General features: G+C 46.4%; 1 protein-coding gene across 2 annotated transcripts; it reads right to left on the bottom strand.

Annotated features, from left to right (window-relative positions):
• Positions 1–14,946: 14,946 nt before the first annotated feature.
• On the bottom strand, positions 14,947–68,763 carry LOC119952491 (V-set and immunoglobulin domain-containing protein 1-like). Of its 2 annotated transcripts, XM_038776300.1 has the most exons (8): positions 68,586–68,763; positions 59,327–59,490; positions 58,071–58,178; positions 33,802–34,000; positions 21,353–21,508; positions 21,081–21,200; positions 19,369–19,507; positions 14,947–16,674 (listed from the first exon to the last, which is right to left on the bottom strand). In XM_038776300.1, the coding sequence occupies exons 1-8, from the start codon at positions 68,653–68,655 to the stop codon at positions 16,431–16,433; spliced, it is 1,200 nt and encodes a 399-aa protein (XP_038632228.1). In that variant the 5' UTR covers positions 68,656–68,763; the 3' UTR covers positions 14,947–16,430. The 2 variants fall into 2 exon arrangements, with proteins under 2 accessions (XP_038632228.1, XP_038632229.1); XM_038776301.1 differs by lacking the exon at positions 58,071–58,178 and having other exon boundaries at positions 14,955–16,674.
• Between the last annotated feature and the right edge of the window lie 3,326 nt (positions 68,764–72,089).

Here is a 72,089-nt window from a genome sequence, read left to right as displayed (position 1 = left end):
AGAAACAAAGCTGAGATTGTCCGGAGCAATCTAAAAAAGCTTCAGGGCTTACCGCCTTTTATGTGCATTTTAACTCCATGATTCAAGCTCTTATCTTAATTTACAGCCGTCTTATCTGCTTTCCTTACTTTGGCCACTATTGTTTACATTAAGCCTCTCAGCCTAGCAGCCATAAGTCAGTTCTTATCTCATCTTTGTCTAAACTTTCTTCTTGTGAAACAGACAGTTCTGCGGACCAAGGCCGAATGTATACAAAAACAGACTCCTTTATAGCCCTTATTTATGGGCAACCATTTTAGTTAAGCCCTGAGCTGTTCATTGTTCTTCCAAGTGACTGTTTGTATTTTAAATGCTATTTCTCTGGGTCTGCTGCTTTAATCATATTAACTATACTTGATTACATTAGGTCACACAAAGTTATCCTGAGTTCACACTCATCTCAATACTCACCTAAATCTTACTTTATTATTTCACTAAAACCTATGATTCTAAACTTCGTATCTAACTCATACAATATCCAGTACAAATTCCCTTACATGTCCCCCCTTTGAGGCTATTCCCTAGCCTCACACAAATTACCAAGCTCAAATAATCCCCTTACTGGATCCCATTTACAATTTATTTTAAACACTTTTTGCAGGCAATGTGGAGGAGCCGAATACTTTGGTCAGGGAACAACGCCCCTAATTCTTCTTTATCATAATTCATCTATCCAGATTCGAATTCTCGGGTCGCTCCCCCAGATTGCTTGCTCCTGACAGTCATCAGCCAAAAACCTTCCCACCCTTGTCAAGGGAAGGAAAAAAGACTGATTCCTGTGTACAGACTAAGTTCTCCAAGTCTCTTGCGAATTTCAGTCAGGTGCTGTTGTTGGTACAAAGCAATCGTCCATTATTATAGTCCTTTCACAGAGTGACGAGTTTCCATCTCGACCAGGGTCATGGTGAATCCGCTCATCGGAGGCAGCTCAAGGTTTTCCCGTTCCTCTGTTTTTCCTCGCGAGCGTGAGCTGCTTGTAACCATCATCTGCCGTGTTGCAACTCTGGTAAGGAAGGATCTCAGGGCGGGTAGAAAACAACAAAATATGAGTCCTAGAACGGTTATGATTGTGATTGCTACAGCTCCAGCTTTGGCGAACCATGCCCCCCATCTTCCGAACATCCTATCCAACCAATTCCAGGCTTCATGCCCAAACCCAGCATTTTCTTTCACTTCTGCCCTAAGATTCTTCAACTTATTCATGGCCCGTGTAAATGACCCCTCTGGATCAGTGTTGTTAGGGATAAATGTGCAACACTGATCTCCAAACATAACACAGACCCCTCCTTTCTTGGGTATAAGGGTTCTCTGATGCACATACCACACAATCTTTCCCCTCACTGTTTTTCTGACCTGTATACTCAGCCCATTTCCACCATCTGTTCCTTGTTGCTTTCTCCCAAATAGTATCCGTACTCACTGATCGCCTACGTCTTGTTTGTCTTAATACTCTACCTTCCTGATTCCGCACCCCTATATCATCTGCATCCCGCTTTCCCTTGTTACGGGTCAAGGAAGTCCCCCAGGGAAATAGGTTCCAAGTCCCCTGTGGGGAACGAGGCCCTTTCCCCGTCCTCACCTCCCTCGGCACCGTGACTAACAGGCTCAGGCTGGGCATTTGTATCATCAGCCAGCTCATGCACAGAACCACTCTCATCATCATTTATTATTTCTGCTGTACTTTGGCTCTGCTCCTCCTCCTCACGATTCTCCTCGTGTAGTTCTATCTCTTCCTCGCTGCTACTTCTATCCGCCCTACCTCTAACTTCAGTCTCCCTTCTCTCCCCTACCCCAGGTACCGTTCTGGTACAATGGTTCAAATGATACCACAGTGTACTGCCTTCTACTTGCAACGCCGTGGGAGATACTCTGGTGACTTCAAACGGCCCTTCTCGTCTGGGTTCATGCCAACGTCTCCGGAACTTTCTGATGTATACTTGATCTCCCGGTGTGATCTGGTGTTCCGTGGCAGGGCTCTCCTCCTCCTTGGCCTTTTCCTGTTCAAAAATAGTTCTATGTATAAAAGTTAATTGTCGTACATACTCTCTTGCATCCTGATCTAAACACTCCAATGTGGGGCCCCCTGTTCCCCCGATCTTTGGCACCGGCATTACTCTTCCTGTCATCATCTCATGCGGGCTTAAATGTGTGATTCTGTTTTCCTGACTCCTGTACTGCATTAAAGCCAATGGCAGAGCATCTATCCAGTTTTTTCCTGTCTCACTACAAATTTTGCTTATTTTAGCCTTGAGGGTTCCGTTTGCTCTCTCCACCATTCCTTGGGATTGAGGATGATACACACATCCAAACCTCTGCTTTATACGGAGTGCTGAGAGTGTCTCTCTCAGTGCCCTCCCTATAAAAGCAGATCCATTGTCTGAACTTAATTGCATGGGTATGCCAAATCTTGGGATAATTTCTTTTGACAGGAAGTTAATTACCGTTCCAGATCCTTGATCTTTGGATGGCGTTGCTTCTATCCATCTGCTGAATCTATCAATAATCACTAACATGTATCTTTTTCCTCTTACCACCTTTCCCATATCCACATAGTCCATGCATAGATGTTTAAACGGCCCTTCTGGAATGGGTATGTGCCCTATTGGGGCAGTAATGCCTTTCCTGATATTATTCTGAGCACACACCTCACACAGACCCAGTATGTAGTCAATTGAGTTTTGCAGGTATGGTGACCAGAATCCTTCTTTCTTAATCTTCCTAGCCACTTCTCCTCTCGCACAGTGATCCACCCCGTGTGCTTCACTAATTAGTACGGTTAGTAACGATGTGGGTGCTATGATCAACCCTTCCCCATTTCTCCATATTTTGTCATGTTGTCCCTGTAATGCTCCTCTCTCTCTCCACATTGTTTTTTCTGCTACAGGGGCTTCTTCCTGTAATTGTGCCACATCTTCTAATGTGATTTGAGGTTCGATTCCTGGCCCTGGGTGCGGCCTTGCTATTTCTACTGGGGCTATCGTAGCCTCAATGTATCCTGATGCTTCTTTAGCCGCCTTGTCGGCTTTGGTATTTCCCTGTGTGATGCTATCTGTTCCCTTTTTATGCGCTTGACACTTAATTATGGCTAATTCCCTTGGACCCATCATAGCCCTTATTAAAGCCCTGATTTGAACTTCGTGTTGAATTGGTCCTCCTCCGCTTTTCATAAATCCCCTTTGCTTCCATATTGCCCCAAAAAGGTGACAAACCCCGTGGGCATAGGCCGAATCAGTATAAATTTCCACTGCTTCCCCGTTTGCTAATTCACATGCTCTGGTCAGTGCTTCAAGCTCCGCTAACTGGGCTGAGCATGGCTGCTCACATTCGTTTGCCTCCACTACCTCAAATGTTTTCCCTTTCTGTTCAACTACTGCATAGCCAGCATGATTTCCCCTATGATCCCTATGGCACGAGCCGTCAACATACAACGTTCTCTTTTCTTCTGTGTTTAACTTATCAGCCTGCAGATCTTTCCTCAGTTTCATAAACACTCTTGTCTCTCTCACACACTCATGCTCCTCTCCCTCATGTGGCAATGGCCTATAGTCAGCTGGGTTGGCCCTATTGCACTTTACTATCGTAATGTCCGGGAATGTGGTCAGCATTTGAAAATGATGAATTCTAGCCGGCGTCAGAACAAACTTCCCTTTTTCAATCAATTCAGCTATTTTATGGTATACATGTAAGTTTATCGGATATCCCATTGTGACCGTAGCTGCCTTTTCGTACGCCCACCAAGCTGCTGCCAGGCCTTGATAACACGGCGGGTATCCCATTGCTACGTCATCTAGCTTGGTACTATAATATGCTACAGTCTGCCTTCGCCTTCCCTTGCAACTTTCCTGTGTTAACACTGCTGTAGCAAATCCGGCTTCTCTGTTACTCACAAATAAATCAAAGGGCTTGTCATAGGTCGGTAAAGCCAATGCTGGTGCCTGTGCCATTTCACTCTTTATATTCTCAAATGCTTCTAGCGCATCTTTGTCCCATTTTAGTTTGGCTTTTAATTCGTCACACCCTGCTTCCTTCATTATCTTTCGTAGTGCCTGCGTTTTTTCTGCATAGTTTTCCACCCATTCTGAACTGAAGCCTGTCATTCCCAAAAATGTCATCATTTGTCCCACTGTCTGTGGTTTCGGAATTTTCAGTACTGCTTCTATTTGCTGTGAAGCTATCCCCTTCTGCCCTGCGGATATTTCTCTCCCCAAGTATTCTACCTGTCTCTGGCACAGCTGCAGCTTCTTCCAGGATACTTTATGACCCCCCTCTGCTAGTCTTTTCAAAAGTTTTAAACTATCCTTCCTGCATTGTTCTTGTGTCTCTGTGCATAATAATAAATCATCCACATATTGTAGCAGTGTTCCTTCCAACTGTATTCCTTCTAAATCTGCTTTCAACACCTGATTGAATACATGTGGGGAATGTTTAAATCCTTGGGGCATTCTATTGTATGTGTATTGTTTCCCCTCGTACGTAAATGCAAAGAGATACTGACTTTCTGGAGCTAGTGGCACACTAAAAAATGCTGAACATAGGTCGATTACAGTAAACCATCTACTTTCAGGTGGTATATTTGTCAGCAAGGTGTAAGGGTTTGGAACTTCTACGGGCATATCTTCCACTACCTCATTAATTGCCCTTAGGTCATGCACCAATCTCCATTTTTCTCCGTCCGCCTTCTTTACTGGTAGGAGCGGGGTATTACACCTACTCCGGGTTTCCTTTAATACCCCTGCTTCTATCAATCCCTTAATCGTTTCTCTAATTCCTTCAATTGCTTCTGTCTTGATTGGGTATTGTGGTCTATAGGGCCCCTGGCGCCCTGTCTTTAGTCTGACTTCAACTGGATTAGCGTTTTTAACCCTCCCTACATCCGTGTCCTGTCTGGACCACAACTCCTGTGGGAGGGAGTTCAAATCCTGCTCTAAGCTCTCTCTCCATTCCCGCTCCTGTTTCTCACTTTGCACTCCTATTGTTATCTGCTTTGGTGTCCCAAGCATCCTAACATCCAAAATTATTTTCGTCATTTGTCCATCGCTGGACGTCCAAATATCCGCACTGTCTGTCTGTACAAATTCTAAGTCTTGCGCTCTTAACACCATGGGTCCTAGGTCCTTTGATCTATATCCCGGATTAACTTTCAATGTGACATGTGGCTCCGCCCCAGGTACAGAGAACCATTTGTCAATCCATTCATTCCTAACGATTGCGAGGGCCACTCCCTCTAGTCCAATTAAAATACTTCCTGACTTTATTTCCTGTTCTCGTCCTGCCTCCTTTTCCCATTTCTCTTGTATTTCAGGTGCCTGTCCTTCATCAAATATCATTGTACTGTGTAATTCTGTTCTCGGCCACTTGGCTTGTGGAACCCAAGTGTCTATAAGTTTTCCCCAGACTGTCCAGATCTGTCTTTTAATTTGTTCCTCTATATCTCCCAGCCAATATACATTAACCCCTTCCTTTCCTGGTACCTCAAGTGAATACATTCCCATCAAATCAATTCCTTGTTCGGTACATTCTAATTTCAGTCCCAGACCTAGGATTGCGTCCCTTCCCAATAGATTTAAAGGAGTTTTATCATATACTAAAATAGGTACATGGGTAGTTTTATTTCCAATGGTAATAGGCACCGGCATCGTCATTTGAGCTAGTGTTATTTTCCCCGAGAACCCCACAGTTTTTACAAACCGGTTTGACAATGGTAGGTGATCCGCATATTTCGTTTGTATGCACGTACATGTGGCACCGGTGTCTATCATCATGGGGACCTCGATCCCGCCTACTCTAGCATTAACTATAGGTTCCTGCTCTGCGGTTTCTGTTATTTGTACGTACTGTCCTACCATTTCGGGGTTCTCTGGGCCTCTCTATGCGAAACTCTGATGGTTCCCCGGCCCTTGAAACATCGGGACGCTGTTCGGCGACCCTTGGATCAGCTGTTGGCCTGCCTGTTGCTGGTTTTCTCCCTGTCTGGTGGAATTCCGCGGGCAATTCCTTTTTATGTGACCTGTCTCCCCGCACCCCCAGCACACACCTGGAGGGCCAGGCAGTGGTCCCTGTCTCGGAGTTTGATAATTAACCTGTCCCTGTCCTCTCTGATTCTGAAAGGGTGGCCTACCACCTCCCTGTCTTTTCCCATTTTTATTCCAGTCAGTCTGATTTTGTAGGGCGTATCGGTTTTGATAATTTAGGCTGTGGGCTTCTGGGTTTATGGGCAGTGGGAAGGCAGAAATGTTATAGGTTACGATGGGCTGGCCTCCATCTCCGCTTCCCCCTATTGTTAGTGCAGGTATTTCCCCTGGCTTCTGTTCCACCATCATCGGTGCTATTTTTCTGGGTGTGAGATCTTCTTTTGCCTTTAGCTTATCTTTGTTTTTGATCTCCTCCAATTGTGCCTGAAGGAGTTTACGTTGTATCTCCTTCAGCTGTTGGTCTGCATTCTTTTCATCTTTGCGATGTCTTTCTACTGCATGGGCAACATAATCCACAAACTCCCGGTAACTTTTTGAGTCCAAGCCCACTACATCCTCCAGTTTTGTTTTAGCTGAGACTGGCAGGCCCTCTAGAATTGCAGCCCGGAACATGGAGTTGGTCAGCGGGTCTGTTAGAATGTCCCTCTCCGTGTCCCTTTTCCACCTTTTTAATTGATTTTCCACATACACAGCTGCATTCTCCTCCTCTCCCAGTGGCTCTCCCCTTAGGGTTTTTACATCCATTCGATTGGGGTACATATTCCTTAGTGCCTGCCATATGTCTTGTCGGTACGGGTCCATTAGTGTCCCGTCTACGTTTGGGTCATGAGCTGCGGTCTGGATGCCGGCACGTCTCATTACTTCTGCCATTTGGTCCATTCCTAGCACTTTTGTCAGGAGAGCTTTGATGTCACCCAGTGCCATCCTTTTTCCCACCATTCCTGCTTCCAACTGTCCAATCCACCTTCCAGCCCCATCCAAAATATTGGGTAATTCATTAATTAGATTAGGCAAATCCTGACCTGACCAAGGGATATACTGTGCTCTGCCCCCTTTCAGAATCACCGGGAACACCTTTTTCTTTCTTTTTTCCACCTCTGGAAATTTTACAGTTTGGTGTCTTACCCGCGTCGATTTTCTTTGTTCTCCTAACACTGATTGTCCCCCTTCGCTGTCACTACTTTCTCCTGTCTCTCCTTCCGTCTCTTCCTCGACTCTTACTGGGTGCTTCCACGTCCATGCATCCCCCTTTTCTCGTCTTTCTGCCTCTTTGCGCCTTTTCCCACATTTTTCCTCTATGCTTCTTCTTCTTTCTCTTTCCTTTCTTTTCAAACAATGCCAGTATCTCTAGTTCTTTTTCTCGTTTCTCCTTTCTTTTCTTAGATTTATCTTTTATTTTGTAGTTCTTTATCATTCCCTTCTGGTCCTCACATCTCTCTACGCACCAAGTGCCTTCCTCCGGCCACGGTGTATTAGTTTTACTTGTTCTGTTGGCCCATTTTTTAGAAACGTGTTTTATGTCTCCCCTGAGGGCTGGGAATTTTATCCCCTAATGTTTCCACTGGTGTTTTAACTTGGTGTGCCATTACTTGTCTTTTCGGATTACTGTCACAATTTTTATCACTTAATCCGTCAGAGTTGGGTGTTACAGTGATTATTACTTGCTGTGTCGTTTTTCCGTGTTCAGTCCCCTGTTTACCTTTCTCTTGGGTTTCTCTTGACAATATCTGTAATTCTAACCGGGGTCTCGATATCCACTTCCCCGTAGTCCCCTGTCCCGGCTCTATCTTCCTTTCCCGGGCTAGAGGGTAGTAGGTTTTTACGAGCTCGTCTATGTCTATAGAAACCCTATATCGATCAGATTCCTTTATTAATTTCCCTAGAGTTTCCAAGTTTATTTCGTCTATCCAATTCCTATCAGCTATTCTTTCCCACTTTACATACGGCCACTCGTTCTCTACCTCTTTTAAGTTAGTTATATGTGTAATTTTTCCCCAATCCAGTGTTGCTTCCGTTTTTATTATTATCCCGTCTTAATCCCCTAACTAATCTTCCTTCCCAATCGATTATACCACTCTTTCCGCTAGGCGGTTTTGTCAGTGTGACCTTTCCACGTTGTTAGTTATTACCCTACCTGTGTTCCGACTCTCCTTCTTATTTCTGTCCTCCACGCTGCTGTCTCAGACCAGTTTGTTCAAATTGGTCTTTTACTTTCTCTATTCTAGCTGTTAATCCCCCCCTCCGGGGTTAGGTTCCCCTCCTATGCTTTTGACTACCGTATTAGGTCAGAGAGTGATCTCTCACTGATCTCTCTCCCTCTCGGCTGACGTCCGTTACCCGAGGTCCTGGGTAGGTTTGGACTGGCAGATTTTCCCCACACTTACTCTCTTCTGGGCAAGTCGTATCCTGGAAAAACCCGCTCCAAACCGGTTGACTTAACCTAATTGCATTACCTTAGCGTTCGGCCTTTTTCTCGTCTCCCTTTTTACCCACTCACAGACAATACAGTATTCACAGTGCGCTTTGCATGCAAAACTCTACTCTTCAGATCAGTTTCAGTCTCTCAAAACTATTTTACCCAATTTGGTTTTAATCACGCAGGATATCTTTGTGGTTGGGGAGATTCAAGACCAGCAAAGAGCTGAGTGCGCCGGGCCTCGAGATCCCTTTTCTGACAACAAGGATTTACGTGCAATACAAATCTGCTTACCTTGCTGTCAGAATGCCGGCTTTGGGATGTCCAGCCCCGGTCGGACCTTCGCCTCCGCCACTCCTTCCAGATGCTTTTCTGGGCGATCTCTCACCAACCCTGCTTCGCAGCGCCAATTTTGTCGTGGTTCCCCAGGACGACAATTTGTTTGTACCTATTCAAATATTAAAACACAGAGAGTCTGAGGAGCGATCTTCCAAGCAGTGAACTTTATTTCCCTTAGCATGAGAGAAACAAAGCTGAGATTGTCCGGAGCAATCTAAAAAAGCTTCAGGGCTTACCGCCTTTTATGTGCATTTTAACTCCATGATTCAAGCTCTTATCTTAATTTACAGCCGTCTTATCTGCTTTCCTTACTTTGGCCACTATTGTTTACATTAAGCCTCTCAGCCTAGCAGCCATAAGTCAGTTCTTATCTCATCTTTGTCTAAACTTTCTTCTTGTGAAACAGACAGTTCTGCGGACCAAGGCCGAATGTATACAAAAACAGACTCCTTTATAGCCCTTATTTATGGGCAACCATTTTAGTTAAGCCCTGAGCTGTTCATTGTTCTTCCAAGTGACTGTTTGTATTTTAAATGCTATTTCTCTGGGTCTGCTGCTTTAATCATATTAACTATACTTGATTACATTAGGTCACACAAAGTTATCCTGAGTTCACACTCATCTCAATACTCACCTAAATCTTACTTTATTATTTCACTAAAACCTATGATTCTAAACTTCGTATCTAACTCATACAATATCCAGTACAAATTCCCTTACACTCTTTATCCTTTTTATTCAATGGAAATGAGAACTCTTCACAGTGCTCCTAGCCTAACCAATGGGTTACACAGATTCAACATAATTTCTTGGTTATCAATTTTACCCTTCTAGAAATTAGCCACAATTCTTTGTTTTATATACATATATATTTATATTGCCTGGTTTTATATATAGCTATAATCTGGTTCTGGTCCATTATACAAGCCTTTCCTATTTCTATTTCATGCCTTACCCCGCACCAACCCATCGCCAGCACATAAATCCTTTGCTCAATCTTTGTGTCTCTTAAATGTCTTTAATTTTATTTCAAAGCTTCTCTTTATCATCTCACATTAACATCACTTCAGGATGGGCAGCACGGTAGCACAGTGGTTAGCATTGCTGCTTACGGTGCTGAGGACCCAGGTTCATGAGGCAGTGCTGTGCGAATTATGCCAATTCCCCTGGAGCAGATAACACTGTCGGACGCTGCCTTTGAGGCCCCCCAAGTGTTTCCTCATTGGTATCATTGCCGAGCATCGCCGAGGACCTGGGTTCGATCCCAGTCTCGGGTCACTGTCCATGTGGAGTTTGCACATTCTATCCGTGTCTGCGTGGGTCTCACCCCCACAACCCAAAAGATGTGCAGGAAAGGTCGATTGGCCACGCTAAATTGTCCCTTAATTGGAAAAAAAAATTGTATTGGATACTTTAAATTTTTTTAAAAATTAGTATTTAAAAAATCATTGCGGCGCCTTGCACTGGCTACAGAGGTACTGTCTGTCTCCTCAGGGAATCAAACACCATCTGCATACCGCTGCTTAAAGCGGCCTTTATAAACAATTTTTTCCCCATGGAATCAGTGCAGTACTTAAGAAGGTTCATAAAACTTGCAAAGGCACACAACACATTTAATAGGCTACCTATTGTAATTATTTTACAGTATATTTATGGAGATTTTACATTTTATTGAATTACACAACAAAGTTACAAAATAATACATTCCCCATAAGTAGGAAGAAGAAAACAATGGTTTAATTTACATGATCACAGAGTGGAACAGGAGAATACCATCACAATCGACTTGATTTATTCGTTAGACTTGATTAGATATTCATATAGCCCCACCAGAGACCGAGGGATTGACAGGAAAAAGTCATAAAAATGTGACAAAACGGTGCACCCCCTCCCACTCCCCACAGGCCCACAATCACCATGAAAAATCATTTAGGCCCCTCGCGCCATGGTCGGGTTTGCACCAACATACATCCCCCTCAACTCCAACCACGCCAAAGGCACCGCCGGCCCATCGCAGCCTCTTCTCTTTGCACATCAGACACATCTGCATCCATGTAGAAGCCAAGAATTCCATCCTTACAAAAACTAAAGAAAATGCACGAAAACCCCAGTCCTAAGGGGAGGTACATACATGCCATATCATGAAACTAAACCCCATTCAGCCCTACGCTGAACCAAAATCACTCCAGACAAATGTAAAGAGAGGGCCGGGAAGGATGTGTTTGGATTACTATCAAACCAACAGCGTCTCCCAGACAGACAATCTCCTCAACAAGGGGGAGGAGGAAAAGCCAACAAGAGAACGGGATCCAATTGCTCGTCCCGCATTTTGAACCCAGCCATGAAGAGAGAGAAACCGAAGAGAAGAGAAATTAAGATTCAAAATAAACTCAATCTTAAGGGAGAGTCAAAAGGAACACAGTCCCCCCCCCCCCCCCCCCCCCAGGGTAACAAAATCTGCTCAGGCCATCGCAGAATAAAGACATGGGCTGGGATTCTCCGAGTCTCCGTGCCGAAATCGCGCTCGGGGCAGGGACGGAGAATCGGGCATCAGACCAGCGATCGGGTCCGATGCCTTCCCTCGATTCTCCGTGGACCGGAGAATCGGCGCAAGTCGTGCGGGTGTGGTCGACACAACACCGGTCAGGGTCTGTTGAACAAGGCCCCCGTGGCGATTCTCCGCCGGCAGCTGCCCGAGTTCCAGCTGGCATGCTTCTAACATGGTTCCACCCGGTGGCCACTCAGACTGGCGGCTGCCATGACCGCCCTGGGGTGAGGTGGGCAGATCTGTCACTGGGGGGGGGGGGATCCTCCAGGATGGCCAGGATTCTGATCTGGGCCACCGATCGGCAGGCGTGCGCATTCAGGGGGGACCGATTTTCTTGGGGCCAGCTTGCTGTGTGGGTCCGCCACGTAGCGCGGGGCCGCGGCCGGAAGTGCAGGGCCCCATATCGGCAGCCGGAGCTGCGCGGAGTACTCCGGCACCCTGATGGCCCCCCTCAGGTAAGTTAATCACTGGGCCAAGGGGCCCTTTGATGCCGGCGTGAAACGCGGTGTTTATGCCGGCGTCAACACTTAGCCGCCGTTTCAGAGAATCCCAGCCATGGGATTAATTCTTTGTTTGGCAGATAATGTTCTCCCATCGGAGAGGAATTGCACATGATTTTGCTCCCACTGGGAGCGCAAATCAGGAAGTGATTCCCAGTCCTTCGCCATGCCTGTTTATATATGGCGTGGACTGTAAGGGATTCTCTAGGGGTTCCGTGACTGGCCACCACCCCCACAATTCAGGCCCATCCCCCCCACCGCCAGATCGCAATTCACCCCCCCCCCCCCCCCACATTGCAATTCAGCCCCATCTCCCACTTCGCAACCACCTACCTTCACACTTAAGTGATTTTGAAGTGGTCAGATGGAAATTGACAGCACTTAACTCTGAATTGATTGATGTTTATAAACATTCTGGCCAGAGCACATCTGCGTTACTGAACTGTGAAGGAAGATGAATGGAGCAAAGCTGACAGCTGTGTCTTTGTGTATATATTGCAGCTGTCAGTCACAGCCAGTAAAGGAAATTGACAAATGGCTTGTATATCAGAGATCGGGGGAACGGGGGAAGGGGGGGTTTAAACACTGCTTTCCTCTTTCCAGGAATCGACAGGTGGTGCTTCCTGTGTCTGAGCCAGCAGGTGTATTGCCCAGGTAAGTGTTACAACAGTGATTTTTTTTCACTGCTTCTGCCTGGGCTACTCAAGCTTTCAGGCTGGGGGCTCTTTTCTGGGGGGGCTTTTGGAGGGCTCTCTGGAGGTGGGGTCTCTTTATTTAGGGTATCTGTATTTAGGGAGTCTGTGAGGGTTTCTTTATTTAGGGGGTGTCTCCTTATTTCGAGGATCTCATTATTTATGGGGTCTCTTGAGGGGGAAGCTCCTTATTTAAGGGGTCTCCTTATTTAGAGCCTCTCTAGGGTCTCTTTATTTAGGGGTCTTGGGGTTCTGGGGGGGGTGGAATGGGCAGGTCTTGCATTGTGGGGGAGGGGTGGAGCATCAGAAACGGATCGGTGCTTAGTGCTGATCCCATTTTCTCCCCGACGCTGGATTCTCTGCCTCACCAGGAACTCCACTTCCAGTGGCGTGAGGTGGAAAATTTCACCCACGGATTCTTAAATTTGATAACGTAAAAAGAAACAAAATAAATAATTAATGCCAAAAAGAAAAAGAAACCCGATATGGATTACCGCTAACTGGGGGGGGCTATCATTAATCTAAGCGAGGACTGAACTAACCTTACCAACACAACCATCTACCTCGCGTTCCTGCCCCAGCCCCACTCAGCATCCTCAATAACCAAAAGGAGTAAAACTGCACAAATCACATCCTCATAACTGACTCAGTATGATTCTGCTGGATCAGGATAATCAATGATATAGGCCATCACCTTTAGCACCTCCCTGCAGGCGAAAAGACAAAAACAAATAATCAACAACATGATCTGGGCAGCACGGTAACATGGTGGTTAGCACAATTGCTTCCCAGCTCCAGGGTCCCAGGTTCGATTCCCGGCTTGGGTCACTGTCTGTGCGGAGTCCGCACATTCTCCCTGTGTGTGCGTGGGTTTCCTCCGGGTGCTCCGGTTTCCTCCCACAGTCCAAAGATGTGCAGGTTAGCTGGATTGGCCATGCTAAAATTGCCCTTAGTGTCCAAAATTGCCCTTAGTGTTGGGTGGGGTTACTGGGTTATGGGGTGGGCTTGGATAGGGTGCTCTTTCAAAGAGTCGGTGCAGACTCGATGGGCCGAATGGCCTCCTTCTGCACTGTAAATTCTATGAATAAATTCTATCAACAGGGAGAAATGTCCAGGATTACAGAAGAACCACAGGAAATTTGCAGGATAAAGACACCTTCCATGTTGCACGAGAAAATAAAGGATTAGGCAGCATCAACAAGCATTCTTCGGGTTCTCTCAAGGATTCCAAGGGCCGAATCACCATCACTTCCACCATGCCGTCTCTCCGACACCCAGGCGTTTCATAGCCTTGTTCCCGGCCGGGGTGAGTGACGCTACGGGCTCAGCCATCTCCAAGTTCTCACGATGAGCATCGAGAACAGGACCAGTGTTCGGTCAGTCAAACCAACCCTGGACCTCACAGACAGGATACGTTGTGTACCATCGACTCTGATGGGCTCATCAGATCATAGCAGCAAATTTTCAAATTCAACTGGGAACTCACCTCCCACCTCTCGTCCAGGGTCCAAGCTCAGGGACAACACCCCGTCCCGAAGCAGACAGGATAAACGACACAGCATGCAACACGAAGGCAGGCTCTCACCTGGGAAAGTGCTCTTTCAAGTATAAGAACCTCCTTGTGCGCCTCCACCGCTTTCATAAAAGCACCCAACAAAAGCGAGCTTTAACGATCTGCACTGCGAAGCTGAGATTCTCAGCCAAGACAACAATTTTGATGCAACCATCATTCAGATGCACACAGCACCACCAAGGCGGGCGCCCACTCAGCTGCAATTGTTCCACTGCAAGCTGGGCCCCAACCCAGCTGTCAGAAACCGTAACACCAACATCTGGGATTTCACTTTACAGTGCGCAGATGTGGACTCCAGAAGTTGCTGTCAGTGTTAGTGGAATAATGCCAGTGAACACGCAGTTTCACCATCAATGCTACAGCAAAGTTTGAACCATAGATCCCCATAGGCTGCCAGGAAATATTCCAGCACATTTATCCGTCACACAATTCATATTTCTATGTAACCATGGTCTGCTGCTCTCTGCAGAAAATATTCCCCTCTCCAGCAACTGTCATGATACCAAGAGTATTTGATCGCCTCAGTAGAACATCCAGAGAATAAAGGTTCTGTTCCAATTACTTTAGAAAAATTAAATTGGCCACAACATAATAAGATCAATTCTTCTGTCCTTTTCATATTTATGAAAGAATTTAAAAAATACCGGGCACTGAAACAAATCACCGATATTCCCAGTTTTTAAAAAAATTAATTTACAAGATGGGGCGTCACCGTCTGGGCCAGCATTTACTGCCCATCACTAACTGCCCTCCATTTCAGAGGGCAATTGAGAGTCAACCACATCAACTCTGTTAATAAGCACCTTGTGCTTTGAATTTGATTAATTTGGCTTTAAAAGGAGCAGGAATAGCAGAATCCATAGGATTGCCGTGTTTTTAGTTTGCGTATAGCTACTTGGAGAGATCTGTTAATCAAATAGAAAATGTTTCTAAAATGATGGTGAGTATAAAATGGAGCAAGTTATGAAAAAATAAATTGACTAATGAAGGATTTAGTTTTGCAGAAATACGACCATAAAGATTTCAGCAGAAAAAAAGGCAATTCAGCCATCATAGTTGTGGCAGTACGATGTTTACACTGGAGCTGTCCTAATCCTAATTCCTTCATTAATTTATTTTCTTTAAAAGTTTAATTCTCTTGAAAATGACGTGCCTATAATAACATCAATTCCACATTCAGGAACCAACTTCTGCTTTCCAATAAACATACTTTCAATAAAGGGAATTATGGGGGGAAAGTGCCACTTGTATATTCACAATTTACCCAAGGAGCACATATCTTAAAAACCCAAGCCATGGTTTCCCATTCGTTGACAATGATTGGTGGAAAATGGCAGGCTGGCCATGCAGAATTTTCAATGTACTTTTTTGTCCTGCACTAGGAATTAGCTTAATCAGAAACTGGTTCTCTCAACAATCCATTCCTCATTGGTGTTTACTTTATATATACATAATACAATACAGTACAAGCCATTTAAAAGACAACCTATCAATTGGAATATTGATCAATCAGGAACATTCACAAGTACAAGGTGATGTGCATTCATCTTTGGGCCCAAATTTGAGTCTCGACCATATTGACAGGATAATGTTATCTGCCCATGCTGGATGTAAGCGTCCTATGTGAAGTGAGCTTGGACACTTTCAACAAAGGCCTTGGTTGTTAGTTTCCCCTTCAGCTCTCCAAAAGACACTTGTTGGGTATTGTTCTGTAATCAGCGGCTGCCTTGATTTGACTCCAAGGGATTGTAGCCAAGTCTAATTCTCTTCTTACTTCACATCCAAAGTTGGATCTCTGGACAATGATTAGGAGCAAGAATTCGGATGAACTTTTCCTCTTTTTAGTTGTGAAATGCTGTGGCTGATTGATGCACCACCTCCGCTGACATAATGCGTTAGTCAAATGTAAAATCCTAATTACTCTTGGGCATTGGTCTGGAAAAGTCAAGTGACAGACTAAACATAGTAGTCAGCAGATACCTGGTGTGTGCGTTTAAAAAGGATTATTGGGTGGGTATGTTTTGCAAGTGTAAAGAAACTCATTTTACTGATTAGGGAAGGTTTATAATAGTTGAATAAATAAAAGGTGTTTTAAGACTTTACACACAATAAGCTACACCTGGGGTTGCTTTACACAATGTTAATTTTTACTTTAAGGGTGAATTTAGTTATTGAGCCTGGATATACTACTTGTAATTGCAGTAATAATGGAAAATTAGTTCTTTCTCGCAGAATCATTGCCAATAATAGGCTTGTATTGTAATGGAATATGTTGTTGTGTTAAAAGACATCATGGATTATGTGTATGACTTCAGATTCTCATATCGTACACTCTTTTGGTAGAAGGCAAACTAAGTGGCGTGTGAACCTTCTCCCTCAATTTCTTCTTTTGCTGTGTTTTCAGTGCCAGAGGGGGCAGCATTTTTGCTCAAGAGCGGAGTTTCAGCTGCCGGTCTGTGCACCTCAGTTGTCTCCATGCTGCTCGGGCCTACCTCTGCCAACTTAGCATCATTCGGTTCTGTTGAGGCTGCTGCAGCATCATCTGTGGGGACAGTCACGTATGCATTGGATGGTTTCATGGCTTCTTGTTTGACCCTTAGAGAAATAAGAAACAGTTATAATATACTTTATGGCCATAATGTATTTTCCATGTGATTGAGAATTCATATTGGCAATCACCTTTTTCTCTCCCTCTGATTTTCTTAATTGAAATCCCAGTTAATGGTATTGATTGTTTTTGCAGCACAGTCCCATTGGCAATAACGATACCTTGGTTCTTGAGTAGTCCATTACCTTCAGTTATAAGCATACATAGACAGGCATGCCACAGGAGCATGGTGGTGTTGGGCAATGTTACAGAGGTGGATGTAGATTGTCTTACTGATTTTAAAAATCATTTACAGGATGAGGTCATCGCTGAAGACCCGCATTTATAACCCATCTCTCATTGACCTTGAGAAGGCTGTGGTGAGGTGCCTTCTTGTACTGCCGCAGTCCATGTGACATAGATACATCCAAGGTGCAATTAGGGAGGGGGTTCCTTCATTATTTCCAGTCAGGATGGTGAGTGGCTTGGAGAGGAACTTGCAGATGGTGGTTCTCTCTCCTCAGGTACAGTTCCCCTGAATATGCAGTCAACTTGGGAAAAATTATGACATCACATCAATGTAGCAAATAATCTGTTTCAGCCTGGCTGAGGGGATGAGTCGCTGGTTAGGGAATAAATTTTGTTGTGGGGACGGAAGACAATGGCTTCAGTCTTTCCTGTATTTAGTTGGACTAAATTACTGCTTACCAAGTACTGGATGTCGGACACGTTTTCTGACGATTTAGAGACAGTGAGTGAAGGGGTTGAGAATGGTGGTCAGTCAGGAGGTAGAACTGGGTATTGGCTAAGTGCTTGTGAAATCTGATATTGTGGTTTCAGAAAACGTTGCCGAGAGGCAGCACTTAACTAATAACTTAGGAGGGGGCCAAGGTGAACACCAACGGTAATGGCACAAGAGAGGGAAGAGAAACCATTCCAGGTGTTCTCTGGTACAGAGATATCTAGGTAGCTAAGAATGGAACCCGGCGAATGCAAACCTACCCAGCTGATCATTATTCATAGATGTCAAGAAGTACAAGGAGAGATAGCTTGCCTCAGTCAGAGGAATATAGGATGTCATTTGTGACTTTGATAAGAGTCACTTTGGTACTGAAGAGGGGATGAAACCTGATTGAAGGTATTCAATCATAGCGTTATATGAAATATAACATGGATTTGGGAGGTGACAGCATGTTCAAGGACTGGAGAGAAATACAATGTTGGCTATGGTATGGTAGTTTGCAGAGAGAGTGGGTTCAAGGGTTTAGTGTTTGAGGAGAGAGGTGATGATGGTATATTCGAACGGGAGTGGAACAGTACCTGAGGAGAGAGAACCATTGATAGTATCAGCTAAAATGGGGGTCAGAAAGGGAATTCGGATGGTCAATAGGTTCATGGGCATAGCGTTGAGAGAACAGAAGGTGGATCTCATGGAGAAGATGAGCTCAGAAAAAGCATGAGTAGAGAAACAAAAGAAAGATGTAAATTCAAGGTTAGACCAGGGGGAAGCTTAGAGAAAATTTGCCTGGCAGGGCTAGAGGAAGGGTAAGAGTGGCAGAGGCAGCTGAGAGCAGTGACAAAGAAATCCACAAGCTCTTCACGCTGATTGGAACTCAAGAAGGTTGCAACAGTTGTCTGGGTGAGATCAACTAACTAGGTACAGATGGGAACTGTTTGTGGGATTTTCGTAGACAATCAAAAGCTCAGCTGATGGGTGTCCCAGGAAAGAGAGATCCTCGGAGGAGAGAGATTCTAATGCTCTCCTCTGTGTCTGTTGTTAAGATTTGAAAATAGAAAGCAAAAATCCTGGGGATAGATTTTTATATGGAGGCATACTTCCCAACCTGACCCTCCCAGGGGAAAATGCAGGATTGAGTCCACTGACTCAGATTCCAGCTGCTCCACAGCACTAATATGCTGTCGCCACATTCCGGCGTCTGTTCGGGGAGGCTGGTATGGGCATTGAACCGTGATGCTGGCCTGCCTTGGTCTGCTTTCAAAGCCAGCGATTTAGCCCTGTGCTAAACCAGGTGCAGTGGTTAGCCTTGCTGCCTCCTGGTGCCGAGGTCCCAGGTTCGATCCCGGCTCTAGGTCACTGTCCGTATGGGGTTTGCACATTCCCCCCCGTGTTTGAGTGGGTTTCGCCCCCACAACCCAAAGATGTGCGAGGTAGGTGGATTGGCCAGGCTAAATTGCCCCTTAATTGGAAAAAATTAATTGGGTACTCTAAAATTATTATTTTTTTTAAATTGGGTTATCTTGGAAGGAGGTGCCTCATATGGGCACAACGTATTTCCCACAAAGGAGGTCCTCCTTTGCTACCCAACAATGAAATCTGCCAGGCTGCCCGCCCACATTGCATCCACCTTGCCACATGCAAAATATTGGTGGGGCTGAATGAGTTCCTTGAGTGACAATTAGTTGATCACTAAAGGGCCTCGATATGTCCAAGGGCAAGCACTTGACACCTTTCCCGCCCACCATAATGTGGGCGATAAGTCGGGGGGTGGGTGGAAAGGTGGCTAGAAGGCCACCCATTTTATTTTACAAGCACCACCCCCCACCTTTAAATACGGCAATGGGGGGGCGGGGGAGGAGGAGGAGGAGGGGGGGGGGGAGTAGAGAGGTGGGGGGTTGGCATACAATCCAGTTCATGAAGTCTGAAACATTAAGAGTGACACAGAATTGAAGGTAGCACTCACTGCAATTCGGTATCTTTTTCCACATTTTTCTTTGCATTTTTCTTTGCCTTCCTTGCAACTACCCAGACAATAGCTCCAATGACGATTGCTGCAAGAACTGCCCCAATAATGGCTCCTATAATATGATCGGTTTCAGCATCTGGAGCAAAAAGAAGAAAATGGGGTAAAATACAATCAGTAAGTAACTTGATCCATCAAATCACTCAGTTCAAAGAGTGCAGATGCAACCATACTAAACAACTGGTCTTTGTTGAGCTTTAGTGATAATCTCTGGTATACTGCTTTAAAATTTTACAATTAATTTAGGGAGCATGACAAGTAAGAAACTGGGATGTTGTGGAAGATTAAATAAAATCCAATACGACCATATTGTGTAATTTCAAGTCAGATTAATTGTGATTGTAAATCCAAGACTTCTCATTAACACCATTGTCAGTAGAACCTTTTAACCTAAAACATAATAGAAATATATAATAAATAACCAACTGAATAATTTCCATTCATGTCCCCATGCCTAGTTTTGATGAGGTACCATTGGATTTTTGGAGTGAATTTGATATAATTATGGCTTGAAGCTTTAACAATGTGTAATCACATAGTATATAACACCTATGCATAACCTAGAAAATGAGCAAACACTGCTAAACAGAGGGTAGCACAGTGGCACAGTGGTTAGCACTGCTGCCTCATGGTGCCGAGGACCTGGGTTCAATCCCGGCCCCGAGTCACTGTCAGTGTGGAGTTTGCACATTCTCCCCGTGTCTCCGTGGGTCTCAACCCCACAACCCAAAAGATGTGAGGGATAGGTGAATTGGCCACGCTAAATTTCCCCTTAATTGGAAAAAATAGAATTGGGTACTCTAAATTTATTTTTAAAAACACTGCTGAACAGCCTTACAAGCAGCTCAATATAAAGTGATAATTCAAGATTGCAATTTTATGATAGTGAAAAGTAGTAGTGACAGACTTTGTGAATTAAACTGTAAGGATACACAATATTCCTTCAATCGTATTGGAGGAAAGAAAAGTAAATGTGTGAAAGCTTGAAGAGAAAAATCCAGACATTAATGGGATGAATTGGGAGTACAAGGCCATGCACTCCCAGAAGGCATCACATTTATATGTTAAAATGGTACTTGTTTATTATTAAGCACCCTTGTGCTTCTAGCAATTGCTAAAATTTTAAGCAATGCGACAGTTAGATTTTCAACAGACCATCACCTCCCCAATAGCTATCTCAATAGTCGCTCTCCTACCCATAATATCCCCCAGTAGCTGCAGAATAGCTTATATATGCATGAAATAAAGTATGAAAAATCCTGTGTCTGCGTGGGTTTCCTCTGGGTGCACCGGTTTCCTCCCACGATATAAAGGTGTGCAGGTTAGGTAGATTGACCATGCTAAATTGCCCCTTAGTGTCCAAAGATGTGTGGGTTCTCTTCTTCAATGTCGGGATTCTATGAATAGTACTGCAACTTTTGCACCTATGGATTATGACTCTGGTTTGCATGTCATTCTCTCACGTCCTGATCAAAAGGATGGCAGCAAATTACTATCGTAAGTTTGCTTTCAGATGTCTTGCTTTTACTAATCTCCATCTCATGTACCGTTCATTGAAAGCGATTTCCAATCTATTTACAAAGGTCATCATAACTTACTTCCCCATTCCCTCCAAAGGCCTAAGTTTAACAAGATTGCGATAGGAAACTTACAGAGCGTTGACAGATCGAATGTGCATGACTGGTTTCCCAAAGAATTGGATGCCGTGCATTGGTAAACACCATATTCATGTGCCGAGATGTTTGAAATAGTCAACAGCCCAGACGTTCGACCTGAAAGTTAAACAAATCAAATTCTCTCAGAACTGGTGAGGAAAATAGGAAGATTTATTATTGGGACAAATAGAGGGAAAAATTGGAAGAGATAAAATTTAGCTTGGCTACTGGTCTTTGAATAGTTAGAATAACTTGGTTTTCATTCTTACCAGAATGGCCAAAGATATTTTCAGGGACATGGTTTACAATTTCCACCCAGTGATAAGTTGGAACTGGTACACCTTCATCGGAATGACAAGATAAGATTGCCGAATCTGTCTTCACCGGATGTGGTTTAATACCACATGTTGGCTTTGAGGGTGCAACTGTAACAAAAATTAAATTAACTGAAATTCATTTAAAACAAGATTACCGAAACAAAATAATCGAACATTTCACATTATTCAAATTGTGAAATCGTACTACAGAATCTTTTGAATCAACTTGTGAGGGATTAAAAGGGAAAACATTATCTCTCTTTGGTAATTTATATGCATAAATTATAGGTAATTATTAATTAACAATATTCTACAGCATTTTTAAAAATAATTTTTGCTTCCTGATGTTATTTGCCAGAATAAGGAATAGTTGAACTCCTAACCAACAGCTGATCCTAGAAATTAGCTGCCTTTTGTTAGGAGAATGGATTTTGTATAGTCCATTATAGTCCAATTGCTTTAAGTTGTCTTTTGATTTCTGGTATCAAATTGCATCGAGCAGCATAGTGGTTCTGTGACTGGACTATTAATCTAGAGCAACTGCAAATTTAAATCCCACCATAGCAGCTTGAGAATTGAATTTAGTTTTAATGAATCTGGAAATAAATAGTTTTTTAAAAAATAGCTGGTACCAATAAAAGTAAGCATGGATCTGTTTGACTGCTATAAATCCCAACTCATTCACTGGTGTCCTTCAAGATAAGGAAGTCCGTATCCCATCTGAAAATGGGGGCAATGCAGTGGTGAGCTTCCAGATCTCTGCTAATGTTGTCCTGAATTCTGCTGTCGGGAGCTACTCAGAATGAGCCTGGCTTTTGAGCTTTCCCACACTCCACCCCCTTCCACATTACATTTTTTGGAATCTCTGCTGAACTTCAAAGCTGCTGAGTTGAAGTACAGTCTACAGCATGGTGAGATGAGGAGTTGTGCATGATTAAAGCTAAGGCCTTCCTATTGCCATCAGATATTTGAATTCAGTATAGAGAGATCCATTCACAAGGCGTTAACATAGGTTCAGAATGGACTATGGTCACATGAAATGCACGTACTGGCTAGTAACCCATAGAACACTTTTAACAATCAGCCTATGTATACATACAAAACCAACAGGTGTTGGTTGACTGTAAGCTTAATAGTTTATTCAGGTGTTACTGTTCATACTAAGTGGAAAATATTGGACACCAGGAAATGTGTGCAAAACAGCAAAATGCTCAAGCAATTCAAATGGTTTCCCTTTTAGAACATAGAACATAGAACGATACAGCGCAGTACAGGCCCTTCGGCCCTCGATGTTGCACCGACATGGAAAAAAAACTAAAGGCCATCTAACCTACACTATGCCTTTATCATCCATATGCTTATCCAATAATTTTTTTAATGCCCTCAATGTTGGCGAGTTCACTACTGTTGCAGGTAGGGCATTCCACGGCCTCACCACTCTTTGCGTAAAAAACCCACCTCTGACCTCTGTCCTATATCTATTACCCCTCAATTTAAGGCTATGTCCCCTCGTGCTAGCCACCTCCATCCGCGGGAGAAGGCTCTCGCTGTCCACCCTATCTAACCCTCTGATCATTTTGTATGCCTCTATTAAGTCACCTCTTAACCTTCTTCTCTCTAACGAAAACAACCTCAAGTCCATCAGCCTTTCCTCATAAGATTTTCCCTCCATACCAGGCAACATCCTGGTAAATCTCCTCTGCACCCGTTCCAAAGCTTCCACGTCCTTCCTATAATGAGGCGACCAGAACTGTACGCAATACTCCAAATGCGGCCGTACTAGAGTTTTGTACAACTGCAACATGACCTCATGGCTCCGGAACTCAATCCCTCTACCAATAAAGGCCAACACACCATAGGCCTTCTTCACAACCCTATCAACCTGAGTGGCAACTTTCAGGGATCTTTGTACATGGACACCGAGATCCCTCTGCTCATCCACACTACCAAGAATTTTACCATTAGCCAAATATTCCGCATTCCTGTTATTCTTTCCAAAGTGAATCACCTCACACTTCTCCACATTAAACTCCATTTGCCACCTCTCAGCCCAGCTCTGCAGCTTATCTATGTCCCTCTGTAACCTGCAACATCCTTCCGCACTGTCTACAACTCCACCGACTTTAGTGTCGTCTGCAAATTTACTCACCCATCCTTCTGCGCCCTCCTCTAGGTCATTTATAAAAATGACAAACAGCAACGGCCCCAGAACAGATCCTTGTGGTACGCCACTCGTAACTGAACTCCATTCTGAACATTTCCCATCAACTACCACTCTCTGTCTTCTTTCAACTAGCCAATTTCTGATCCACATAAATCACCCTCAATCCCCAGCCTCCGTATTTTCTGCAATAGCCGACCGTGGGGAACCTTATCAAACGCTTTACTGAAATCCATATACACCACATCAACTGCTCTACCCTCGTCTACCTGTTCAGTCACCTTCTCAAAGAACTCAATAAGGTTTGTGAGGCATGACCTACCCTTCACAAAACCATGCTGACTATCCCTAATCATATTATTCCTATCTAGATGATTATAAATCGTATCTTTTATAATCCTCTCCAAGACCTTACCCACCACAGACGTTAGGCTCACCGGCCTATAGTTACCGGGATTATCTCTACTCCCCTTCTTGAACAAAGGGACCACATTTGCTATCCTCCAGTCCTCTGGCACTATTCCTGTAGCCAATGATGACCTAAAAATCAAAGCCAAAGGCTCAGCAATCTCTTCCCTGGCTTCCCAGAGAATCCTAGGATAAATCCCATCTGGCCCCGGGGACTTATCTATTTTCACCTTGTCCAGAATTGCCAACACTTCTTCCCTACGCATCTCAATGCCATCTATTCTAATAGCCTGGGTCTCAGCATTCTCCTCCACAATATTATCTTTTTCTTGAGTGAATACTGACGAAATGTATTCATTTAGTATCTCGCTTATCTCCTCAGCCTCCACACACAACTTCCCACCACTGTCCTTGACTGGCCCTACTCTTACCCTAGTCATTCTTTTATTCCTGACATACCTATTTTGCAAGATCAAAGCTTGTAAGTGTTTTCTGAATCCTGAAATGAGATGATGGGAGATTATTCCAGGTTTCCATTCTTGTAAAATTTAAACCATAAACCTTTTTAAGGTTTTGTTTTGAGTGGGATGGGGTTTGTTCTTTCACACTAGCAATGACTCTTACATGCTAATTTTCAGCCTGGAAGACTATTGATTTTTATGTATTATTGGATCATCAACTATGTGGAAATAATGCGGCCAATATTATACGATTACATCATGTTACAGTTGGCAAAATAATTTTGGGAGTTTATCTTTCTAGCATCCTGACTCCCCTAGCTCAGCAGCCAGCTGCAACGCTGGGAAGGAGGCTGGTAATTGGGAAAATTTAATTTAATAGTCCAGTTATGATCTTTTTGATATCCCATATAAATATACAGAAAACAATAGGCGTGATTTTCCCACCCGGTTGCACCCAGCATCGATCAGGTCCATCACGGCAGGACCTGGCTTGTTGGCCATCTAGACGGGTCCTCAGGGGTGGCGCGGGGGGATCCGGCCCCGGGGGGGGGGGGGGGGGGGGGGGCACGGTGGCCTGGCCCGCGATGGAGCCCACCGATCTGCGGGCGGGCCTGTGCCGTGGGGGCACTCTTTCCCTCCGCGCCGGCCTCTGGAGAAGAACCCCTTGCGCATGTGCAGGAACATGCCGGCGGTTTGCGTATGCGCCAGAACACGCTGGCGGTTCTGCGCATGCGCATGTCTACGGCGGCCCTGCAGCGACACTTCGCCGCTGGTTGGTGTGGCGCCAACCCCTCCGGCGCGGCCTAGCCCCCGGAAGTACGGAGGATTCCGCAACTTCCAGGTGGCCCGAGGCCGGAGTGGTTCACGCCATTCTTGGCACCGGCATCGGGCCATGCTGCCGATTGTGTGAGAATCCCGACCAAGATGTTCCTCTTGTTTAACATACATTGCCAAATGGAAGTTATGCCTTGGACTGAGACCAACTCATAACAGCAAAGAAATATATTTTTTCTACAAACACTACGCAATAATTAAGAGTTCACTAGAGTCATCGGTTCACGTTATTGGTTAGAAACTAACTTTGGCAAGGTACAATGAGTATAGTTTGGGGGTGGGTTGGGCCTTTGGAATTTGCAATGAAGGGATGGTTCATTGCGTTGGTAATGGCTGATTCGAAGGTCGGGGTGGGGTTGAGAAAGACCACCGACAAGGCTAGTCACTTGGAATGTGTGGGGCCTGTTTTGTTATGCTCTTGATGTAGCATAAGCTGCCTCCTTGATGTGCACTCTGACAAAGGAATGTTCAGACTTGGAGATAACTTTAACACATTTATTAAACTGTTAACGATTCTCCTACTTGGATTCGACTCTCCTGTTAATCCTGCTACAGCTACTCAGACTGACGAACCAGTCTGCTACAATCCACATGGTGGGTGTGATGTCTTTCAAATCAACCCTGTCTGTACTCACTAAGTGTCTCCACTGGAAAGAGGAAGATCATGTGTGCTGTGTCCTTATATGTGGGTTGGTGTAATGCCCTCCTGTGGTAATGTCACCTCTGTGTGTGTCTTGAATGCCCATTGGTCGTGTCCTACCTTACTGGCCTATTGGTTGAATGTCTGTGTGTCATGTCTCTGGTGCTCCCTCTAGTGTCTACCTAGGTGTAGTGTGTTCACATAAACCCCTTGTGTATTTACAGTGATGCATATCACCAGAGGGCCTGTGAAAAGGGCAAGAGGTTTATCTCATTTAAAGTTTGGGGGCCGATGTGATGTTTTTTGCAGGAGACTCACTTGTGGATGCAGGATTAGACCAGGCTCCAGAAGGCCTGGGTGAGCCAGGTTTTTCCCACAGACTTTGACAGCAGGGCCCCGGGGGTGGTGATTTTGATCAGTAAGAGTGTCTGCTTCCAGGCGGGGAAGGTCTTGACTGATCAGGGGGGCCGGCCCGCAATGGTTCCAGGCACACTGGAGAGAAAGTCGGTGGACTTAGTAAATGTGTACACCCCGAATTGGGATGATGTAACATTTATGAGGCAGCTGTTGGCAGCAATACCATATCTAGACACTCAACCAATTGATTCTTGGCGGTGGGGGCGGGGGCGTGTGGGGGGGGGGGGGGGTTTAAACTGTGTGTTAGATCCGAAGCTGGATCTCTCTAAGCCAAAGTCGTTGGCCCCTTCTGGTATGGCAAAGGTGCTTTCTGTGTTCATAGAAGGCACGGGGGGAGGTGGGGGCGGGTGGACCCAGTGGGGGTTTATGCACCCTGAGGGCTGCATTCTTCCGGCCCACCCGCCGCATGAAAGTCACGAGCGAGATGCCGACAATGGAGAAATCCATTGACCTCTGGTGGAATTCTTCGGTTGCCGGGCAGTCGCAGCCGAGAATCCCGCCCCTCGTTTCTTTCCCCAGTGCACGAGGTGTCTCGAGGATAGATAACTTTGTCATGGGGAGGACACTTCACTCTGGGGTGAAGAAGGCGGAATATTTGGCAGTGGTTATCTCTGACCGTGCTCTGCATTTGGTAGCCCTAGTGTTGGGGGCGGGCCAGACGCCGAGTACGAGGTGGAGGTTGAATGAAGGGCTCTTGTCGGATATGGGATTCTGCAGGAGAGTTTAGCGAGCCATAAGGAAATACGTGATCAATGAGAATGGGATGGTTTCGCCCTCTACTCTGTGGGAGGTGTTGAAGGCGGTGATTAGACGAGAGATCATATCATATAAGGTACACATCGACGGGGAGGCTAGGAAGGAGTGCCAGAAGTTAGTTGATGAAACCATGGGAGTGGACCATAGGTATGCGAGTGATCCAACTCCAGAATTCTTGGCATGCAGGAAAAAGGTGCAAATGCAGTTTAACCTCCTGTGTACAGATAAGGCAGTGCGCCAGCTGAGGCATTTGAGGGGGGTGTTGCATGCATATGGGTAGAAGGCCAGCCGTCTCTTGGCTCACCAGCTAAGGAGGCAGGTAGCGGCTATGGAGGTCATTCAGGTTAGGGATTCGGGGGGCAGGCTGGTTTCTATCTCGGTCAAGGTGAATGTGGCATTTTGAATCTTTTATAAGAGGCTTTATAGGTCAGAGCCAACAGAGGACGAGTTGGGAATGGCAGAGGTTTTGGAGGGCCTGGAGTTCCCCAAGGTGGAGGAGGAATTGTGGGAAGAGCTGGAAGCACTGCTGGGTTTGGAGGAGGTTCGATTAATGTTGGGACAGATACAGACAGGGAAGGCACCGGGGCAGGATGGGTTCCTGGTGGAATTTTACTAGAGGTTTGCGGATCAGCTGGTTCCACTATTGTTGGGTCTGTTGAATGACTCTCTGGCACAGGCTTCCCTCCTGGAGAAGCTTGGGCAGGCATCTATCTCCCTTCTTCTGAAAAGGGATATGGATCCCACAGAATATGGGTCGTATTGCCCGACTTCATTGTTTAATGTAGACACAGTTATTGGCCAAGGTTCTAGCACTGAGGCTGAAACTCAGTCTCCCGGAGGGAGATGGGGAGGACCAGACAGGATTGATAAAGGGCTGAAAATTGTCATGCGATGTGAGGCGACTGCTGAATGTGGGTTCTCACTCCAGCCGCTGGGGTGGAACCGGAGATAATTGTATTGTTGGATTCAGGAAAAGCATTTGAGTGTGAGTACCTCTTTGCGGTTTTGGAGAAGTTTGGGTTCGTCCCTGGGTTTGTGTTATGGTGCGTTTTTTGTATGAGGCTCCTTCTGCCAGCGTTCGCACCTACACCATGAATTTGGGGTCTTTTCGAAAGCACAGTGGGATGAGGCACGGGTATCCTATGTCTCCCCTTCTGTTCACTTTAGCGATTGAGCCACTGGGCATTACGCCGAGGGCCTCAAGCAGGATAGTTCAGGGAGGTGTGGGACACAGGGGGCGGGAATCTCCCACAACTGGTCGGATAGCCCGACACCGGCGGCAAGAGCGGCGCGAACCACTTCGGCGTCGGGCCGCCCGGACGTTGCGGAATCCTCTGCACTTCTGGGGGCTAGGCTGGCGCCGGCGGGGATGGCGCCATGCCAACCGTCAGCGAAGGGCCGCCGTTGGCCGGCGCACGTTGGCGCATACACAGAACCGTCGGCGTGTTCCGGCACACGCGCACCGCCGCCGTGTTTCCTACGCATGCGCAGGTGGTTTCTTCTACGCGCTGTCTATGGCGGAGCAGAGGGAAATATTGGTGGGGCCCGATCACAGGCCAGGCCACCGTGTGGGGCCCCTTGTGGGGATGGATCAGCCCATGCACCCCCCCCCCCCCCCCCCCCCCCGAGGACTCCGCTAGCTGCCGTCCAAGCCAGGTCGAGGCGTGATGGACCATGTCCATTTCATGCCGGCGGGACTAACCAAAAACGGGTGGCCGCTTGCCCATTGGGGCCCGGAGAATTGCCGGGGGGAAGGGGGGGGGCGCTATCAATGGCGGTTGGACAATCCCGCCCAGGGTGTCCCTCTATGAAGATGATCAGGATGAAAGACCCTGGACAGCTATGGGAGACATCATGGCCGGGATTCTCCGGTATCTGGCAGGACGGGCTGTACCGTCGCCAAAGAGTGGCGTCAACCACTCTGGCATCGCACTGCCCAGAAGGTCTAGAATCCGCCGCACCTTTGGTGGCAAGGCCAGCGCTGGAGGGTTTGGCATCGCGTCAACTGGCGCCGAATGGCCTCTGCTGGCCGGCGCAAGTTGGTGCATGCGCAGGAGCGCCAGCGTGTTCCCAGAACCGCTGGCATGATTCCTGCGCATGCGCAGGGGGTTTCTTCTCCGCACCGGCCATGGCGGAGCTTTACACAGGCCGGCGCGGAGGGAAAGAGTGCCCCCACGGCACAGGCCCGTCCGCAGATCGGTGGCCCCAATTGCGGGACAGGCCACCGTGGGGACCCCCCGGGGCCGGATCCCTCCGCGCTCCCCGCGGTCCAGTCAGTACATACCTGGTCTAATCCACGCCGGCGGGACTGGCCGTAAACGGGCGGCCACTCGGCCAATCGGGGACCGGAGAATCGCTGGGGGGGCCACTGCCAATGGCCACCTGACCAGCGCGGCGCGATCCCCACCCCCGCCAAAAAACCAGCACCGGAGAATTCGGCAGCCGCGTCGGAGCGGTGGGGCGGGATTCAGGCCACAGGCCACCCCCCCCCACCCGATTCTCCAACCCGGCGGAAGCGTCGGAGAATGCCGCCGCGTGACTATACTGAAGAGATTTAGCTCCTTTGCTGGATACAAGTTAAATTTAGAGAAGAGCAAATATTTTTTGGTCAACACTTTGGGGAGGGGAGTCGGTTTTGCGGGGCTACCTTTCCACCTGGCCGGGACTAGTTTTCAGTACCTGGGATCCAGGTGGCTCTAGACAGGGCGCAGCTCGTAAATTGAATTATACCTGCCTAGTGGGTGTCATAATATACACACAAGTATATGATGGTGCACAGACAGACATTGATTGACACACAGGATGGCCAATGAACACACAGAACACAGCAGCAAATCACCAGACAGGACACGGTCACTATAAAGCCAGAGGGCACTAGTTTTCCCGCTCTCTTGGGATGCAGCCTCTGAGACAGCCAGAGCCTGTGAGCATCAACTAGAACATCCATCATGTGTTAGTAAGATAGTCTGGTCAGGTTAGCCTCAGGTCTCCAGTTACCTCAGCATAGTGTCAACCCACAGTTAAAGTATGTATGATAGTTAAGAGTTCAATAAAATAGAGTTGCATTTCTCCAAGTGTTGGAAGTCTGTCTCTCTCACTGCTATAGTAAACGCAGTCCTCGCAGACCCAGCATACCCAACACATCAGGGGGTAGAGTTAAGGCTGACCTGTAAAGGTGGGACAGCTTCCCATTGTCCTTGGCAGACAGGGTTCATCAATCAAGATGAACATCTTGCCAAGATTCCTGCTCCTATTTCAGTATCTCTGATATTTCTATCCAAGTCATTTTTCCGGGGGGGGGGCGGCAGGCTTTCATGGGCAGGAAAGACTCCGAGGATTTGGAGGGGTGTCCTACATGGAGGGATAAACGGTTTGGGGTCTTGCGCTGCCAAACCTGATATTTTATTACTGGGCTGCCAACGCAGCACAGAAGGAATTGGGATGGTGTGGGGACCCGGGGTCTGTCTGGGTGCGGATGGAGTTTGGGTCATGTAGAGTGTCCAGTTTGAGGGCACTTATGACGACGTCACTGCCATTTGCCCCGGCAAAGTACTTGATTGTTGTTTCCACTTTAAAGATATGGAGGCAACTCCGTTAGCATTTCAAGCTGGGATCATTCTCAAAGCTGGCCCCCACTTTGTGTTAACTACTTGTTCGAGCCGGCAAGGTTAGATGCTACATTTGGGGTGTGCAAGGGGTAGGGGCTGGAGAGAGCAAATTATTTATTCCTGGAGAGGCGGTTTGCCAGCCTGGAAGAATTGAAAGAGAAATTCAGTCTCTTGGGCTCAGACTCGTTTAGGTACCTCCAGGTACGAAATTCCGTTAGGCGGATGTTTCCAGCATTCCCAGTTGCGCCGCCATCATCCTTGCTGGAGAGGATTCTTTCCTGTTCAGGGTCAGAAGGGGGCAGCACATCTGGCGTATATGGGCGGATTTTGGGGAGGATCTGGGCTCCATGGAAGGGGTGAAGGTCAAATGGGAGGTGGAGGAGGAGCTGGAACCTATACTGAAGTAGCAGGTGTGGAGTGAGGCCCTCTTCAGGGTGAACACGACGTCATTGTGTGTGAGGCTGAGCTCAAGATAATGTTTTGGGCACACTTACTAAAGCCAGAATGCATTGTTTCTTGTGGGAGTTGAGAACAGGTGTGAGAGATGTTCGAGTGGGCCCGCTAATCACATGATGCCACCCAGGCACATTGGCACTGCCACAAAGGCACCTTAGCACTGCCACCCAGGCACCTTGGTGGTACCAGGGTGGTACTGCCAGGCTTGCATGGGCACTGACAGTGCCGTGGTGCCTGTGTGCCAGGTTGCCCATGCTAGGATTGGGCCATGGGATGCCCTGCCCTTGAGGTGGGGTCCAGGGGGGCTCGAGGACTTATTAATTGGTAAATTGGGCATCTCGAGAAGCCGAGGTGGGGGTTGAGAGATGCGGGTGCCATTTGTATCTCTTCTCAGTCTAAGTGCAGCTTCAGCAGGGCACACCTCACAGTGGCCCAAAAAAAGTAGCAGAGTCCTGTTTAATAGTGGGGTCGTTCTCGGTGTTGCATCCTGCCAAACGGGCCCATAACGGGACTTTTTTCCCATTAAATTGCGCCCTATATATGTCTTGCTGTAATGTTTATGGAGTGCTCAGTTCTCAGCAAATATGGATTGACAAGGAGGTGGAACCCTGTTGTCATGATATGCAGACATGCAGATAATGATATACAGACAGGCGCAGACAGGCAGCTAATGAACACAGAGAACAGGACATGACCAATGAGCAGGCAGGACACTCAGGGGTGGTATCTCACTATAAAGACACAAGGCACTCACTCCGCCTCTTTCCACTGATGAACATCTACAGAGTGAGTCAGGTTGTATGTACAGTATCACACCTCCAGCACGTGGCTAAGAGCTAGTCTGGTTCAGTCAGACAGAGTAACCACACTTAGGTTAGCAGAGGGTCGAACTCAGAGAGAACTGTGCTTACTGTGCTACTGGTTCAATAAATCAGATTGAAGAAACTTCAAGGTCTGGAGTATCTTTTGGTTAAAACTGCATCCAGTTGCAGCCTGTGTTATCCCAGAGTACGTGATGTGGAGATGCCAGCGTTGGACTGGGGTGAGCACAGTAAGAAGTCTTACAACACCAGGTTAAAGTCCAACAGGTTTGTTTCAAATCACTAGCTTTCAGAGCACAGCTCCTTCCTCAGGTAGGAAGGAGCTGCGCTCCGAAAGCTCGTGTTTGAAACAAACCTGTTGGACTTTAACCTGGTGTTGTAAGACTTCTTACTGATCCCAGAGTACGTAACACAATATCTGTCATATCAAGTGTAGATAGGCAAAAGTAGGCGACAGCTATATCTGTTCGTCTTTGAGACCTGGATTTGCATAAACATAATGTGATTTGTGTTTTCCTTCATATGGTGCCATTTGGTGAGCCTCTGAATTTGGCATAATTCACCATTAAATTAACAGATCGGCTTAAAAGACCTCAATGAGTTCAGTTCTTAAAATCATTTGATAACGAAGATAGAAGATGCCAGATTTTGGGCGGGATTCTCTGGTCACCGGCGGCGAAATCGCGTTCGGCCGGAGGATCCCTGGTTGCGCTGAAATTAAGGGCGGCGCTGCTTTTGTAATGCTCTGCCCCCTCGAAAATGGCGTACTGAAAGAATACGGCGCACGACGTCGGGACGGCCTCAGGACATCACCTGAGGCCCTCCCCCAATGCTCCACCTCTGATGTGCCGAGTTCCTGACAGCGTGGAACACTTGTCCTTTTTATTTCCATGAGCCTGGTGTGGCGGCTGCGGATTGAGTCCAACGCCGCACATTCCGGGGGGGGGGGGGGGGGGGGGGAGGTGGAGCCGTTCCGCAGGCACAGGTGGCTTTGGCAGGGGCTAGGGGAAATGGTGAGGGCTGTTCCGGGGGTGACAAGGCGGATTACGGAGGCGCAGATTTTGGCAGGCCAGGTCCGTGTGCGGCCGGCGCCCTGTTGCATGGCACGGCCACTGCAGGCCGCCGCCGTGCGCATGCGCGGCCACGGACCCGGCAATTCTCCGGCTGTATCCGCAGGTAGACCCGGGGGCTTTGCGCTGCATGCCTGCTAGCCCCCCAACAGACGGAGGCACCTTTTGCGCCATTTTTTCGGGCGTAAAACACCATTGTTCCCACATCGGCATCAGCACTTAGTCTTCAAATAGGAGAATCCAGCCCTTGATCTCTGGTCTAAGCTGAATTAGCTCATCTTAGTTGAGGTGACCATAGAGGTAGCACAATTGTCTGCAGCAGCTCTAAGGTGAAAATTGAGGATTAATTGCAACTCTATCCAACAATATTTTCTGATAGCATTTGATCTCCCCCTCCTCAATCCAGAGTATGTGGCACCCTAAGCCTGTACCTGCACTCAGATGCACCTTCCCTGCTCCTGACTGTCCCTTGCATAGCCCAGCCTCAAAATCAGCCTGCAAGTTTAGCTTTCGGAGATACACTAAAATCATAAGAAAATTTGCAACTGGGTGGCGCACCGCATACAACATTAGTTTTTACCGCTGGGACATATGCTCAGAATCCACAGCAGACTGATGTGATGAAAGTCTTCTCTATCTTCAGACTCTACCTGGCACTGGATGCAAGGCACATAATGCGTTCCGGTCTCGAGCATATTGTGGTTTGATGAGCACAAACATGAAAATCAAGGGAAAGGCGATTATTGGAAAAGTGGTGACTGTGGATTACCTAACACTGTGAGCACTACAGATCCGATGTGATTTCCTGTGAAATCTGGTGGATTATCAACTTGACACAGATAATTCCCACTGTCAGATGGACGCAGCTTTTCAATGGTAATGGATGCATTTCCTGGGGTATGTGTTGCCAGTAACCGGCCATTGAACTCTTTGTTTATGTACGTCAGTTTGTCCCCATAATAATACATCTGTAAATGAAAAAAGACAGAGTTACAATACACAGAATGACATTTGGGATTGATACTATTTATAAACCCATGAATGCCTCCTCCCAGCACAAAACCTACGCATGTCAGCACAGGCAACATTAAATTAACACCGTTTTTCTTTAATGGCCTCACCTAAGATCAACACATACACACACACACAGCAACAGTCATGAGATCGCAATTAAGAAAGTGAAATCCTGGTCAAGCTTCAATCTGTGGTACTGAGGCCAATAATAATTTCCAGGAGCTACTCTGGCTGAGGTCATGCTAATTCAGCACAGTGATCGAGCCTGGGATTCAGCTACTAACTAACTTCCCTAACTGATTAGTGCTCCGAAAGCTAGTGATCCGAAACAAACCTGTTGGACTTTAACCTGGTGTTTGTAAGATTTCTTACTGTGCTCACCCCAGTCCAACGCCGGCATCTCCACTTCATGATTATTTTAGTTGATATAATTCACATGGATAGACACACAAACAAACACCATTTGGCATTTGCTGATGCCTGCCTCTCTTCTTTTGCTTTGGGTTGGACTACAAGATATCCAGAGAAATTATCAAGGAAGTGCAGTAAAAATACATGGTATGCTGGGAAGTTATGTAAAACATTTTAGAATCTTGATGCTTTCCCTTTCTAGATTCTGATTACTGCTGTTTGGCTTTGCTTTTCTCTACATTCTGTTCTTTTGCAATATTGTATTAACCTTCCTTCCCATCTATTTACACTAACAACTGCATCCATATAGTACTTTTAATATAGCAAAATGTCCTGATCCACTTGGCAATCAACTTGTGCCCTTGTGAATGGTTCCTTGAATGCAGGAATGGGCATTGAAGATGCTGGTTTGATTATCGCCTGAGGTTTCCCTATTACCTGACATGTGTGACAGGTACTGCAAAATTCAACTACATCCTTATGCAGTCCAGGTCAATAAAACATTTTGTTGTATTTTCGTCTGCCTTACCCCTAATGACCCCCTACTGGAAACTCATGTGCTATCCGCAAAACCTGCTTTCTATAACCCACTGGTAATACCACTTGATGAACTATTGCCCATGTCGCATCTGTTTGAATATGTAATAGTCTCCATTTTCTCATTAATACATTATTTCTAATGTAATAACATTCCTATATACACCCATTCCATTTCTGTAGATGCTTCCTGGTATAACTTCTTTATCTCTTCATCTTTTTGTTGTAATTCAACCAACTTGCTTGAACTAAAGACATCCACTTCATCCAACACCTGCTCTGTGCTGAACTGCCCATCTAATCAAACATGGTTCCTGATAATTCATCCACCACTTGCTCTTGGTCTTGACTAATCACCTGATCCAACATGGTTTCTGACAATTGAACCGCAGCCTTCTCATCGGCACTTCTCAAGTTCTCTTCCTCCTGTTTCAGCCTATGTCTTTGTAATTGGGTTACCACACAATCAGGAAACACTCCCGGATATAATTCTTGCAACATCTCAGTTGTTTGACATTCCACTGGCTTTTAAACCACAGTAGGCTTCACTCCCACCAGTGATCCAGCTTTTTATCATAACCTAGGATAAATTGTATCCCTAAAATATTATTTCTTTCCATTATTCCGACTACCACTTCACCACTTTTCACCGGACTCTCTAACCTTACCTTACACAGTGGGATATGAAGGCTCTCACCATTAATGTCACATATGACTACCTTTTCTGGTAATACTCCTTCCAAATTACATGTCTCCTTATCTCTCACCATTAAAGATGGACTTTTTCCTGTATCATTTAAGATCTTAACCTCCTTACCTGCTCCACCTGGTACACATGAATAAACTTTACCCTCATACATATACTCCTTAAAAAGTTCTGGTATCTGTTGCTTCACAGCGGTAGGGTCTTGGGTTTGATTCCCGCTTGGGTCACTGTCTGTGCAGAGTCTGCACTTTTCCCCGTGTCTGCATGGGTTTCCTCCGGGTGCTCCGGTTTTCTCCCACAATTCCCGAAAGATGTGCTTGTTAGGTGAATTGGACATTCTGTATTCTCCCTCTGTGTACCTGAACAGGCGCCAGAGTGTGGCGACTAGGGGATTTTCACAGTAACGTCATTGGATGAAGTGGATGTTTTTAGTTCACCCAAGTTAATGTAAGTTAATGTGACAATAATAAAGATTATTATTATTATCCACCAACCTCTGAATGGATTGTACGCTCTGTTGCACCTCTTCAACTGGGACAGTAGTTTTTCCTCCCACTTTAATAAACCCCACTGGCTTATCCTATTTCATCCAGTCCACTTTCCCAGCAATTTTCTTAAGCCAGCAGCACTGCAATTTAACATGTCCAACTTTATTACAATGAAAGCACTTGCATTTTCATGTCTATCACTTTCATTGGTTTCCTTTTGCTCTGAGGCACACTCTCCTTAACATCACCAACTACACCTCCTCTGCATGGACCCCCTGTGAGCTTTTCATGTCCCTAGTCTCTATCCTTCATTGATTGAAATTAATGTCAAACACCAGACTTTACTTTCTGAACCAATTCACAATCGTCCGTCATTTCTGCAGTCTGTCTAGCCGTTTTAAATTTTTGCCCTTCCACATAAGTTCCCATTGCGGCGGGAAGTGAATCTTTAAATTCCTCCAACATAATTATAACTAAATTTTTGACTAGGAAGTATTTCTTCTTCTTCTAGTCCTTCCTCAATGCTTGCCTTTATCTTCAACCTTTTAAGTCGTTGCTCTCCTTGCAGTGTCAGTTTCCGAAGTTCAAATTCTCTCTCTTCTCTCACTCTTTTGCTCATTTTTCTCTTTCCGTTTCCCTTGGGAAAACCCTGGGCGAGATTCTCCCAAAACGGGAGAAATCGTAAAGCTGCCGTAAAACCCGGGCGGGTTTTACGGCAGCGCGCCCCTTCCCGACCGGGGACCGATTCTGGTCCCCGGTCGGGGCTAGCAGCCCGACGCCGTAGGCTCCGGCAAGACGGGCTTAACGAAAATCGTTAAGCCCGCTTGCCGGAGTTAGCGCCGGCTGACGCGTCATATGACGTCAGCCGCGCATGCGCAGTTTGGAAGACTCCAACCCGCGCATGCGCGTGTGACGTCATTGCGTTTTTGCGCGAAACAGGCGCATGCGCGGGCCGGGTTGCCCCTCAGCCGCCCCGCGAATGGATACTGCGGGGCGGCGGAAGGACAAGTAGTGCGCGGGCATCTGGCCCGCTGCCCGCGATCGGTGGGCACCGATCGCGGGCCCATGGCACCCTTGGCACGGCCGTGGTACGGCCGTGCCAATCGGTGCCATGGTTATTAATAGCGAGTTTGTGACGCCGTTTTTACGAACGGCAAGACCAGGTGTGTTTGCCGTTCGTAAAAACGGCGGAAAGGGCTGGGACTTCGGCCCATCTAACAGCTGAGAATCGCTGCCGGCCGTAAAAAAACGGCGGCAGCGATTAGGGTCGGGACTTCGGCGGGGGGGTGGGAGAATAGCGGGAGGGCGGCAAAAATGTCGGGAAGGCCCTCCCGCTATTCTCCCACCCGTCGTGGGGGGCGGAGAATTTTGCCCACTATCTTTCTCTTTGGCTTCTGCCAGTGCCACTCTCTCTTCTCTCTTTTTCTTTAGCTTTATTTGCCATCCACATTTCTCTCAGTTTTTGCTGCATTTCCAAATCTTTTATTTTTAATTGGATTCGAGCTAATTCTAATATGTTAAACTGTGTTACTGGTAAGTTTCAATATTGTGCCTTGGCTTGTATTATCTAGAATAAGAACAAAAAACAGTACAGCACAGGAACAGACGTTTCAGCCCTCCAAGCGTGCGCCGATCACGCCTATATCCTTCTATACCCCATCTGTTCATGGGTCTATCTAGATAAGTCTTAAAGATCGCTAAAGTATCTGTCTCAACAACCTCACTTGGCAGTGCATTCCAGGCCACCACCACCCTCTGTGTAAAAAAACTTCCCTGCACATCTCCACGGAACCTATCCTTTCTTACCTTGAACTTGTACCTTGATGAACCATCAATCGAACGCGAGATGAGTTGCTGTACAAAAGTTAGGCTTTAATAAGCAAGAAGTTAGCCCTGCGGTCAACTACAGTAAATCGACGACCGCCGGGTGTTCTGGCTATTTATACCTCGATCTGGAGGCGTGGTTAACTCAGCCTCTCGACCAATCGGAGAGCCGTCACATGACTAGTCTCAACCAATCGGTCGAGAGGCACATGACCGACCAGGGCCAATGGTGAGCCGGCGTTCTGCACCAATGGCAGACAGCTATACAAATCATACCACCACATAACTGTCATTTTACCCTGGGAAATAGCCTCCAACTGTTCACCTCATCTATACCTCTTATAATTTTATTAACTTCTATCAGGTCACCCCTCAGCCTCCGTCTTTCTAGGGAGAACAATCCCAGTTTATTCAATCTCTCCTCATAGCTAATACCCTCCACACCCGGCAATCTGCAATCTTTGCTCCTTTGGCCGGGGCCAACTGCAGTCTCACTGCCAAACTCAAAAACTTTGATTTAGGTTCCCTTTGTAAATCCTTCTGAGTAATTTCTTCCACCTCTCGGACATCTTTTGCAACTGCAAGAGCCATTTCCAGTCACCCCCGTATTTAATATTTCAAACCTGGAAAGAATGCATCGATCTACACATGCACACTCAGTGGGCTGGATTCTGCGCCCCACCGCACCACAGTTTTGCCTCCACCCGCCGGTGGAGAATCCCGCCCACTGTCTTTAAGTTTGATAACCCAAGCCAAACATGAATTATACATAAAGAATCCCAGCCACGAGCCCCCAATTTGTTACAGATGCCTGGTCAGGTCTCAACAGTGGCTAAGATACTGGACCGGAACCATAATGTTTTTAAGTTTTACGGTGGTGCGGAAAGATTGATTTGTTCCGGGAGTGATAACATAAGAAATAGGATTTTGTTATTTTGTATGCAAACTTTATAAAAACAAAAGAAAATCAATGGGCGGGATCATTAGTTCTCGTTGCACCCGAAAAGCAGCGCAGCACAACGCAACCAATAAATGCCGTGAGACCCCACAAACACGCCTCATGAGATCAAACGCGATGTCACGAGACATTGTGATGTGAATCCCACTGATTAAGGACAGGATTACTTTCTGGAAAATCTGCATTTAGAGTGAGTCAGCTAGTCTAATATGCGTTCCCGAGAGCTAACCAAGGCCAGATCTAACCTGGGATCTAACTCACCTGCCTTGGAGACTTCAGGTGAGTGCCATTCAGTGCTGGTCTTCACAAATGGGGACCAAATGGAACAGCACTCATGGAGTCTCCCAGGGTATTGGAAGCCCCCAGGTCCATGCCTCTGCGCAAGGTGTTACCCTGGCACTGCTGGTGCCACCTGGGCACTCTGGAACTGGCACCGTGGCTGTGCCACCTGGGTTCCAGCTTGGCACTGCCAAGGTGGCCCAGTGACACTGCCAGCTGGCAGGGACACTGCCAAGGTGCCAGGCGGGCATTTGTTGCGCAGCAGTGATTGAGCCGGGGTTTGTTCTACATGGGCAAGGGGTGGTGCGGGGCGGCCTAGGGTCCCCCCCTATAGTGAAGTTGAGGCTTGGGGGTATTCGGGTGTCATGTTGGGTACTTGAGAGATTGAGAGACCATTTAAAAATGGCATCCCAATTTTCACTGCGCTGATGAGTTCCGGCAAGCGGAGCCCCTCAGTGCAGAGAGCGTGGCTAAGTGTGGCCTGGTCGTGAGGCCCCCAATCCACCTGGATGGGCATTAGATAGAGGGGTGTTTCTTGGAGTTCCGAGCGCCGGGAAACATCCGGCTAATCTCATGCTCTACAGGACTCTGTTCCAATTCTGGTAGATCGCACCCAATATTTAAACTTCTAAACTTCAACCCTAACAATAACAGATTGCATGTAGTTCCTTAACCCTAATGCACGAGTTTCCATCAAACAGCTCTTCAAAGGAATATACAGCTCTCATTCCGCTTACACCGGAAGGCAAAGGTAATACTTGCATTTTCGAAGCTATTTTTCTGCTGTCAAAGATGGTCCTTCAGAACCCTTTTCACAAGCTTATGCTGGATTCTCCCCTACCCGGCGAGGCAGGGGGTCCGGAGGGATGGAGTGGCGTGAACCATTCCGGCGTCGGGCCGCCCCAAAGGTGCGGATTTCTCTGCACCTTTAGGGGCTAAGCCCGCGCTGGAGTGGTTCCCATCCTGCCGACTGGCGTGAACGGCCTTTGGCGCCACGCCAGCCAGGGCTGCAGGGACTTCGCCGGCCGGCGGAAGTCCGCGCATGCGCCGGAGCGTCAGCGGCTGCTGACGTCATCCCCTTGCATACGCAGGGGAGGGGGTCACTTTAGCATCGGCCAACGTGGAAGGAAAAGAGTGCCCCACAGCACAGGCTCACCCGTGGATCGGTGGGCCCCGATCGCGGGCCATGCCACCGTGGGGGCACCACCCGGGGCCAGATCGCTCCACGCCCCCCCCCCCATGACCCCGGAGACCGCCCGCACCGCCAGTCCCGCCGGTAAGGCAGGTGGATTGATTCACGCTGGCGGGAGAGGCATTACAGCAGAGGGACGTCGGCCGATAGCGGACCGGAGAATCACTGGGGGGGGGGGGGGGGGGGGGGGCGCCGACTGGCGCAGTGGCGATTCCCGCCCCCGGCAAATATCCGGTGCCGGAGAATTCGGCGGCCAGTGGGGCGGGATTCACGCCCCCCCCCCCCCCCCCCCGGCAATTCTCCAACCCGCCGGGGGGGGGCGGAGAATCTAGCCCCTTGTCTCAGGGATAGCTTTCTATGACCTCTGTGGCTTTTCAATTTCTTCTGCCCACCTGTTCAAACAGGATTCTTTCTCTCTCTCTCTCTCCCTGAACTGTGCCCAGCCCCTGGGGTGTCCAGACATGAACTCATTATCGTTATCTTGACTATTTGATTGCCCACTCCCGTTTATACAAAAGAACAGAAACATTCCATTGATATGCAACTAACCTCCCATTTACCTGCAAAAGAGGCCATCAGACTCTGTAATGGGCTAATGGCTGGCCAAACAAGAGTGTCCAAGGACACTGGATCTCAAGTAAATCACTCCGGCTGAACGCGGGCACCTGTGTATTCCCACTAACGAGTTTAAGTCTGAATCAATGTTACTCAGACCAGGTGTGGGCGTATTCCTCTGACTCCGTCCTCGCAGTTTGTCCCTCAGTCTGTTTAACCCCTAAATTGCCTACTACATCTTCAATCCCATTTTTGGATCCAATTTCCAAATATCTCCCTCTCGCAACACAAGACCATGGCCATAAAGCCATAGCTCATCACTCCATAATGTACCTTTGAGAGGAGAGCTCTAAATATAGCTAAAACAACAGTGCTTCCTTTAGACTTAATGTGTGTGAAACAGGAGGCCTATAAGAGCAATCAGGAGAGAGATGGACATGATTTGTCTCAATCGTATTGAGAGAGAATGTACAAGTCAGACATGTACATGTGTTCACGAGACTGGGAGAAACAAAGATGCACTCAGAGGAAAGGAGCAGCTTTTTGTCGGACTCCAGATCAAAATAGCCAATTTGCATACTTTCCTCTTAATTAATGGCATTTGTTTGTTTACAAATGCATGGTGCAATGGACATGCATTGCATTGTATCACAATGTCACATCACTCAATTATAATATAATTTTGAAGAAAATACTAAGCTTCTTTCCCCAAAAAGAAAGTTGTTTTCAAGCATTTTTTTCATGGCTCTTCAACCATTCTTTCAGGAATTCTTTCCTGTTGACTCCTTTATTTCCTATTTCTTTTATTTTGTCATCATCATTTATGGTCCATGGATCTTTAATAAACTTATACAGTCGAGCAGTTTCAAAATAGTACACTGTGCTGTGAAGATTTAGGGCGCAAGTCTCCGCAAAATTTCTAAGTGTGGTAGCAAGTGGGAATTGCCATGAGCTTCCCAGCGCTCAGCACGGCCAAGCCGGCAAAAGCAATTCAACATTAATTGGTCCATTTCACGAGGCCTCACCAGCTTCTCTCCCCAAATGATGGCTTACCAGCTGATTCGCTGGGACAGCACTTGCCAGCCCCCCCGCTAACAAGATCGAGCAGCACTTAAGCTGCACTTGTTCGGCCAACGCGAGCCAGCTCACAGCAATGGCACCGAAGAGACCAGCTCCAAGATTCGGGGACCCTGGCCTGGTGGAGGCTTCTAGATGCAGTCGAGGCCAGGAGGGATGTCCTGTTCCCCCGAGGGTCCAGGAGGGTGAGCCACAGGGCAGCCAGAGCTGCCTGGGATGAGGTGGCAGCAGCCGTAAGCTCGAGGAAGTGTGACCAGGAGGAGTGGTCAGACGTGCAGGAAGAAGGTCAACATCCTACACCGGGCAGCACAACTGCTAGACACCAAATCCGGCCCCCCCACCCCCTCCCCACACACAAGGGAGCAACCACCCCTCCAACCACACCAAGCAGCCCCCAGCCCACCTTCCCCACTCCTCCCACAAACCCTCCAACCCTGTCTTCACACCCCCCCCCCTCTTCCATCACTGTGAACCAACGTGTGGCTAACGATGCCCTCTCTGTGTCCCCACAGGAAAAGCTCTCCCATAATCGGCGGGAAAGGGCCCAGACTGCCGATGGGGTGCCAGAAATAAGAATCCTCATCTCCTTCACGGAGCGGGCCCTGAAGGTGACCGGTGTGGCAAGGATACATCAGTCACCTACGCGGAGGCTGACGATGCCACAGAGGTGAGGAACCAGCGGGATCCACCCAGGGGACCTGTCAAATGTGAGCAGTAATTGCCGTACTGACTGACCCATCCCTCCCACTGACCCCATGTCCATTCCCCCCGCAGGTCCTCTCGCCGATGGAGCTGGCCCATCCCAGATGGCCCCATCTCCTGAATCCGAGAATAGCACCTCGGAGGAGAACTCCGAGAATGTTACCGTGGTTACCGACACAGCTGTCAACCCAATCCCCACCAATGCAGATACACACACCTCAGTGGGACATGATAGTGGACAGGCTTCTGGGTGCACAGTCTGGTGAGCACCACACCGCTGATGATTTGATCAGACGGAGGCGGGAACCCGGCAAGACAGCAGTCGGAGGACTGCTGGATCCCAGGACACAGCTGGGTCCCAGCCTGATGCGGAGTCTGTGGAACTGATGGAGACGATAGGGATCGGCCGGAACATTCATGGGGAGATGTCAGCATCACTCCGGCAGTTCCATAGCCGATTGCCGATTGGAGGAGTCCCAGAGGCTACAGGTGCACGAGGTGGTGCCAGCAAAGAGTGGCACTGAGGCCAACACTGCTGGGGTGGTGACTGCAACGGAGAGCCAGTGCATGACGTCGGCACCATGAGTGAAGGTGTCCAAGGCATCATGCATTTGGCGACAGTCATGACTGAAGATCCCGGCACATGGGCAGGGTGGCACGGCTGTATATGTTCCGCTGACAAGTGAGCTGGAGTCCTCCGGCCCAAGAGCCCCAAGAGGATGCCCGCCAGAGGTATTGAAGGCCATAGGACGAGGTAGGCAGCTGGCAGCTTCCACCTCCGGGGCGGGATTCTCCGAGCTGAAATCACGCTCGCCGAGGGGCGGAGAATGGGCATCAAACCTGGCATCGGGTCTGACGCCGCTCCCAGAATTCTCTGGTCCCTGGAGAATCACCGTCAATCGGGCGCACGCGGTCGACACGGCACCGGTCAGAGGCCATTGAAAGAGGCCCCCGTGGTGATTCTCCAAGTGCAGTTGGCCAAGTTCCCGCCGGCGTGGTTTTCTCATGGTTCCACCCGGCGGGTACGCGACGTGGCGGCCGCGGACTGGTGGGGGACGGGGGATCATTCACCGGGGGCACCCTCCAGTACAGCCAGGCTATCGATCAGGGACACTGATCCTCGGGCGCGTGCGATCTGAGGTGGGCCCAACGTCTTTGTGCCGGACCGCGATGTGGGTCGACCAACACAGGCCGCCGCTATGCGCGGACCCCGAACGGAAGTGCAGGGCCCCATGTCAGCAACCAGAGCTGCGAGGAGCACTCCGGGGCCCTGCTAGCCCCCTCCAGGTAAGTGAATTCCTGAAGAAAGTCCGGAGTCATTTGCGTGCATTTTTCCGTGGGCGTGGGGACATAGCCCCATTATTGGCGAATCCCGCCCCAGATGTCCACTTAGACATAGTGGCAGAGCTAGGAGGGCCAGGCACATTGATGATCACTGAGGGCACCGGGGAAGGGGAGGGTGATGGTGGGGCGGTTCAGCACATTGAACTCCTTTTTGCACACCCATTTCGATGCCTCATTCACTTTCTTCCGCAATGCGGACTGACCTCTGGATCTTTGCCCATCTCTCCAGGCCCCCCCCCCCCAACGTTCCAGTGGCGCACACCCACCCTCCGGCTATGAACATGTCCCTATTCCCTGGGTATTCGGATGTTACATGTGTGGAGTTGCCTCCCACAGTGTTCAAGCACACTGTCCAGGTATCAGTGTCCAGGCATCAGGGTCTGATTTGGATGCTAGCCAATGACTCCCATGTGCTACATGGCCCGCCCACCCACAGGAATCCACTTGGTATGTGTGAGGTTCTCACTTAACCACGATTGCAATTCCCTATCAGCAATAGCCTTCAGTTGCATGGCCAGAGGCCTCAACATTCAGTGGGGGTAATGGGTGATTGTTTGGCAGACAGACAGGGACAAGGGTTGCCTCCGGAATGCTTATACATGATTCAGGGGTTTCATAGTGGTGCCGTGAGCGGTTGCCTCCTGGTTTCCCCCCAGCCCCTCCTCCCCCCACCCCCCAATGGTGGCCCCCCCCGGCAGAGGGGCCCTGCCCCAGCTGAGCTCTCCCCCCCCCCCCCCCCCGAGGCCATTGGATATGGGGTTGCCCTTGTTAATTGTATGGAAATGGGGTTTAAGTGGTGATAATTGGTTTCTCACCATACTACGGTGAGATCCTGATTTTGCCTAAGGAAGTGGGCCAGTTGCACCTCAAGCTGTTTAATGTCTGGCGTGGTCTCACTTTTGGCCTCTCTTGCTATTCAACGGCCTCATTATGCTTGAGCGAGAGCACAACAAGTCCAGAGAATCTCGCCCATTGATTTTGAACAGAATTCAGACCTTCTGGCACCCGAGAGATTGGAGTGATTCAGTTGAATTGGTTGGCTGACGGCCAATAGATTGGCTAAGGACAATATCCTGTCCAGCAACAGACATCGATTGGGTTTTGCCAGGTGCGGGTTTTCGGGGGACCCAGGAGAAAGCACCTGGATGCTGACGGAGAGGTTGGTTGTTGCTCTCTCTCTCTGTTCCTTTCCTCCCAAATGTTATGCCTTCTAGTTCTGAATCTGCAGAGAAGTCTCAAGGCCCTGATGAATCTACAGTGAAGTCCGTTTCAGACTGAAAGCCAAGGCATCCAACTAATGGCCTAGACTGAAGGAATATCTAATTGGAAGACTTTTAGTATTATTTTTACACCCCTCTCTCCCCTTTGTGTCATCTTGTGTGCATGTGGAGAGTGGGGCAAGTTAAGAGGGAGGTTAGAAATTAGATAATAATTGATCAGTTATATTTGCTGCCTATTTAATTATAGTTAGTTATTAATGAAAGTTAGGGCAGCACGGTGGCCTAGTGGTTAGCACAACCGCCTCACGGCGCTGAGGTCCCAGGTTCGATCTCGGCTCTGGGTCACTGTCTGTGTGGAGTTTGCACATTCTCCCCGTGTCTGCGTGGGTTTCGCCCCCACAACCCAAAAATGTGCAGAGTAGGTGGATTGGCCACGCTAAATTGCCCCTTAATTGGAAAAAATAATTGGGTAATCTAAATTTTAAAAAAAAGAAAAAAAATTAATGAAAGTTAATTGTGTATAAATTTACAAACCTGGTGAGGCACTCTCAATTACGACACGAAAGTTAGGTCAGTAATCAAAGGCTTTAATAAGCAGTGAACAATGGCAGCCTCCATGAGAAGTGTGCTCGCAAAATGGAGTCTCATCTTAAGTACTGTTTCCCAGGGGGCGTAGCCAGAGGCGGAGTCCCCCAGGGTTCCAAGCCTCTTAAAGGGGCAATGTATTCCGATCAGCACAAGCCTCTTAAAGGGGCAAGGTATTCCGATCATCACACCTGGTGACTGTAATTATTGGGCAGCCTGGGACCAATTCCTTTGCGTATTTGTTAAATTAAACTTTAATTTCAATTGTGTTGTGACTCCAGGTCATGTGGGGTTGGAACTGACCGTGCAGTAGCCCAGGGTGTCGAAACACATCTCTGGAGCTAATGTCGGTGTTTTAGGTGATCTTAATGCTTTTGGAGTTAATTCACAAATATTGAGTTTATGAGGTTAGAGATAAGTCCATATCATTCCATCCCAACACGTGGTTTTGTTCATCCTTACCTTCAGTAGAAGTCTATAAGTGAAGCAAGTGTCACAGGCTGAGAGAAAGAGAAGTTGGTTAAACTGCACACTGGGAGGAGCAAGATAAAGTTTGAGTCATTGGGGAAATGTATTAATGTTTTATGCATTCATCATTTGTAAATGTGATGTAGAATGTTTGGCAAAAGGGCTGTTCGGTGAAGCTGTGAGATACTGAACTTCTTTGTTCAATTTTGAATGAGTAAAATTACTGTTTGCTTTCTACGGGGTAAAGATATTATTGTTTGCATATTCTGGTTGTGCTAGGCACTTTGCGTGACTCAAAGTGAACATTCACAATAAGTAAGTCCATAAAGGCTTGCTTGTTGCCATGTGTGATCAAAGAGGCGGCACAATAATTTACTCTCTTGGAGGAACCTGAAAAGCTGAGGGTTGAAAGGTCAACCAAGCCCATTATATGCCTATCAGAGTCACAATTTAATCTGTACTCTGGCTTTTCCAATAATACAGAGCATGTTAAATCTTGGCTGGCACTTTGAGAAGCATGGATTGAATTTAGTCAAGATCGGTGAAGTGAAAGTTTCTGCTCTCTAAACCCAAATGGGCCATAAGAACGTTCTCTCATCCAATTTGTGTAGCCACAGATTTATGGACAATAGAAGGTTCTCTAATTCAGTCGTCACAAATATTCAACTTAATTCAAAGAAGTCACAAGGATGCCAGTGTAGGAAATCGAGAAGTGTCACACTCATTGAGGTGAGGGTGCTATATTGAAGTTGGAGTTGAAGCACATTGTTCATCAGAGCCAAACAGCTTTTCACTGTATGTGGCCCATGTTGTGCCTTCCACGTACTTAATGAAAGAATGCACCAGACACATGTGCTAAACCATAAGAAATTGTGGCATGATTTGAGATCGTCTTAATTTCAGGGGCCATTATTAATGTATTGACTCTGGTTCCATTTCCATTCCTACAGTACTGTACATAGCAACATTGTAAAAGAGGTCATTATGTTTACCTTCACAACTCGTACAAAATTAATGTTGAAAAATGAAAGTTGGCAGTGAGATGTTGTTTCTGACCTCAGAATGATCAGGTTAGACTGAGAAAATAAATGTGAGCGTGTCTTGCAGTAGACGTGTATAGACATTGGGTAGTCTACTTGCCTCTTCACTTTACTGCAGTCTCTCTCCATATTCAAAGAGTTGTGCAAGCCATAGAATCATACATCCATCATGGTCAGTGAGATCAGGAAGAGCAGGGAGAAATTTTGGAAGACTGTGTCTTAGCTAGTTATTCTTTAGGGGTGGGTCAGTGGTGCAATGGTTAGCACTGCTGCCTCACAGTGCCAAGGACCTGGGTTCCTTCTGGCCGCGGATTACTGTCTGTGTGGAGTTTGCACATTCTCCCCGAATCTGCATGGGTCTCACTCCCCCCCACAACCCAAAGATGTGCAGGATAGGTGGATTGGCCACGTTAAATTGCCCCTTAATTGGAAAAAAAAATTGGGTACCCTAAATGTTTTTTAAAAAGCTAGTAATTTTTGAGATATGACAGACGTGTCAAAAATTATATGGAATTGCGAACATTTCTCCCTCAAGTCTACAAATGTAGCTCTGATTAAAATATGGTAAAGTAAGGATGTCAAATGTCTCAGTGCATTAAAATATAATGTTGTTTAATGATGTTCAGAGTATGTGCTGGTGACTTCAATCAACAATACTTGAGAGGTTTGAGTCTGTTCATTGACACTTTAATGATAGCAAGTTTGGAAACTATGGTCATTTAGATTTGGCAATTGTGGATAAATTTACATTTTTATGTGTTAATGAAACTCCGTTTGACAGAGCAGTCAATTACAGCAAGGGCAGAGGGTGTGGATGGGGATGACCCTTTTTTGGATTGTGACATCGTTCCCCACAGTACAATCATATGGTCCCACACACAGTCATAAAACCCCCGAATGTAGGTTTTCTCTTTTATTCTTTCATATGTTCCTCCCTCCCTTCTCTGTTTTCCTCTCTTTTTGTCTGTGCTGAATGGCTTCTGTCTGTAACATGTTCGAGTCCATTATAAAAGATGTAATAGCAGAGCATTTGGAAATACGTAATACAATCAAGCACATTCAGCATGACTTCATGAAGGGGGTATCAAGCCTGACAAATTTATCTGAATGTTTTGACGTGGTAACGAGCAATGATACGCTTCACCAGAGAAGTGCTTTGTGACATCCTAAGGCTGCTATAAAATGCAATTCCTTCTTTCTTTAACAGTGCTGCTGGCAGAAATGCCTGGAGCTTCCATTATCCACTATCCACGACCATAGTGGGCCGGATCTCGAATAACGACGAGTCAAAATACAGGTGGAAGATAGAGAACCTAGTGGAGTGGTGCAACGACAATTATCTATTCCTCAATGCCAGCAAAACTAAAGAGCTGGTCATTGACTTCGGGAAGCTTAGTACTGAACACACCCCTGTCAGTATCAACAGGACTGAGGTGGAGATGGTTAGCAGCTTCAAATTCCTAGGGGTGCACATCACCAAAAATCTGCCCTGGTCCACCCATGTCAATGCTACCACCAAGAAAGCACAACAGCGCCTATACTTCCTCATGGAAATTCGGCATATCCACATTAACTCTTACTAACTTTTACAGATGCACCATAGAAAGCATCCTATCTGGCTGCATCAGAGCCTGGTATGGCAACTGCTCGGCACTGGACCACAAGAAACTCCAGAGAGTCGTGAACACAGCCCAGTCCATCACACAAACCTGCCTCCCATCCGTTGACTCCATCTACACCTCCCATTGCCTGGGGGAAGCAGGCAGCATAATCAAAGACCCCTCCCACCCGGCTTACTCACTCTTCCAACTTCTTCCATCGGGCAGGAGATACAAAAGTCTGAGAACACGCACGAACAGACTCAAAAACAGCTTCTTCCCCACTGTTACCAGACACCTAAATGGTCCACTTATGGACTGACCTGATTAATACTACATCCTGTATGCTTCAGCCAAAGCCAGTGTCTATGTATTTACATTATGTATCTTGTGTTGCCCTATTATGCATTTTCTTTTAATTTTTTTTTCATGTACTTAATGATCAGTTTGAGTTGCTGGCAGAAAAATACTTTTCACTGTACCTTGGTACAAGTGACAATAAACAATCCAATCCAATCCAATTTTACTCCCACATCATGAGTATGCTATTCTGATGTGAGGGATATTCTTAGTCAGCGTATCTCTCTGTTATGCAATAGGATTAGGCATGACTGACTGAGACAAATGTGTGTCTAAATTCCACCCAGCTGTATAATGGCTGGTGCCATTTGACCTCTGCAGTCAGCTGTAGAATTACAACTTTTAGACTGGTAAGTTATTTTATTTGCAAATTGTTAGGAAATGACGGAAATATCGCTAGGGGATTGTGGATATTTTTGGTGTCCCTTTGCTGGAGTTAGAAGGTCGTATTCAGTATGGGGAAGAGACTGGAGGCCCAAGGGAGCACAATAAAGGAGCTGGAAAAAGCATCAACAGATCAGAGCAACCAAATCATTGGCCTGGAGGCCGAAATCAAAGAGGTTGGTAGCAACCCAGGGGAGCCTGAAAGGAAAGATGGAGGACCAATAAAATTGGTCGAGGCAGCAGCACAGAAGAATAGTGGGCCTGCCAGAGGAAAACACAGGGATCCAAATGACTACATGGCCCAAATGCTGGGCAACCTAGTGGGGAGAGACAGCTTCCCCAAGCCGCCGGTGAGCGAAAGGGCTCACATGTCGCTCCAGCTGAAATCAAAGCCAGGAGAGCAGCTGAGAGCAGTCATTGCCAAGCTGCACACGTACCAGGACCGAGAAAGGATGCTTCGCTGGGCCAGACAGACAAAGGCTTGCAACTGGGAGCGACACAAAATCAGAGTCTACCAGGACATTGGGGCGGAATTTAATCAGGCAAAATTGGCCCTGTACAAAAACAAAATTTTAGGTTTGGCACTGAGTGCTGAATTTGGGTGCATTTGAGTGCTACAGTGAGAGTTTGGTGACTGAGGGATATTAAGGGTTTATTTTTAATTTTTATCTAAAGTCTAGTCTTTTATTTAGTAAATTAACTTAAAAGTTGCTGTTTGGTTGAGAAGAAGGTGAATTTTCAATCAGCTTTAAATAAAAGTTCTACTTGTAGCTACTTGCAGCTGGAGCTTGTTAATTAGTTAATTGGATTAGGCCAGTTTTCAGAGGCTAGAGATACAATATAAATCTGAGCTAGTTACAGTGCAGACTTTGTTTGCACTGAGCGCTGAACTTGGATGCATTTGAGTGCTATAGGTAGAGCTTGGTGACTGAGGGAGTGCTGAATTTGGGTGCATTTGAGTGCTATAGTGAGAGATTGGTGACTGAGGGAGTGCTGAATTTGGGTGCATTTGAGTGCTATAGTGAGAGTTTGGTGACTGAGGGAGTTAGGTGAGGAGGGAGTTAAGGTGCTCCTTTCATTTCACTTCCCACATTTCTTCAAAGAGCGTGAAAAGAGCTGAAAGTTTACAGAGAGTACAGCTGACTGGGAGCAGAGTCGGAGGACGGAGTACCAGTTGGTCCACAGTGCAGCTATGTTCTGTAAGGTAAGAGGGGATGGAGGCTAGGACAGTTGCGTGCTCCTCCTGTAGGATGTGGGTGATGAAGGATACCACCAGTGTCACCACTGACTTACCTGCAGGAAGTGCATCCAACTCCAGCTCCTCAGAGACCGTGTTAGGGAACTGGAGCTGGAGCTGGATGAACTTCAGATCATCCGGGAGGCAGAGGGGGTAATAGAGAAGAGTTACAAGGAGGTAGCCACACCCAAGGTACAGGACAAGAGTAGCTGGGTTACAGTCAGGGGAAAGAAAATGAATGGGCAGACAGTGCAGGGATCCCTCGTGGCCATTCCCCTTCAAAACAAGTATACCGTTTTGGATGCTGTTGGAGGGGGAATGACCTACCAGGGAAAGGCCCTAGCGGCCAGGTCTCTGGCGGAGTCTGGCTTTGGGGCTCAGAAGGGAAGGGGGAGAATAGAAAAGCAATAGTGACTCAATGGTTAGGGGAATAGATAGGAGATTCTGTGGTCGCGAGCGAGACTCCTGGAAGGTATGTTGGTTCCCGGGTGCCAGGGCCAGGATGACTCAGATTGTTTCTTCAGGACCCTTAAGGGGGAGGGGGAGAAGCCAGAAGTCGTGGTGCACATTGGTACCACCGACGTAGGTAGGAAAAGGGGTGTGGATGTAATAAACAAGTTTAGGGAGTTAGGCTGGAAGTTAAAAGCCAGGCAGACATAGTTGTCATCTCTGGTTTGTTGCCGGTGCCATGTGATAGCGAGGCTAGGAATAGGGAGAGAGTGCAGTTGAACACGTGGCTGCAGGAATGGTGTAGGAGGGAGGGCTTTAGGTATTTGGATAATTGGAGCGCATTCTGGGGAAGGTGGGACCTGTACAAGCAGGACAGGTTGCATCCGAACCAGAGGGGCACCAATATCCTGGGGGGGAGGTTTTCTAGTACTCTTCGGGAGGGTTTAAACTAATTTGGCAGGGGAATGTGAACCGGACTTGTAGTCCAGCAACTAAGGTAGCCGAAATTCAGGACGTCAAAGCGTGAGCCAGTGGGGAAGGTAACACTGACAAAGGAGAGTACTTACAGGCACGGAGATGGATTTAAGTGTGTATACTTCAATGCAAGAAGTATCAGGAATAAGGTGGGTGAACTTAAGGCATGGATCGGTACTTGGGACTACGATGTGGTGGCCATCATGGAAACTTGGATAGAAGAGGGGCAGGAATGGTTGCTGGAGGTTCCTGGTTATAGATGTTTCAATAAGATTATGGAGAGTGGTAAAATAGGTGGGGGGGTTGCATTGTTAATTAGAGATAGTATAACAGCTGCAGAAAGGCAGTTCGAGGAGGATCTGCCTACTGAGGTAGTATGGGTTGAAGTCAGAAATAGGAAAGGAGCAGTCAACTTGTTGGGAGTTTTCTATAGGCCCCCCAATAGCATCAGAGATGTGGAGGAACAGATTGGTGAACAGATTTTGGAAAGGTGCAAAAGTCACAGAGTAGTAGTCATGGTGACTTCAACTTCCCAAATATTGAGTGGAAACTCTTTAGATCAAGTAGTTTGGATGGGGTGGTGTTTGTGCAGTGTGTCCAGGAAGCTTTTCTAACACAGCATGTAGATTGTCCGACCAGAGGGGAGGCCATCGTGGATTTGGTACTTGGTAATGAACCAGGGCAAGTGATAGATTTGTTAGTGGGGGAGCATTTTGGAAGTAGTGACCACAATTCTGTGACTTTCACTTTAGTAATGGAGAGGGATAGGTGCATGCAACAGGGCAAGGTTTACAATTGGGGGAAGGGTAAATACGATGCTGTCAGACAAGAACTGAAGTGCATAAGTTGGGAACATAGGCTGTCAGGGAAGGACACAATTGAAATGTGGAACTTGTTCAAGGAACAGATACTACGTGTCCTTGATATGTATGTCCCTGTCAGGCAGGGAAGAGATGGTCGAGTGAGGGAACCATGGTTGACAAGAGAGGTTGAATGTCTTGTTAAGAGGAAGAAGGATACTTATGTAAGGCTGAGGAAACAAGGTTCAGACAGGGCGCTGGAGGGATACAAGATAGCCAGGAGAGAACTGAAGAAAGGGATTAGCAGAGCTAAGAGAGGGCATGAAAAATCTTTGGTGGGTAGAATCATGGAAAACCCCAAAGCCTTTTACACATATATGAGAAATATGAGAATGACTAGAGCGATGGTAGGTCCGATAAAGGACAGTAGCGGGAGATTGTGTATTGAATCTGAAGAGATAGGAGAGGTCTTGAACGAGTACTTTTCTTCAGTATTTACGAATGAGAGGGGCCATATTGTTGGAGAGGACAGTGTGAAACAGACTGGTAAGCTCGAGGAGATACTTGTTAGGAAGGAAGGTGTGTTGGGAATTTTGAAAAACTTGAGGATAGACAAGTCCCCCGGGCCTGATGGAATATATTCAAGGATTCTATGGGAAGCAAGAGATGAAATTGCAGAGCCGTTGGCAATGATCTTTTCGTCCTCACTGTCAACAGGGGTGGTACCAGGGGATTGGAGAGTGGCGAATGTCGTGTCCCTGTTCAAAAAAGGGACTAGGGATAACCCTGGGAATTACAGGCCAGTTAGTCTTACTTCGGTGGTAGGTAAAGTAATGGAAAGGGGACTGAGGGATAGGATTTCTGAGCATCTGGAAAGACACTGCTTGATTAGGGATAGTCAGCACGGATTTGTGAGGGGTAGGTCTTGCCTCACAAGTCTTATTGAATTCTTTGAGGAGGTGACCAAGCATGTGGATGAAGGTAAAGCAGTGGATGTGGTGTACATGGCTTTTAGTAAGGCATTTGATAAGGTTCCCCATGGTAGGCTTATGCAGAAAGTAAGGAGGCATGGGATAGTGGGAAATTTGGCCAGTTGGATAACAAACTGGCTAACTGATAGAAGTCAGCAAGTGGTGATGGATGGCAAATATTCAGCCTGGAACCCAGTTACCGGTGGCGTACCACAGGGATCAGTTCTGGGTCCTCTGCTGTTTGTGATTTTCATTAATGACTTGGATGAGTGATTTGAAGGTTGGGTCAGTAAATTTTCAGATGATACGAAGATTAGTGGAGTTGTGGGTAGTGAGGAGGGCTGTTGTCGGCTGCAAAGAGACATAGATAGGATGCAGAGCTGGGCTGAGAAGTGGCAGATGGAGTTTAACCCTGAAAAGTGTGAGGTTGTCCATTTTGGAAGGACAAATATGAATGCGGAATACAGGGTTAATGGTAGGGTTCTTGGCAATGTGGAGGAGTAGAGAGATCTTGGGGTCTATGTTCATAGATCTTTGAAAGTTGCCACTCAAGTGCATAGAGCTGTGAAGAAGGCCTATGGTGTGCTCGAGTTCATTAGCAGAGGGATTGAATTTAAGAGCCGTGAGGTGCTGATGCAACTGTACAAAACCTTGGTAAGGCCACATTTGGAGTACTGTGTGCAGTTCTGGTCGCCTCATTTTAGGAAGGATGTGGAAGCTTTGGAAAAGTTGCAAAGGAGATTTACCAGGATGTTGCCTGGAATGGAGAGTAGGTCTTACGAGGAAAGGTTGAGGGTGCTAGGCCTTTTCTCATTAGAACGGAGAAGGCTGAGGGGCGACTTGATAGAGGTTTATAAGATGATCAGGGGAATAGATAGAGTAGACAGTCAGAGACATTTTCCCCAGGTGGAACAAACCATTACAAGGGGACATAAATTTAAGGTGAATGGTGGAAGATATAGGGGGGATGTCAGACGTAGGTTCTTTACCCAGAGGGTAGTGGGGGCATGGAATGCACTGCCTGTGGAAGTAGTTGAGTCGGAAACATTAGGGACCTTCAAGCGGCTATTGGATAGGTACATGGATTACGGTAGAATGATGGGGTGTCGATTAATTTGTTCTTAATCTAGGACAAACGTTCGGCACAACATCGTGGGCCGAAGGGCCTGTTCTGTGCTGTATTTTTCTATGATCTATGTTCTAAAATTAGATGTGGGGTGCTGTACCCAGCCAGGCTCTGGTAACATATCATGGCAAGGAACATTACTTTATTGCCCCTGCAGGAGCAGACAAGTGTATCCAAAAGAATGGTCTAGATAGACAATAAGGGAGACAGTAAAAAGATGCCACAGAAGAGACAGAGAAAAAACAACAGACAATTTTGCGCGGGATTGCATCACCTCATTACGTACAGGGGAGCCGGTTCACAGAAAGAAGGGGACAAATGCAACAGAGCGCAGGAGGGCTTGAGGAGGAGATAGAGGGGACATCAGCAGAGGGGGCGTAGGAGGGGGTTGGACCAACCCCAGGAGGGGGCCATCATACTAGTGGTAAAGCTAGCGCTAGGAGGTATGAAGGAGAGGGCCACTGCGGCACATCTCACTCCAACAGAGTGTCTGGCGGTGGGGGGGAAGGGGGGAAGACACAACACCAAGGGGGGGAAAGCAGAGGGTAAGCAGAAGGACTTTGGAGGGTTTATTAACAAAGGGAAACCCCGGAGTGCAGGGGCTCACCCACGTGGCGTACACATAGTTGGTGGCCATGTTGGATGGCCCCCGCACAATAGGAAACCCCGGAGTACGGGGGCCCGGCCTCTTGCTGAGTATGGTGACCGTGGCTATTTTGCAGTGCCCCCTAATATAGGGAAATCCCGGAGTGCAGGGGCGCAGCCACAAGGAAGAATGGGACAAAAAACCCCTATCGGGATAGTCATCTGGAATGTCAGGAGACTTAATGGCCCAGTGAAAAGATCCAGAGCCTTTGCCTACCTGAAAAGTATGAAAGCTGACATGGTCTTCCTCCATGAGACACACCTTAGGAAGAAGGACCGACTGCGGGTAAGGAAGGGGTGGGTGGGACAGACGTATTATTGATGTTACGGAATGATAACCAGGGGGATAATCAGCAATGTCCTAGACGGGGCACTGGTAGTCCTTGTCAAAGTGTACGCTCCCAACTGGGACGACACAGAGTTTATAAAGCAGACCATCATGGAAATCCCAACATAGATACGCACTGGCCAGATCTTGGGGGAGACTTCAACTGTGTACAAGATCCACTGACAGACAGGTGAAACCCTGGAATCTGGAAAACAGCAGGCATGGCTAGATAACTGGGAACATATATGGAACAGATGGGGACAGTGGACCCATGACAGTTCATGCACCCAGGTGAGAAGGAATTTTCTTTTTTCTCAAAAGTACACAAGTATACCCGCATTGACTTCTTTGTGGTGGGGAAATGGGTGCTTCAAGAGATAATGAGGGTGGAATACGCCGTGATTGTAATCAAATTCACCATCCGAGGGTCAGAGTATGGTTTCCAGAAAGAGACCAGAGAAACAGGAGGGATGGAAAACAAATATCAGAGGGCCTTAAGCAAGGCGACAAGTAACGGATCCCCCAAAGAAACACCGGAAATTAGATGGGAGGGGGTGGGAAAAGAGAAGGGGGTGGGGCCAGATGACAAAGGGAAGGAAGGGAAGGGGAAAACACTGCACATATGTAAATAGAAGATTTATGGCGCATGGTATAATTTTTTAAAAATACATTGAGATTACCCAATTCTTTTTTTCCAATTAAGGGACAATTTAGCATGGCCAATCCACCTACCCTGAACATCTTTAGGATGTGGGGGTGAGATTCCCACAGACAGAAGGGGCTGTTTAGCACACTGGGCTAAATCGCTGGCTTTGAAAGCAGACCAAGGCAGGCCAGCAGCACCGTTCAATTCCTGTACCAGCCTCCCCGAACAGGCGCCGGAATGTGGCGACTAGGGGCTTTTCACAGTGACTTCATTTGAAGCCTACTCGTGACAATAAGCGATTTTCATTTCATTTCATTCAATGTGCAAACTTCACACTGACAGTGACCCAGGGCCGGGATCGAACCCGTGTTCTCTGCACCATGAGGCAGCAGTGCTAACCACTGCGCCACCGTGCCGCCCGCTGACTGAGTAACCTGGGAAAGGATCCTCAAAACAACAAAAGGTGGCGGTGGGGGTCAATGCCTAGGGAAATGTCTTGTATATTGTACCCAATGTACATTCAACCAGGGTATATGTAGTGTATAAAATGTAAACCTTCAATAAAAACATTCTTTTAAAAAGATCTTAGTCAAGGATTTCATACGAGAGCCACCTTTCGTGCGACTGCTCAGCTCATTGCAGCCAGCGAAAGTCCGTCACGGTCTGACAGCATCTGTAGAGAGAGAATGGAGCTAACATTTCGAGTCTGGTTGACTCTGTCAAAGCGCGGAAATGTCTGAAAAGTAAACTGGACCCCAAAAGTGCAGCCTTAAAGTACAAGACCTATTTCTCTGTTCTTCAGTCCCTTATTATCCTATCTGTCAACCAGCCCTTACCCTGGTCTCTGAACAGTTCTTTTTTTGGAATTAAGGGGGTTTGGGATAGAGCGTGGGCCTGGCTGGGGTGCTCTTTCGAAGGGTTGGTGCAGACTCGATGGGCCAAATGGCCTCCTTCTGCACTGTAGGGATTCTATGATAGTAAGACACCTATCCTGAAGTAAGTGACTGTGAAATAAAGTTTTTTTTAAAAGAAAAGTGCACAAGTGGTTTCAGAGAATTATTGTTCAGGCCAGACAATTAAATTGAAGCTTGGGTTTGTATCATCTTTTCAGGGTACCTCAAACATGTTTTCAATGTTGTTGTTCCAAGATATTTTTCTTCCTATCTCCTCAGGTTGTTTGTGGACATGTAAGTCTGCTGACTTAGAAAATATCATAATTGTGCATACTTTACACATAAAGTTGGGGTGGCATGGTGGCACAGTGGTTAGCACTGATGCCTCATGGTGCCGCAGTGGTTAGCACTGATGCCTCATGGTGCTGATGACCCGGGGTCGATCCCGACCCCGAGTCACAGTCTGTGTGGAGTTTGCACATTCTCCCCGTGTCTGCGTGGGTCTCACCCCCACAACCCAAAGATGTGCAGGGTAGGTGGGCTGACCATGCTAAATTGCCCCTTAATTGGAAAAAAACAGTTGGGTACTTTAAATTTATGTTAAAAAAGCATTACACATAAAGTGTACATCTCATAAACTTGACATTGAGAATAAAGACTATGGAGGGCTGCTTATGTACATTGCTCTGTACTATGCTCTGTGCTGCACACAGAGACAGAACTTACCTTGAACTGCCAGCTACACAATCCTCTTCTATCAAGTATGTGTACCGTCTTGGGGCAATGCATCGCGCTGCTCACATCCACATTGTAACCTGTCGGACAGGAGGTCTGCTGGATTTGGTAGAAATGTGCTGATTGGATAGCTGACTAAGTAAAAACTTACATTTTGTCATGCGACACTAGTGAAGATCCCACCTTATATTGATTTAGAACAACTGATCAAGACTGGTACCGGTTTGAACTGGTAACGATTATCTATTAGTTTTGATCTCACTTACTCAATAACCTGGGACTTAAGACAGACAAATCTCCAGGCCCTGATAGCTTCCCTCGCCTCCTCATTATTAAAAACGGTTGGGAAACTGCACATGTATTAGTCATAATTTTCCAAAGCATTCTAGATTTGGGAATTGTGCCTTCGGTTATAAAATGGAATGTTCTCTTGAATTTAGAAAGCTTACAGGTGACATGATGAAATGATGGAAAGATTTGTTAGAGTAAATACAGATAATGGCTGATCTCTACATTCAGCACAATTTTCTGCTTCGATCTATATTCCTTGATGTCTTCATTTAATGATACCATGCCATAATAGCCTGACTTAAAAATTGACCTAGCATCCACCAGCTTTGAGGGAATGGTCGTGGTGGTTGGGGGGGGGGGGCGGGGGGATAGTGGGGCATAATCTCAAAATGAGAGCTAAATGATTCAGGGGTGAAATCAGGATTTACCACTTCATTGAAGGATGAAAATCTGGAATTGCGTTGTCTTCGTTCCTCCCCCCCCCCCCCCCCCCCCCCCCCCCCCCCTCCCCCCCAACCACCACGACAATTCCCCCAAAGCTGGTGGATGCTAGGTCAATTTTCAAGTCAGGCTATTATGGCATGTTATCATTAAATGAAGACATCAAGGAATATAGATCGAAGCAGAAAATTGTGCTGAATGTAGAGATCAGCCATTATCTTGCTGAATATCAGAACAGAATCGGGACTGAATAACTTACACCTGGTCCTATGACAATAACAGGAACCATCTTGCCCAGTATTTCCAGCCCTCCTCCTCCTCTCACGGATAATCAAGATGTGCCCATAGTGAGACAAATGTCTATTGCTGGCTTGTAAATGATACAACACTACCCTGATCCTGGATTATCCTGTGGAGTTAGGAGCAGAGGTTGCATGCTACCATTCTGGCCACACTTATGCTGTTAACAGCAGGGGGCTGTGAATTTTCTACCCCAAAGTTCTGAGTCGGAATACCTGAAATTGAGCCTTGGGGAGGCTTCTAAGGAAAGTCCACGCGATGGTCAGGTCAGACAAGTTCTCCAGCGTGGTTGTGAATGTACATAGCAAAGTGACATTCCCGCCTTCTGTTGCATTTAAATGGCTGTGCTTCACCGTCACCTCAACAGCAAACACACATCCTGAGAAACAAGCAGACCCAATAATGATCAGCAGATCCTCGCTGCTAAATTGAACTAACACACTGTAACATGTAGATTGTCACATGATATATATAAAACAGAAGGGGAATCAGCAATACTGTTCCCACACAGAACCATAATATATTATAAATATTCCTTTAGGATTAAATCTGTATGCTTTAGATTATATTACTGTCTTTATCTTAGGTGGCAAACACATTCCTAGAATTATGTTGAAATATGTAAAGATGATAGATGGAACTGATGAACATTCTGCTATGATGAGGTTGAAGACAAATCCATTTTACTTTGCAGCATATGCTTGACTGAACATAAATAGTAATTCCAGATATTGGGTTGGATATTGGGCAGGAAGTATGTGTCAGAAAAATCCCCGGACTGGCATGCCACCCTCGGGAGAATGTACCGACAAGGACTGGATTTTCAGTGTGGAGGCTGTTCAAATGTGGCTATAGCTGGGCCAGCTGACCCAGGAAAAGTTTCAGAGATGTCCAGGTGGGCTGCTGGGGAAGAGGCAGTCTATTTAAAAGGCCTGCCCTGGGATCTCTTTCTAGTTATAATAAAAATAGAAAGGTCCTCCAGCCCTCATCTCTCATATCCCTCACTCCCACACATTCCCCACTTCCATGCATGCCGCCATATGGCCTCTCATGTCCCCAGGTCAAGGTGTGGCACTTACATGCCCATTCATCCACTATACACTGTAAAGAAGCAATGAACCCTATAGGGGTTAGCTTGACTAACTCTATCATTTTAGTGCTCTGATGGATATCTGGGCTCTCAGACAAAAATATATAATTAACCTGTTGAAACACCTGGGCTCCAGGGAAAACATTGCTTGATTGGCTGATCTGGCTCTCTGACCTGTGCTGTCAATTCACAATATTTATTTACACAAGATAAAGATAGTTCAAGTGCTTGCAGTTTTTGCTGTTGATACTTCAAAGAGTCTGGATGATTGACACTTTTATTGGCTTGAGGTTAAAAAGTGTACTTTTTAAAGAAGGTGTAAGGTTATCAATGAATGACTTTTTAAAAAAGTTATTTTTGCATATACAACTGTCATTAGAGGGTTAATTCTTCTACATTGTGTACAATGGGCGAATGGGCATGGAATTCGATCAGTCTATCATGGAACTAATTTGTTTAGCTCAAATGCATGAAATCATTTCAATCAGAATTAACATGAACAATCATTGAAATGTCCAAAAATACTTTCATTGACAACAGCATGCTGATTCAGATACCTACCTGAATATTAATTTACGTCTTCGTATTCTAGTGCCCTGTGAATATAACTCTCAGAAATTAAAGATTAATTTATTAGAAACCTTACAGGTTACAGTAATGATATCCTTTGATAGAATGGTCAAAAATCCCAAAATGTATCAACATCTAATCAGTACGAACGAGAAAATATAGGTAACATTGTTTTGTAGGACATAGGTGGTCAGGCCAATTCTAGTACCTCTACTATACTGTTGCAGTGTTGCTACCTGTCAGTGAGGAAAGATGGAATTTGGGACTTCTGGTGTCAGTGGCTCATTGCACTGACAGTGAAATCAGTCAGACAGTGAACAGGTTCTTAGGTGGAAAAAGTGGAGAGAAAGAACAGTACAACAGTTTGCTACCCAATCTCCTACCACTTCTTAAAAGACAGCTCAAAGCAGCTATAGCTACGCAGAGTTACTTATTCAAAGAGGCTTTTATGTCAAGTGTTACACAGATCTGATTCATGTTTTCAGTCTTGAAAAGTTGCTAAAGGCAGCAATTCAGATCTCTAGGACAGAGAAGCACATTTACAACAATATGAATCAACTGTTCAGGGATTAGGAAATTGAAGAACAACTTATACAGCATAACAATCCAATTCCAGAGGTCTGAGAGCTGGAGTATAATTTATACACTGATACTGTATAGTTTGTACTGGATCAAATGGTCTGAGGTGTGATAAATTAACTCATACGGATGACTGTTCAGTTGGTCAGCATTTTATACAGTGGATTGATTACATTTTCAGGAACCCAAGAAGTGTTGAAGAAACTTTTACAGTGAACTGATCAACTGCTGAGACATTGGAGAAATGAAAGATCTTGAGCGGTTCATTCTGCACTAGCACTGGTTGGAGCCAAAGAGTTATAATAGGGTGTTATGTCACTGCATGAGGTAAATCTTCAATGAAGAAGGAATTAAAGAATTGAATACTGAAATAAATCTTACACAAAAACACTTTGGTTTTGTCAGACTCAGACTATAATTCAGTAGAGTACGGTGCATGTCAATGCTTGAACAGGAGAATAGTGACAGCACATTTACACTTTTTATTCTGAGATTTGCCACTCAACATCTGAACATGCAAATGTACAGGTTAGGAGGAGAAAGACTTTCATCCCTTCAGTACTGCTCCGTCATTCAATAAGATCATGGCAGATGTGGTTGTGACCTCAACGCTACCACTATCCTGCCTACCCCTGAATCTATCGACATCTGTCTCAAAATATTCAATGACCCTGCCTCTACCTTTCTCTTGCCTTTACCATTCTCTGGAGAAGAGAGTTCCACAGACCCACCATCTCCTGAGAGAAATTAACTCTCCTCATCTCGTTCTTAAATGGGCCACCTGTTAGGAATTTGGGAAACTAACGAGGTTAATAGTGAGCTTGAGATGAAAATCAAATAACAGACAAGTAATAAGATTTGCAGGAGTCTACAGGAATAATGAGATGTGATTTGCTCAGTAACAAGATTAGCAGGAATCCAGAGACATTGGGGTGTAAATGGTCATAACAGGAACATTGTTTATCAGAGATCAGTGGTACTAAACAAATAATAACTTTTAAAGGCAAGAGGCTGGGTTCTCCGCCGTCGGGATGCTCCATTTTGCCAGCAGCCCGGGTTTCCCGACGGCCTGGGGCTGCCCCACAATGGGAAAATCCATTGACCAGCCGGTGAAACAGAGCATCCTGCCAGTGTGCTGAAGAGAAATCTGGCGCAGGGGGCGGAAAAATCCAGCCCAAGGAATTTGAGAAATGTAGACAGCTGAATCCACCGGGTGGGATATCAAAGAGACTGAACAGTATGACTGCCAGCACCCTCATTGAGAAGGAGGTTAGCTCCAACAGTCAGACAGGCCAGTTCCATCTATGATCCGAGCCACGGAGGTCTGTTCCATCTAACATTTGGAACCACGGCAGATTGCAGATATTCTCCTCTAAAAGAGGAAGTTTCATGCCTTCGCTGACCCAGGAAGAGTCATTTCTCAGAATTGATCACTTATTTTGTGGTAACTATTAGCTGGATTTGACCTACATAGATTTACCAAAATTGGATGTTGTTTGGGAAAAGGGTTTCTCAGAGTTCAGGGAGCGATTTCAGGAACAAGAGACAACTTCAGATAAAACAGTGCTTTTACTTCTTCATATACTTGACTGTAATAGTGTATAGTAGTCTTTTGTTGTGTGTTGTTTTCTTTTACTTTAATAAATACTCTTTATTAATTGTTTACACAATGACTGGATGATTCCTCATTGGGTTGAACATTGTTCCTCACAGTATGCCAAACAAAGAATTGCATTGGTAAGATATAATGAGTTGAATGCTTCAGCAATTAGTGCTGGGGCCTAAACTATTTATTATATCAATGATTTGGAGGAAGGGACCAAATGGTTTGTTGCTAAATTTACTGTTGACAGGAAGATAGGTCAAAAAGTAAATTGTCAAAAGGACATAAGGGATTTGCAAAGGGAGATAGGTTAACTGAGTGGGGAAAAAAGTAGTATGATGTACGAGTCTGCTGCTCAAGAGTATGAAACTGTAAGTTTCAAAAAAAAATTCCTTATTCGCCCTGAAATTTCACACAGTGGGAGGGAAATGCAAAATCTGAAACTGCTAATACTGTATAAAAACCAAGTGGCAATCATTCCCAGAAAGCAGAGGGATCTAAGAGTGAGGAAGTTCAGTTTATAATAAAATCATTAGGTTCAACGTCGCAACGTGCTAGCAAGGTCTAAGCTTGGAAGGTGCTGCTACTGTTTGTTAATAATTAATCCATCGGCAGAAAGCACCTTTTACAAAATGTCAACCATTTTAGAATTCAGTAATTGCATCTTTGTTCATGTGGCAGGGAGTAAGTTTCTGATTTGCATTTGTGGGCCTGGCTATCCAGCTTTTACAATGCAAACCTCGATGACCAGCATTTCTATCTGGGTGCACCACAGACATAAAACTTTAGCAAACTAAGGTACGAGGCCAGGGAAGCCCCTGTATACCTTCTCACACAGTGCAATGTATATAACAAGCAGAAGAGATTTGACTCTGAGAAAGGCGAGGCATGGCGGCTTTGTCCTCCCCCAAAAAGGTAAATATATACAAGAAGAGGCGTTAGATTCTCTGGGTAGAAAAGTGAGATATAGCAACAGCCAGATGTTGTTGAAGTTGTTGACTTAAAAGCATTGCTGCAGTTATTTTTAAATACATTCAGATAGATATATAAGTATGTTTGGAGTTTTGTTTTAAAAGAACTTGAAGCCACAGTTATCTATGTTTAATTGGGTCTTCAGCTGCACATGTCCTGAAAACGTACATTGACTTGACTGTCCAGTATTTTCTCTTTTGTTTCAGATTCCAGCATCCGCAGTGATTTGCTTTCATCATTGACTCCCTGAAACACTTTTTCTGTCATGCTATTTCCAGCATGATATTTCTGTAATGCCAATTTTCATTGTACTATTTCAGTCACTCTGTTTCCATTACACCAATCTGTTTGTGATGCTTAAGTTCCCTATTTCAAGCCATTACTTCTGCATACTTCCCCTTGGCTCATTCTTTCCATGTGACTCATTCCAGAATTAGTCCTTTCAGCTACCAGTCTCTTATCTGCTGGTTTAAACTGCTCTACCCGAGTCCTGTCAGAATTGGGTCACTTACCAAACCCAAACCTCGCTATCTCTCCCCATACCATGTGTCAGCTACTACCTGCTACCCTCTCCATTCTCAACCCGCTGGCCACTTGTAACCTGCTTCCTCCCTTGGAGCTGGTGTCTTTATCCTGCTCCAGACCTGTTGATGCCACCTCGTCCCACACTTCCTTCTTCTGCTCCCGCATGCCCAAAGAGCCAATACTTCCTTCAACCCTTGTCACTCCCTACAGCAAGCCAGCCACCTACTGTGTTTTAGAAAACCTGTCTTCAGGTCAAAGAGGTAGGCTTTGAGAAACATCCTTAAAAAAGAAAGAGGAAAAGAGGCGGAAAGATATAGGGATGGTATTCTGGAGTTGCGAGTCTAAACAGCTTAAGATACAGCCAGAATGGATTGATTAAAATGTGGGGTGGGGGTTGGGGGGGGGGTTAAAAAGCCGGAATTGAAGGGCTGGAGGAGATTACAGAGATAGAGAGGGGGTGAAGCCATGAAAGGAGCTGAAAACCAATATAAGAATTTAAAAATTGAGGCATTGTTTAACAGGGAGTCAGTGTAGGTCAGGTCAGTGAGCACAGGGGTGATAGGGGGATTGGGTCTTGCTGCAAGATAGAAATTCTAGAGCAGAGGTCAGCGTGACCCAAAGGTTGTGTATTAACATTCCACTCCTACTCCATCCAGAATCACAAAACACCACTCTTACCCCCCCCTTAACTCCAAATATCACTGCTCCTCAGACTTCATGCTTTGTCTCCTCTCAACACCACCAAATTGTGCAACCATTTTCCTCTGTACTTTTACATGGCACTGATCTTCCTTACCATGTGCCGCTGCATTCTCAATTTTAGAAAAAATTATAAAATCGAAACGATATTTAATGATAATCAAAACAATTAATATATGGACATAATCAAAAAGATAATTTTGCATATTCATTGTAAATCAGTGGCCTTGATAACTAGCCCACTTAATTGGCCAGAGACATTCACTCCCTCCACGACTAATGCACAGCCGTATGTATCACCTACAAGATGCACTGCAGGAACTCACCAAGTTTCCTCAGGTAGCACTTTCCAAACCCACAACTGCTACCATTTAGAAGGGCAGCACATACCTGGGAACACCACCAGCTGGACATTCCTCTGCAAGCCACTCGCCATCCTGACTTAGAATTACATAATAATAATAATAATATAATAATCGCTTATTGTCACAAGTAGGCTTCAATGAAGTTACTGTGAAAAGCCCCTAGTCGCCACATTCCGGCGCCTGTTCGGGGAGGCCGGTACGGGAATTGAACCCGCACTGTTGGTATTGTTCTGCATTACAAGCCAGCTTTTAGCCCACAATGCTATACTAGCCCCTAATAATAACCTTTTATTGTCACAAGTATGAAGTTACTGTGAAAAGCCCCTAGTCACCACATTCCGGTGCCTGTTTGGGTAAGCTGGTATGGGAATTGGACCCGCGCTGCTGGCCTTGTTCTGCATCACAAACCAGCTGTCTAGCTAACATTGAGGGCCCTGGGGTGGCATGGTGGCGCAGTGGTTAGCACTGCTGGCCCACGCCGCCAAGGACCCCGGGTTCCATGTGGAGTTTTCACATTCTCCCCGTGTCTGCGCTTGTCTCAACCCCACAAGGGGAGGCAGTGGCATAGTGGTATTGACACTGGACTAGTAATTCAGAGACCCAGGGTAATGCTCTGGAGTCTTGGGTTCAAATCCCGCCATGGTAGATGATGAAATTTGAATTCACTAAAATATTGAATTGGAAGTCTAATAATGACCAGGAAACCATTGCCGATTGTTGTAAAAACCCACCTGGTTTACTAATTTCTTTCAGGGAAGGAAATCTGCTGCCCTTACTTGGTCTGGCCTACATGTGACTCCAGGCCCACACAGCGATGCGGTTGACTCTTAACTGCCTCCATTGAAATGGTCTAGCAAGCGATTCAAGGGCAATTAGGGATGGGCAACAAATGCTGGCCCAGCCTACACCGAATTTAAAATACACCAAAGATGTGTAAGGTAGATGGATTGGCCACGCTACATTGCCTCTTAATTGAAAAAAGAATGGGTACTTTAAATTTATTTTTAAAAAGCAATGTATTGCCATTCATTCATTGTCACTGGGTCAAAGTCCTGGAACTTCCTCCCTAAAACACCAAATGGCCCGCAGCAATTCACTCCCACCTTCTCAAGGAAAATTGGGGATGGGCAATAAATGCTGATCTAGGCAGCGACACCCACATCCCATGAATTAATTAAACAACTTATTGTATGTTAAATGGTGCAAAACAACATATCCTTTTATTTCTCATGCACAAAACTAATAAACATATAGTTATTTAGATGGAGATACCACAGTCCACTCATGCATGTTTGTTGTCACAACATCAGCCTTACATTGACAGTCACTAATATTTTGATGTTTACTGACACAAAATTTCCAAAGTTCTTCAGATTTGATATTACTATTTTTATTGACAAAAAAAAATTGGATCATTAACTTCGCTGGGGCAGAAACTGGCCACCTACCTTGTGCCGTATATTCTAGGCATCGTTCCCTTTAGTGTTTCAAAATCAAGACACAACACAGTTTCTTACTCTCTTCTACTCATTCTTTCCCGGAACCTTATTATTTCCCCGAACCTCCAAATTGTGGCGCTCCATGGGAAGAAGTCCATGGGAAGAACCTTCAAATTCACAGAATCCGATAGGCTACCCATTACATATTCTACTCTATTCGATAGAACCCATTTTACACCTGTGTCAAAGGTGAAAGGTCGGGCATTCCCATAATTCTCGTAGTTTTAAACAAGCTTCATATTGATTGATGTACTTTGTTTTCTTTGCTATCTTCATATATGGCTACATCATAGATTTATGGACCATGTTCTTTCACTTTGGTTTTTCAGTAAAAGACAAGACTTAAAATAATAGATGGAAACAAGTTTGCTGATTTAAAAAAGAAAATGTTTTATTATTTCTTAGCATTCACTAATCGGATTATACAACTGATTTGTGGATCAGCTGCTGAAAAGTTCTGAAAGGGCCAGGACATGAAAACAGGGGGGAACAATAAAGAGAGAGAAAAAATAAACTAAATTTAAAATGCAGGAGAAGAGAATGTTTATTCTCCAGCATGAATCAGGTCAATTGCTGCCACTTGCCTGTCTTAGGTTTTTTTCCTCAAGAAAATAATTTTTTTATCATCACGACAGCAACTTATAAATAAGTCTTTTGAACCGACAGAACTGAAACAATGGAGCATATGATTGTAAAGATCAGAGATACTTTTTATAAAACCCATTCAGGACAAATGATTGGGAACCCTTAACCTTGACTCCTAATATCCGCCCCTCAAAGAATTCAAAATCCGTTTAACTGCTAAGCTATTTTTAGCATCGGTTTGCGACCACATAAATCCTACTTTCTTGTTACTTTTATTGAGGGTCATAAGTGATTGACCAAGGCTGTTGATACAGGAAAAATCAACGTTGAATGATAACAATAGCAGGAATATTTGCCTCAGTGTTAGGCGGTGGATTATTTATGTTTAATATCCAGCATTGACTCAGAACACAGCTTGACGTCAAATAGCTTGACTTCAAAAATAGTTCCAATCAAAATAGAAAAATTGTCCCCGTGTGGTATGGGAGCACCATGTGGATTACATGGGAGAAACAAAAATGCATTCTTCACAAAAAGCAGAGCAGGTTCCTTCTTGTTAAAAAGAACCGCCATTGTTACCTCGTTGACCCCTTAAGATCACATTAAGGGGCTTGAGCCTTAACTAGAGAAATTAGACACAGCACCTTTCTATTTTGAGAAACAATTAATAAACATTTAATATCTCTCATTTTTAGTTACAGATTGCAACTTCAATTATTTATTTTTACTAATCATATTAAGCTCGAATAGTAATCATACAGAATCAGAAACCATGAAGGATCAAAAATCACGAAAATTGCACAATTCAGTAGTGATCTGTTTGCACTCATTGAAATATGTTACATGATGAGGGCCTTTCTTGACCAAAAGCAGTACCTTTGTAACTTATGAGAAAAATAGCCAAATAACACGCCCCACAGATGTGCAAATTTGATACTGTCCATTATTCAAATCAAGACACACAATAAGACAATTTTCTTCACATACCTGTAAATCCAATTAAAGTCACTAACAATCGCAATCGGAATGTCGACATCTTTGTGTTAATTGGAACCATAAAATAGCACGGAGTGGAACAATTGGTTTGCTAGTCCTTCTCAATCAGCACTGCAGTGCTTTCTGCGGGGTTGGTTGGTTTCACTCATTTATCATTTCTTGATCTCCACGGCAAACATACGTTTCATTTTCTGGGGTGTGTATGTGTTTTAATTTCACCAGTTGCAAATTGTAGACATCCAGTCATGTTTGTGACAGTCAAACACTTGGTATGTTTCCAGATTCTATCTGCTTCCATTAGTGTTAAACTTCACAGTTATAATAACTGAAATTATTGGCTGGCTATTGTCTGACAAATCTGCATAAATCTCTCCAACAGACAAATCTAGTTCATTCATATAGCGCTAAGCTAATGACAATGAGGTTTTGGGTGACGTTTCCCTTCCTGCGCCTACTGTTGCACAGGTAGACTTTAATCTATTACCATAGCGAGGTTTTTCCCGGAACCGGTCATTGCCCTGTTGCCAGTGACTTATAGCTTACAGGGCATTACTCTGCATCAAGCCTCTGCGCCACAAGATGTCCGTTTGGGCGGCACTGTGGTACAGTGGTTAGCATTGCTCACAGCGCCAGGGACCTGGGTTCAATTTGGACCTTGGGTCACTGTGTGGAATTTGTACATCCTCCCTGTGTGTGCGTGGGTTTCCTCCGGGTGCTCCGGTTTCCTCCCACACTCCAAAGATGTGCAGGTTAGGTGGATTGGCCCTTAGTTTCCAGGGATAAGCAGGTTAAATTATGAGGTTACGGGGATAGGGCAGGCTGGACAGGGCAGTGGACATGGTAGAGTGCTCATTCAAAGGGTCGGTGCAGATTCTTTTTTTTAACAAACAATTTTATTGAGGTACTTTAGGCATATAGAAAAAGTGACATTGTACAGTACAAAAAAAAGAAGTCAAGACACAAATTAAACATAGTGCAAACCACGGCTCTGTTCACGCACGGACCTGCCTCAATATCTCCCTACTCTACTCTACCCTACCTACCCCCCCCCCCCCCCCTCCCCACTGATGCTTACTCCTTTGCGAATAAGTCAATAAATAGCTGCCACCTTCGGACGAACCCTAATAGCGAAACTCTCAAGGCGAACTTGACTTTCTCCAGGCCAAGACAGCTCACCATGTCCGATAGCCATACCTCAGCCCTCGGGGGCTTTGAGTCCCTCCATGCTAACAATATTCGTCACTGGGCTACCAGGGAAGCAAAGGCCAAGACGTCGGCCTCTCTCTCTCCCTGGACTCCCGGGTCCTCCGAAACCCCAAAGATTGCCACCTCCGGGCTCATTACCACCCGAGTTCAATACCCGGGACATGACATCTGCGAATCCCTGCCAATACCCCCTGAGTTTAGGGCATGACCAGAACACGTGTACATTGTTAGCCGGCCCTCCGGCGCATCTAGCACACTTGTCCTCCAGCCCGAAGAATCTGCTCATCCAGGCCCCCGTCTTGTGAGCCCGGTGCACGACCTTAAACTGGATCAGGTTGAGCCTGGCGCATGTTGCGGTCGTGTTCACTCTGCTCAGGGCTTCTACCCAGATACCATCCTCTATCTCTCCCCCCGAGCGCCTCTTCTCACTTAAGCTTCAGGTCCTCGGTCTGCGTATCCTCAGCTCCCATTAGTTCCTTGTAGACGTCTGAGACTCTACCCTCTCCCACCTCTCCCCTAGAAACTACTCTGTCCTGCCTCCCCTTCGGCAGGAGACGTTGGAAGGACGGCACCAGTCTGCGTGCAAAATCCCGCACTTGTAAGTATCTAAAGTCGTTCCCTCTCGCCAGCCCAAACTTCTCCTCCAGCGCCCTCATGCTCGGAAAGCTCCTTTCCAGGAACAGATCCACCATTCTCACAATCCCCGCCTCCTCCACAGTCGATACACTCCGTCCATGTTCCCCATCGCTATGTTAGCCGCCCAGTAATAGTTGTTGACGTTTGGCAACGCTAGCCCCCCTTCTTCTCTGTTCCTTTCAAGCATCACCCTCTTCACCCGCGGGGACATCCCTGCCCATACAAATCCCAGAATAATTTTATTCAGCCTCTTAAAGAAGGACCGCGGGAAAGAGATGGGGAGACACTGAAAAACAAATAAGAACCGCGGGAGAATCGTCATCTTAACAGTCTGCGCCCTCCCCGCCAGTGACAGCGGGAGCGAATCCCACCTCCGGACCTCTTCCCTCACTCGTTCCACCAGTCGGGACAGGTTGAGCTTATGCAACTTGCCCCAGTCCCTCGTCTTAGAATCAATCCCCGAATGAAAGACTTGACTGACCCAGCCCTTCCTTAACCTAACCTGGTCTGCCACTTTCAGATGCTTCTCCTGCAGCATTACTATGTCCACCTTCAGAACCTGCAGATGCACAAACACACGCGCCCTCTTCACTGGCCCGTTTAACGCTTTAACATTCCAGGTGATCAGCCTGGTTGGGGGGCACTTCGCCCCCTTCCTTTGCTGATCAGCCATCCCCTTTCCTTGGCCAGCCCCCCAGCCACATGTCGTGCTTCATCTGGCCCGCCTCCTGGCCGGCTCCACCCATGACCTCCTCATTGTTGCCATGCCCAGTTTCCATCCCCGTCCGCAGAACAACCCCCCCCCCCCTCCCCCCACCCCCGCAACACCATCCTATCACCTCACCCCTGCTCTAATCTAACTATATGCACACACCCCACCTCGGCTTCCGTTGACTAGCCCCACTCAGCTATCCTGGGGCTCCCAGCCTCGGTGCCAGCGCGTCTCCCACCCATTGTTCCCAGTCACTCCTCCCCCGACCCATCCATACCACTTCCCCAGATCAGCCCTACTTAAGCAAACACTCTGTACAAGTCATAAACAGCCCCCACAATAGTACAATTCAAGTTAAACAAGACAAAAAAAAGAAAGAGATAAGAAGTAACAGGCACTCTCAGTCCTTCCCATACAGACACAGAAAAGATTGCACAGAGTTCCCCTGAAGCATCCCTCTTAACCCAACCCTTTTAACTATTTTCTTTATTATTTTCCCCGCTGCCAAGCTCCAACTAATCAAAGAGCCCAAAAAGGAAACATTCAGGTAAACCACGCAAAAAGCACGCAAAGAAATGACAAAAACGGTACCCAAACGTACAGGCAATTTTCAAAACAGGAGAGACACCACATATACTTAAAAGTTCTAACATGAGTCCAAACGTCCTCAGCTCAGTGCCAGCCCTGGCTTATTAACGAGGCCATCGCCTCTTCGAGTTCCTCAAAATAGTGGTGCTGATCCTTATACGTAACCCACAGTCGCGCCGGAAAATGATCAGGCTGATCATCCAGCCTTTTTCCCATCCGATCAATCGACTGCTGTAGCGGCTCTAAGTTGTCATGCTTCAGAGCCAAAAAGCCCTCCTGCATAGTCTGCAGCAGCTGCTCCATCGTGGGCGGGGCTGTTGCCGCCTTGTTCTGAACACCAGCCATGCTGGTCC

Source organism: Scyliorhinus canicula, chromosome 17 (genome assembly GCF_902713615.1).
Source record: "Scyliorhinus canicula chromosome 17, sScyCan1.1, whole genome shotgun sequence".
NCBI classification, from domain to species: Eukaryota; Metazoa; Chordata; class Chondrichthyes; order Carcharhiniformes; family Scyliorhinidae; genus Scyliorhinus; species Scyliorhinus canicula.
Note: the sequence above shows the minus strand (reverse complement) of the source record. Positions and strands in the feature narration are given on the sequence as shown.

Coding starts and splice junctions, on each gene's coding strand:
- LOC119952491 (XM_038776300.1), bottom strand. CDS start 68,655: ATGGTTCCAATTAACACAAAGATGTCGACATTCCGATTGCGATTGTTA. Junction 59,491..68,585: donor GACTTTAATTGGATTTACAG/GTATGTGAAGAA, acceptor CTTGTTTCTCAG/GATGTGTGTTTGCTGTTGAG. Junction 58,179..59,326: donor TCCCCAAGGCTCAATTTCAG/GTATTCCGACTC, acceptor TACCAAATCCAG/CAGACCTCCTGTCCGACAGG.